This window comes from Panthera pardus, unplaced genomic scaffold (genome assembly GCF_024362965.1).
Source record: "Panthera pardus isolate Hobbes unplaced genomic scaffold, ASM2436296v1 HiC_scaffold_10, whole genome shotgun sequence".
NCBI lineage: Eukaryota > Metazoa > Chordata > Mammalia > Carnivora > Felidae > Panthera > Panthera pardus.
In genome coordinates, this window is record NW_026526655.1 from 108312093 (window position 1) to 108384181 (window position 72089).

Genomic DNA, 72089 nt, shown 5'->3' on the forward strand with positions numbered 1-72089 from the left:
AACAGCCAAAAAACAAATAATCCAGTGAAGAAATGGGCAAAATACATGAATAGACACTTCTCCAAAGAAGACATCCAGATGGCCAATCAACACATGAGAAAATGCTCAACATCACTCATCATCAGGGAAATACAAATCAAAACCACAATGAGATACCACCTTACCCCTGTCAGAATGGCTAACATTAACAACTCAGGCAACAACAGATGTTGGCAAGGATGTGGAGAAAGAGGATCTCCATTGCATTGTTGGTGGGAATACAAGCTGCTGCAGCCACTCTGGAAAACAGTATGGAGGTTCCTCAAAGAACTAAAAATAGAACTATCCTATGACCCAGAAATTGCACTAGTAGGTATTTATCCAAGGGATACAGGTGTGCTGTTTTGAAGGGACACATGCACCCCCATGTTTATAGCAGTACTATCAATAATAGCCAAAGTAAGGAAAGAGCCCAAATGTCCATCAATGGATGAATGGATTCAGAAGGTGTGGTATATATATATATATATATATATATATATATATATATATATATATCCATCAATGGATGAATGGATTCAGAAGGTGTTTTGAAGGGACACATGCACCCCCATGTTTATAGCAGTACTATCAATAATAACCAAAGTATGGAATGAGCCCAAATGTCCATCAATGGATGAATGGATTCAGAAGGTTTGGTATATATATATATATATCCATCAATGGATGAATGGATTCAGAAGGTGTTTTGAAGGGGCACATGCACCCCCATGTTTATAGCAGTATTATCAATAATAGCCAAAGTATGGAATGAGCACAAATGTCCATCGATGGATGAACGGATTCAGAAGGTGTGGTATGTATGTGTGTATATATATATATATATATATATATATATATAAAATGGAGTATTACTCAGAAATCAAAAAGAATGAAATCTTGCCATTTGTAATTACGTGGATGGAACTGGAGGGTATTACGCTAAGTGAAATTAGTCAGTCAGAGAAATACAAAAATCATATGACTTCACTCATATGAGGACTTTAAGAGACAAAACAGAAGAACATAAGGGAAGGGAAACAAAAATAATATAAAAACAGGGAGGGGACAAAACAGAAGAGACTCATAAATATGGAGAACAAACTGAGGGTTGCTGGAGGCTTTGTGGGAGGGGGGATGGGCTAAATGGGTAAGGGGCACTAAGGAATCTACTCCCGAAATCAGTGTTGCACTATATGCTAATTTGGATGTAAATTAAAAAAAAAATAAATAAATAAAACAGGTTAATAAAAAAAAAGATTATCTATTTGTTTTGAGGGAGACAAAGAGAGTAAGAGCAGAGGAAGGGAAGAGAGTGAGAAGGAAAGAATCTCAAGCAGGTTCTGCGCTGTCATCACAGAGCCCGATGCGAAGCTTGATCTCAAACTAAGATCATGACCTCAGCTGAAATCAAGAGTCAGACGCTTAACCGACTGAGCCACTCAGGTGCCCCAAGGGTATTTTCATCTCACAGTGATAAATCCTTAGGAGACCAGAGTTTCCAATACTAAAAGTTTCACAATGATTTGAAATGAAGAATGGGTAACAAGAGGCGGAGAGTAGAAATAAGAGAATGGAAGTAAATCTTCATTTTGGAATCTAAACAGGAATAAGTGGGCAGGATAACGAAATCAAAGTAGCTTTTGCCACATGCTTTTTAAGCAAAGGGAAGATATAAAGATATAATTTCCAAAGATCCAACCTCAGTAGTTGAGATGTGCCTTAATAGACTGCCCTAGTGGACAACCACCTGTGCTATGCATCATCACACTCCACTCACCCATACCTCATCTAACAGGATGACATTTAATATAAAAAAAGAGTGATGAAGGTTGCAAGAATTTGTGCAGTTTATTATTGGTGTCAAGCTGTATTAATTTAGCCTGTGCTTGACTAAATTTTGCTTAGCACAATTGTGTCTCTAAGAAAAGCATTTTTACTAGCAAGTATCTTTTCAAATACAGACTCTTACTGAAAGGACTAGAATGGCCATAGATCACCTTGACCTTTATTGGAGGAAATGTCTGTTCACGGAGCATGATCCTTTTTTCTTTCCTTAGAAAATCATGATTAATTTTCTTCTATTTCAAAGGGGCTTATTTTTTTCCTCACTTTTTAAGGGAAATTCAGTCTGATTTTTTTTTTTTTTACATTTTTTTTTTCTTTTTTAGATTTCAAAATCTGAAAGCAAACTCACCTATGTCATGGGGGGGTGGTGAATTCAGGAGATTTCACCCCCTCTAAACAGTAAAACCTTGGCTTGATAGCATAATTTGCTCTGGAAACATGCTTATAATTCAAGCCACTTGTATATCAAAGCAAATTCCCCATAAGAAATAATGGAAACTCAGATGATTCATTCAACAACCAAACAATATTCATATAAAAATGACTGAAACGCAGTAATATAATATAAAATAATAAAGTACAAAATATAAAGAAAAACAAACAAATTAACCTGCATTTACCTTTGAAATCCTTCATGGCTGGTGTGAGAGAGACAAGAGAGAGGAGGGTTATTTTGTAGGATGACTTTCACTGTCACTAACAGAATCACTGCTGTCTATTGGCTCAATGGAATCTATTTTTGTGTGTGTGTGTGTGTGCAACTTTAACAGGGAACCTGTCCAGTGACCCTGCTTTTGCCTCCTTTTGAGGATTATGTGGAAATGTGACATTGCATTGTCGTTAAACAGATTCACCACTCCCACTGCCACAGCCTTATTCGGGCGGTACTTTTCTACAAAATTCTGCTCTGTTTCCCACATTTTACACATCTCCCTAATCTCATTGGAAGTGAGGGATTCCATCGCCTTTTGCTCCTCCTCCTCTGCAGACAAGGTCTCCTCCATAATCTCTTGCTGTTGCTGCTTGAGATACAACAGTTGGTTGCAACATTTGGATGCCAGTTGTGGGCCCCTTCCAATGTTCTGAAAAATCGCTGATTTCTGCCAAACACCTCGGCCTGAGACTGAGCATCCAAAGATGGGAGACGATCACTCGTCCTTCAGTGTGTGAGAGAGAGAGAGAGAGAAGAACGATTGGCTCAGTTGTGATCATGTGACATTTGGCATCACGTACTACTCGTACTACAAGACATCGCTCATTTATCAGGTTAAAATTTACTAGAAATGTTTGCTTGTCTTGTGGAATGCTCGTAGAACAAGTTAATCATAATCCAAGGTTTACTCTATTTGTGTTTATTCGGTGAGTGAGGTTCAGGAATCTCCTGCGAAGTCAGCCAAAGATGTGTCATAGCGACAACCACTTGAACCCGGGTAAAATGAAGCAGAAGACAAGAATCCCCACTGACAACAGAGCACTTATAAAGAAGGTCTGATTTGTTTTTCAAAGAAGACTCCGTGTCCAGTGTGGAGCTCAACACGGGGTTTGAACTCACAGCCCTGAGCTAAAGACCTGAGCTGAGATCAAGAGTGGGAAGCTTAACTGACTGAGCCACTCTAGCGCTCCAAGGGGGTCTGTTTGAGGGAGAAATTATCCAAATAAAAGAGTTTAGAATAATCAGCTGAATTCAGAAACAGAACATATAATTTGAATGGCCATAGTGGTTCTGGAAGAGAATGGTGCAGTTTTGTTTATCCATCCCCATCAGAATGCCATCATCACCCCCAGCTTGTGTAAGTATGCTGGGGACAAAGGAGCCGTGTGTAAGTGGGATACCAAAGCAAAACAACTTTTTCCTTCACCTTCTAGAGCACTGGTTCCATTTTTTAAAGGTTTGTTTCTTGTTTTGTTTTGTTTTTTTTTTTTTTGGTAACTTTTTTTGAAAGCTTATTTATTTTGAGAGAGAGAGAGAGAGAGGCAGAGAAAGAGAATCCTAAGCGTGCTCCATACTGTCGGTGTGGGCCTGAAGCCTGACGATGCCAGGCTCGAACTCATAAACCATGATATCATGACCTAAGCCAAAGCTGGACGCTTAACGGACTAAGCCACCCAGGCACCCCTGTGGCGCATTGATTCTAAAGCCTCCTGTCAAGAAAACACTTGTAGCAGATAGGTAAGAATTTGCCTTTCCTTTGAGTAGTGAAGAGTCAGCTCCAGAGGGCCAAGACAGCACAAGGCTTTGGTCTGAGCGAGGGACAGACAGAGTGGGAAACCAGCAATGAAGAGTAGCACGTAGAACTGTGGCCTGGACGGAGCTTCACGTACAGGCAGAGTGGGGACCTGGAGGACAGAACCTCCCACCCCTGTCTGGACACAGCCACCCCGTGAGACTGCAGGACAGAATCAACCAGCTGCTGATTGCTCTCTGTTAGAAACGCATAAACATTCTCTACAAACGGCCTGATGGTAAGTGTTCAGGGCTTTGTGGCCATAGATCCTGTCATAATTACTAAACTCTGCTGTTTTAACGAAAAAGCAGCCATAGGTGTCACAGAAACAAATAAGGAGAGCTATGTTCCAATGAAACCTCACTGACACTGAAATTTGACTATCATATAATTGGTGTGTCATGAAAAATTATCCTTATTTGATATTTTTTCAACCATTTAAAATTGTAAAAAAAACATTCTCAGCTCAAGGGCCATCCCAAAACGGGGTGAACTGGATCTCATCCATCAGCTGTAGTTTGTCTGAAGTGTGCTTTATATCATTCACAACCTCATCTCATAAAAAATCATGATAATGAAATGCCCCCAAACCACCACACTGATGATAGAGGCCTATCAACTTGTGGCTCCTCCTTTATTTTATTTTTTTATTTTTGTAATGTTTATTTATTTTTGAAAGCGACAGAGAGAGAGAGCATGAGTTGAAACGGGGCAGAGAGATAGGGAGACATAGAATCTGAAGCAAGCAGGCTCTGAGCTGTCAGCTCAGAGCCCGATATGGGGCTCGAACCCACAAACCACATGACCTGAGCTGAAGTCGGATGCTTAACTGACTGAGCCACCCAAGCGCCCCTGTAGCTTCTCCTTCAAATTTTGTCTTTGTGGTTTATACTCACACCCGGTGGTCATGCCCCCTCAGTAAACTGTCACCTCCTGAAGAAAGCGGGGATGGCTGTCCTATTCACATTTGTATATTCTGTGTCTGGCACATTGCACACCCTTTAAATGTCTTTACAATAAATAATGTGGGAGCGAATTTATGTTTTCTCCCTTTTAGAGAGATTTTTCTCACCTCAATTTTCTTTTAAATTTTTTTTTTTTTTTTTTTTTTTTTTTTTTGGTAGGGGGTCATCTGGGTGGCTCAGTGGGTTAAGCATCTGACTTTGGCTCAGGTCATGATCTCACAGTTTGTGAGTTCAAGCCCCTCACTGGTGAGCTCAAGCGCCACTTCAGGCTCCTATGCTGACAGTGCAGAAACTGCATGGGATTCTCTCTCTCTCTCCCTTTTTCTCTGCCCCTCACTCACTCATGCTCCCTCTCAAAAAAATTAACTTAAAAAATATTTATTTATTTTTGAGAAAGAGAGAGAGCAGGAGAGGGGCAGAGAGAGAGGGAGACAGAGGATTCCAAGAAGGCTCCACACTGACACCACAGAGCCCAAGACGGGGCTCAAATCCATGGACCATGAGATCATGATCTGAGCCAAAGTCAGACACTTAACCGACTAAGCCACTCAGGTGTCCCTCGCCTTAATTTTTTTTTAAGTTATTTTGACAGAGAGAGCATGAGCAGGGAAAGGACAGAGACAGAGAGGGAGGCAGAGAATCCTAAGCAGGCTAAACACTGCTCAGCATGGAGTCCGATGTGGGCCTCAAACTTATTAACTGTGAGATCATGACCTGAGCTGAAATCAGGAGTCAGACTCTTAACCAACTGAGCTACCCAGGAGCCTCCCCACACCTTAATTTTTAAGAATGCCCTCCTGCCAAGTTAACACCCATCTGGAAACATTTCTTAGACCTGAATTCCTTCTGCAATCATCACTTCCACATCAAATGGAGGAACCCAGGGTGTGTGATGCCTACCTAGCTACTGTTCCCAATATTCTCTCCAGATTTAGCATGTACCTTTCAAATTCTCCCACTTATATTTGTCAGTACAGGACCTGTTTATGACCAATTCTTCAGCTTTGCTGATACAATTTCTCTTGCCTTTATAAAAATGCATCCTTGGGGCGCCTGGGTGGCTCTGTCGGTTAAGCGGCCGACTTCAGCTCAGGTCATGATCTCGCGGTCCGTGAGTTCAAGCCCCGCGTCGGGCTCTGTGCTGACAGCTCAGAGCCCGGAGCCTGTTTCAGATTCTGTGTCTTCCTCTCTCTGACCTTCCCCCGTTCATGCTCTGTCTATCCCTGTCTCAAAAATAAATAAACTTTAAAAAAAATTTTTTAAAAATGCATCCTTGTTTTTAAAAACATTCCCATCAAGTTATCAGCAATACACCGTTTTCTGCCAGCTTTAGGAAACGTCTGGCTTCTAATGCAACACTTCATCGAAGTATCTGGCACAGGCTTGTCATAAGAAGATGGTCAAGAAATATTCTTTGAATAAAACATGGAAGAAATTTTAAAAGGACTGCTGCTTGTATCCGTGGCATGTAACATAGCATCTTCGCCAAAATAAGCACTAAGAATTGTTAATATTTGATTTCAAAATGATTTTGTTAATAGTATATCATAAATTCCTTAAAGACAAAAAATGTGCCTCCTTTTTTTCTTCGGAATAATGATAGAGCTCCCATAAGCTTTGCTTAAACAAACAAAAGAGCAATTAATAAAGAAATGGATGAATAGCTAAAAGCCCATGGTCTATAAATTAAAAAAAAAAAAAAAAATTAGGAAATTATTCTTATTCTTCAAAAATGGCAAAATATTTCCAGTTTTTTCTTCCTTTCTTCTTCCACATTACTGACTCCCTTTTTTATGGCATTATCACTTATAGAAAGAGAAAAGGGAACTGGTTGCCAGTTACTTTCACTTATTTTTCATGATTCTTCCCCATTCTGCATAAAGGGATGCTCTAGGGGTCCTAGAGCAGTACTATGTCCAATCCATAATTCCTGAAAGACCCCGGAAATGGCACTTATGATGCACCATGCAAGAGGTCACATCCCATGAATGCCTCCTAGCCTTGGTGACATGGATGTCTGTCAGCAACACTACAATGTTTGGGCTCAGTAGGTGCAGTGTCCCATGCAGGTTCACGTCAAACCAAGGGGTGATACGGATTCTACTCCTAAAGTCATAAAACATATATATGCCGAGAGAGAAAAATGCCTTCAGAGAAACCAGAAGTACTCTTAAAATTTTAAATTTCATTATTGGAAGGTTCCTGAGGCCAGAGCCAGAGAAAAAGAAACTAAATTGAATATCAACAATGAAAATGCCATCAGTCAGCTTTCTTTATTATGTAATGACCTTATCTCCAGGATTCCTTTGCACAGGATTGTTCCCAAAACCAAAACCAAAACCAAACCAAATCAAAACAAACAAACAAACAAACAAACAAAAATCTTAAAAATCAGTGATGTGTGGGGCACCTGGGTGGCTCACTGGATTAAACATCCAACTCTTGACTTTGGGTCAGGTCATGATCTCATGGTTCCTGAGTTCGAGCCCCACAATGGGCTCTGCTGACAGTGAGTGCAGAGCCTGCCTGGGATTCTTTCTCTCCCTCTGTATGTGCCCCTCCCCTTCTCGCTTGTGATCTCTCTCTCTCAAAATAAATAAACTTAAAAAAAACTCAATGACATCTCTGGGGTGCCTGGGTGGCTCAGTTGGTTAAGATCTGACTCTTGGTTTCACCTGAGGTCATGATCTCACAGTTCCTGATATCAAGCCCTGCATCAGGCTCCGTGTGCTGACAGCACAGAGCCTGGTTGGGATTTTCTTTCTCCCTCTCTCCCCCTCCCCTATTCATGCTGCTCTTTCTCTCTCTCAAAATATATAAACTTAAAAAAAAAAAAATCAGTGACATTTCTCATTGCCATTATTATCTTCCATTAAAATCCTCAGGAAAGATGGACATCAAACCTGGTTAATGGGAAAGAAAGAGGAGCCAATTAAAACAGGCCTTAAGGCATAATAAGCTAATATTTTAAAATAACAATTTAGTGTACTAATAGCTTTCCCGAACCACTTCATCAACAGCATGCATGTTGTATCAAATGTCAGCTTTTAAGTTTGTTTGGAGGCTTAATGTCTGTTTAGCTCTGTAAACAGATTGTATGAAATTGCAAATCTGTGACTTATAGTTCTACCACAGTGAGTAATATGTTACCTAGTAGCTAGGCTCCAATAACTGATAAAAGCTCAATTGATAATTTAGAAATAAAGAAGGCAATTCTCACCAGACTTTCATGGGTAAGTTTCATGTATTCAACTGAGTATATAGAAACCATTAGCAAATGAAAATATGAATGCTTTGGGCACCTGGGTGGCTCAATCAGTTAGGCCTTCAATTTCGGCTCAGGTCATGATCTCACGGTCTGTGGGTTCGAGCCCCACATCAGGTTCTGTGCTGACATCTCAAACCCTAGGGCCTGCTTGGGATTCTGCATCTCCCTCTCTCTCTGCCCCTCCCCCACCAATGCTCTGTCTCTCTCTCTCAAAAATAAATAAAAACACTAATCTTTTTTATTTATTTATTTATTTATTTATTTATTTTTATTAAATTTTTTTTTAACATTTATTTATTTTTGAGACAGAGAGAGAGAGAGCATGAACAGGGAGGGTCAGAGAAAGAGGGAGACACAGAATCTGAAATAGGCTCCAGGCTCTGAGCTGTCAGCACAGAGCCCAACGCGGGGCTCGAACCCACGGACTGTGAGATCATGACCTGAGCTGAAGTCGGACGCTTAACCGACTGAGCCACCCAGGCACCCCACTAATCTTTTTTATTTAAAAATAAGAAAATGTTAATGCTTATAACTTCCTACTATATGAGTATGCCATAGAAGCCTTTTATTGGCGGTAAGAGACTGCTCTATTAACAGAATTTTAAATTGAATGGGTGATGGGTATTAATGAGGGCACTTGTGATGAACACTGGGTGTTATATGTAAGTGATGAATCATTAAATTCTACTCCTACAACCAATATTACACTCTATGTTAACTAACTAGAATTTAAATTAAATAAATAAATAAATCCTAAGCATATTTATTTTTTAAGTAATGAGGAGTTTAGAGGTGCCTGGGTGTCTCAGTTAAGCGTCTGACTCTTAATTTCAGCTCAGGTTATGATCTCATGGTTTTTGAGATGGAACCCCACATTGAGCTCTGTGCTGTCAGTGCAGAGCCTGCTTGGGATTCTCTCTCTCCCTCTCTCTCTCTGCCCCTACTCAGCATGTGCACGTGCTCTCTCACTCTCTCTCTCTCTCAAAATAAATAAATATTTTTAAAAATTAAAAAAAAAACAAAAACCAGAAACAAGGCGTTTAAAGCCTAATGGTTTCATGCCTGATTTAGTAGCTCACCAATGTCTCATTTAGAGTTGGTAGAATTAAGTCATTTCCTCATGGTCATAAATCATAAATAACGGTATCTTACATAGTGTAGAAGGGATAAGGCCAAAACTGTTCCTTGACCCAAACTTATGGTGTTTTAATCTAGGAAGAGAAGTAAATACTCAGTATACCTCTCGAGTCCCAATGGAAAGAGCGGGCCACATGCTCATGCATGGACCAATCACTAATAAGGGAGAATTAAATAGCTATTATTAACTTTAAGCAATCATACTCATCATTTAAAGGTGGAAGAGACAATTAGGATTATATTAACAGTGAAGAAGGTAGGAACCAGCTCTTCTTTATGCAATAAACGTGCCACAAATTGAGAACATAAGTGCGTATTAAAGGCATAGGATTAAATTAACTGAAGTATACACATAAAGTATTAGGAAATTGTTAAAAACATCTAAATGAAAACTTATTGCTCTGCAGGAATATTCATAAAATTGAGGAAGGCTGTTTGTAAAAAAGAAAGTAACACAACAACAGATATTGAAGATATGTGTAATCTTATGTATACGTGTTTGGAGAAAGTTAGAAAAGCATACACTGACTTGTTAACATGGGATACTTCATTAGTTGCTTCAGGGGAAGAAGGAATGAGGGTCTCTAATTAAGTTTGCTTCCATGCACTTTTGCATTATTTATCACCTACAAACAGCTTTATATTTGCTTTTCTGAATAAAACACAACTTTTTATTAATAAAGGAGCAAAAAATGGACTGATAATGGAACAAATAACATATTAAAAGTAACTAGAAAATGCTCACTGACATAAAGATTGATTGCCTAGCATGAATACAAGGGGAGAAATTGAAGGAAGAAATTGAAATTGAATGAGCGCCTATTCTATGTGGGAAATGACCCTGGCAAACATGTAAGAATAATCGCATTACTTCTATGATTATTCTAGAAGGCAAGTGCAATTATTATTTCATTTTGATAAAGAAAAAAAGTGTGCCTCAGAGGAATAATGAAACTTCCATGGTTCCAAAGTGGAAAGTTTGGAATTCAAATTCTGATTGACTTCACGTTTCTCAAACAGGCCATGATTTGACTTGGGGTTAAAAGTAAAAAGAGATTGGCACCTGGGTTTCTCAGACGGTTAAGTGTCTGACTTCTGCTCAGGTCATAATTTTACAGTTCATAGGTGTGAGCCCAGCATCGGGCATTCTGCTGTCAGTGCAGAGCTGGCTTCAGAGCCTCTGTGTCCTTCTCTCTGCCCCTTCCCCACTGTGTGTGTGCTCTCTCCCAAAAATAAATAAACATTAAAATAAGAAAGTAAATGAAGGGGACACCTGGGTGGCTCAGTCGGTTCAGCATCCGATGACGTTCGCTCAGGTTATGATCTCACTGTTCATGAATTCGAGACCCATGTCAGGCTCTGTGCTGATAGCTCAGAGCCTGGAGCTTGCTTCAGATACAGTGTCTCCCTCTCTCTCTGCCCCTTCCCCCTCATGTTCTGTCTCTTTCTGTGTCTCAAAAATAACTAAACTTTAAAAAAAAAAAGTAAAAGGAGTACATTTTTAGCCTGTCTAGTCAGAGAGGGTATCATGGAAAATTGGAAGGGTGTATGGTGGATCTTGATAGAAGCCAAGAAGGTAGAGATTGACAAGGTATTTGTATGGGAGATGAATTTGAAATCATCATGTCAGATGGTTTGAGGAAGGACTTGAGAGGAAAAATCATAAAAATTCATAAAATAGGGCAGAAATAAAACTTAAATGAAGCTATTAAAGAAATAATAGATCTTTCATGTATAGTTTACTTTAACAGTTTGGATTTGCTTTGTTTATTGAGAAACGTTTTAATTAGTGAATGCATTGAATATTAATACAAACTGCCTTTCACTTTTTAATATTTTCTAATTAAATACTATTTTCTTTGCATGTAGCTTAAAAAATATACTGAAGGCACTTGGATGGCTTCGTTGGTTAAGCATCTGACTCTTGATTTTGGCTCAAGTCATGAATTTATGGTCGTGAGATTGAGCCCTGCTTGGGATTCTCTCTCTCCCTCTCTCTCTGCCCACCACCTGCCCTGTGCTCCACTCATGCTCTCTCTCTCCCTCTCTCTCAAAATAAATAAATAAAAATTTTGAAAAAAAAGAAAATAGAAAATGGCAAAAAAAAAAAAAAAGAAAAAGAAAAGAAAATTCATCAGTGATTTCTACCTTATACAGGTTTCGGTGAACATCTTTTCAGGACTTTCTTCCCACCCAATATGCTTGGGATCATCCTGGATATACTGTGTCACAGGCCACATACTTCTTAATGCATTGTAACCATTTTTCTATGCCATTTAATCTTCTTATACAGCAGCATACTTTTAATCTATACTCTATTCTAGGAAACTGACACATCTTGATTTATTTAATATCTTTATTCTTTGATACTTGTACTTACCCTCTACATTTTCACTTTTTAAAAAATGAAACAACATTTGTAGTAAACTGAAAACAAATTAAGACAAAAAACTGGCAAAGAGTAGAATAAAATTTTAAAAATGTTTTAAGAGTGGCAAAATTTCCCCTTGATGCATTAAAATTAAAGATAAAACAGTAGTAAATGGCAATGATCAATGATTAGTTACTTCCCCTGTCAATCGTCAACTAATTTGTTTTTGACCAAAATTTCTTTCATCCAATGTATTAGATTCATAACGTGCTAATATACACTTATATATATAACTCTTCAGAATTAGTGTGTTAGGGAAAATTTGCTTAGCAGATCCTGTGCTGTTTTCAACATTTACTCTTAAATAGTGTTAGCACAGGTGAAATGACAAGAACTATAACAATGAAAAGCTAAAAATGTTTAGACTTATGCTAAATTCCTTCTTAACAGATCATTAAAAACAATGCAGCATTTTTATTTCCATTATACGGATGGAAAGATTAAGGCTCTTGAGGTCTCAGTAATTTATCCAAGGATGTAGAACATGTAAGTGATTCATGCAGAATTTCAATCAGAGACTTGTTAATGTCAAAGCTCTAGCGTTTTTTACTCACAATTACTCTACAAAATTAAAATGTTCAAAATTTTAAGATGAGGGGTGTGTGTGTGTGTGTGTGTGTGTGTCGGGGAAGCAGTGCACAGTTGGAAGAGAAGGGAAGCATCTGGAATGGATCTGGCTCCTCACTGGGGCAACAACACAGCAGCAGCTAATAGAGTTTGTTCTTGGGTAATAATACCCATGCATCTCCGTGAATGTGACTTCTTGTCCACTATTCACATGTGAGAGAAGAGCTTCACCAGTTGTCTCCCCCAGCCCCCAGCTGCCCTGACTATTGCCTGACAGCAATTGACATCTGTTCCTTTCTTACCACTCTGTGCCACCATGGGGTGAACCTCGGCCAATTGCTCAAAATTAGCCACCCTTTTTCCCAAGGTAGGACAATTTTAGTTCAGTTTATGATCTAGAGCTCCTGTCCCCAACTGTATCTGCTTAGCCAGCTCCCACACCTATAGTTGTGCGCAGTCAGCAATATGCGATAGTTCTATCTGGGTCAGGACCACGAGTATATGGAAATCAGAAAGTGTCATTATAGGCTCCTCTCTTCATTTTTGCATTTATTGATCTGTGCATTCACTCATTCACTTAATTATTAGCTTATTCAAAATATTACATGAGCATTGTTTTGTTTGCTTATTTGTTTTAAACTACAAATATTTAATGTGCTGAGTCCTGAGAGTACAAAAATGACTAATGCGGAGTCCGTCCATTTAAAGGACTCAAGGTCTAATGAAGGAAACAAATATATACATCAGTACCCTAATGTGTCTGGTGTTTAAATGAGAAACTATGAGTGACCAGACAGCAGTATGGTTGGGAGGGTCAAATGCCCTCAGAAAGGCTTTATCAAAGAGGGAATACTTGATCTATTGTGTGTTGGTAAGAGGATGGCATAAGTGGTTCTCTAAGAAGAGAAGAAAGTAAGGAACAGTTGTTCAAAACAGATTCCAGATGAGGCAAAGAGCAATGACACAGCTGAGTTAATCAAACTTACAAGAGCCAGTGCTCAGAACAGGGGTAGAAGGGTCAGGAATGAGGTGTCTGGAAGTAAGCCTCCCAGACAGACTGTGTCAGGGCTGGGAATTCATACCATGCCAACAGCTACCTTTTACCAGGGGGCTCGGCAGTCACCCCAGATGCCTCATATCTACCTCACTGTGGCGAGTGGGCTGGAGAGATGGGATTGTTGTGAGACAGAGAGAAGGGAATGACTTTCTGCTGGAACAGAGAACATTGGGAAAGCAGAATTGACCAGACATGGTCCTCATTTGGGAGCAGGGAAAGGAAACAAGGAGGAGGAATAATTGAGGAAAAAAAGAACTCAGGTTCTCCACAAGGGTGACTGCTGGAGGCTTAGTAAACTGGCATCATGTTCACATACTCTTTGAAACTTTCTCTCCAGAAAGATGGATACTGCTTAAATTCAATGAAACTTTTTTTTTAAATAATAAATGCTTGATAATCCATTAGGCAGAACAGTCTCTATCCTGAGAGGCACCATATATCTCCTACTTCAGCAGGTTTGCCATGAACTTGATCACAGAATACAAATACCTCCCTTTGTGTATCTTCTCATTTTTAACAGGTTGGCAGTTTTGAAGCAGATTTTTCTACTCACTCAGCCTTAATTAAATCTGCAAATACAAAAGCAAGGTATTTCTAAAGGTTGTATTATTCCATCTAAATACCATGGCTTAATGCTCCTTTTGGCTTATGGAATAATGAAAGGGTAGAGATAAAAGGGAAAAAAAAAGAATCTTTAATATATTTCAGGTATATCAACAAGGAAAATTGGAAATCTGAGAGTTGGTTCAACCCCAAATTCTATCTTTAATATCTTTTGAGGAAAATTTCTGTAGAGAGTTGGGGTGGGAAGGAGGGGTGACATAACTGTCCATCCATCATCTTGTGAAAATGTTAAAGATGTGTGCACCCAAAGCATTAACAGTTAATTTTAACAAGCAATTATTAAGCTTTTCTTAGTACCTAGTACTTATTCATATATTCAGCTTGCCTTTTATGGTAATAAAGGGAAGGGAATAAATATTTTTAAGTACCTACTAAATGTCAGATATAATCACAGCCCGCTTTGCACGAGACACTTCACCTAACCTGCACAACAGCTCGGTGTGCTTAGATGTTGCAAACGAGCAGGCAGAGGCTTAGAGAGGGAAAATGCCACACAGGGCAGCGCCAGGATTCCAGGGAATTCCAAAAGATTCCTCTCAAAGGCCAAAGCTCCTGTTCTTTGTTAATAGCCCTCGGCATGACATATTCTAATGTATCTTAAACCATTCTTTTAAAATTAGATGAAGCTCCCCTACTGCTAGTGAAACATACTTTTTACTTCAGGTCAGCTTGTTTAGAAGTGAATAAAAATAATAAACTAGAGGAGCTCCTGGGTGGCTCCATCAGTTAATCACCCAACTTGGGCTCAGGTCACTATCTCACAGTTCCTGAGTTTGAGCCCTGTGTGAGGCTCCAGGCTAACAGTGCAGAGCTTGCTCAGGATTCTCTCTCTCCCTTTTTCTCTGGCCCTCCCTGCTCTAAAAATTAATTAATTAATTCATTAATTAATTAAAAAATAATAATAAACATGGAACTTAGCTTTCACCGTTGTTTTGAAGAAGATAGCAAATAAAGACCGCCAATACCAAGTTCATTTTCACTTGGAGTGGGTAGGACCAAAACATTTTTTTTTTTCTGAAAACAAAATTAAGAATGTTTTCCCCTTAGTTTAATGTGGTTCTGTATCCTGTTGAAACTTCCTGCCCTGAAATGGCCATGCCTACCTCTGTGGCTGCCTAATTTGAGTTCTGGTGGCCATCATCGTCCTAAGAGATGTCCCTGTGATGAGTGCCTCTTGCTCACCTGCTTGAAGCCTAGGCCTTGTCTTCTGGACCAAGTGGACCAAAGATCCACCTGCCATCAAAGCATGAGAAACCTAATTTCATCTCAAGTGGTCACTCCGAGGGGTTCCTCTTAATGGCTGAAATGTGTGAGGACAGCTTGTTTGCTTGCTTTTTCTCTTTTTAATTAGGTTATTAAAGAGACAGAATCATATCAGCCATTCGTGTGCTCATTGTAATAAGGCTAGCAGCAATCAGATCAATTTTAAAATGGGCAATTAGGAAAACACAATTCCTAATTCATAAATTCAAGACCATTTCAATAGGGGCAGTGGGCTTGCATAATAAAGATAACCTAATTGTTACTTCATCTTCCCATCGTTGTGATTTAATAATACTAATAGATACTGTTGTAAGTGCTATGTGATTATTAACTCACTTATTGCTCTTAGTAGCCTCATTATTATAGCACTCCAAAATTGTCACCCATTTTACAGGTGAAGAAACTGAGTCACAGAGAGTGAAGTGACTTGCCTAGAGCCTCAGTTTGTAAGGAACAGAGCACCGATTTAAAACGAGCCAGTCAACGTTTCATCCCCGTTTGTTCTGCCCCATCTCCATCAGTAAAAAGGTGTTAGTTTTATCCCTTCCGACACCTTTCTCCCTGCCTCCTTCCCACAACAGTGCTAATGGAGATGAACCACATCAGCAAGAAAGAGAAAACAAAGGCTCACTGGCGACCTACATTGAAAAATGTGCAGTCCAGATGAATTTATACGCCAGGACATGATGATCTCAGACACATAGGGCGAAGGACCATAGGAGGATATTATGGGAGGAGGTGCCATTTTTAGAATCCATATTGGACAAATATGATGTTGATTGAAAGGCCGCTGAGTGTTAACAGTAAAAACTTTGGTCATATTGGCCTGGACCCCTCACCTGAAAAGGAATAAATGTGGATTCTTTCTACTGGAGAAATGAGCTAATACTCCTCTCTAGCCATTTCAGGACATATCAGCAGTGCCACACGGAGGACTTTGGTATTTATTCACCAAATGGCCTCATAAAATAGATTATTTTTCATGTCCATCTTCCAGATGGGTTCACTGAGCTTTACAGATCTGATGTTGCTTACAGGTACACAAGTTCTAGGATAACACTGAAATCCTAAATTAAATGTAGAACTCCTTCTTTTGGAGATAATCTCAATATATGCTGTCTTGAGAACAGTGAGCCAACCCTGAAAGCATAATCCTGCAAAGAAAGGATGGTTTTCCACCTAAAGTCCAGTGATTGGTTACCTTTGGTTATTTCTCATGGCTTTTTCTTTCATGTCTACAAAGACAAAAGTAAAGATATTATGTTTAAAGTTCAGCCATGGCCAATTATGACCATTCTGTGCCTATATCCGGTTCTGAAATACCCTAAAGGGAGAGTGAGTCGGAGGGATGACTTTTCCCAAAGTCTTGCAAATTAGTCAGTAGTGTAGTTTTCAGCAAACCTATTTCTGGTAGAATACTCCCCCCACCCCGATTCAGTTGTTTTTCCCTGTGACATTCCTCTGTGCCCTAAAGCTAGACTATAAACAGTGCACCTACTTTGTGACCTTGGTTCCTGATTATATCTGAGATACTAAAAGGGAAAAGAAAACTCATTATGAAGCTTCACTTATGATCCTGTCATTATTCGAAAATTACAGGGCTATTGCAAACAATTTCAGACAGGCATTTTCTTTTTATCATCTTGAATGTGTAATTAATTACGGCAGACCCGAGTTAACACAAAAATTCAGACTTTCATAGTTTTTATTTTAAGCAGAGATTACTCAGATTTGAATATGATAATAATGCCTACCTCTTAAAAGATCGGCATGTAATTTGGTCAAACCTTTTTGACTCTGAACAATAAGAGGTAAATAAATGGCAGATAAGATTGTCTATGGATTAGTCTTTTAGAGCTTATATTAATCTTTTCTGGGTGGATAAGTATTTAAAAATATTAGTCCAGATAAACATATTGCCAATCTTGCCTTTCATTTCAAATGAATCTCGTTTCTTTTGTTTGCATTTAAATCCACTTTCAGGAGCCACAAATAAAATATATTATATCATAAGAATCATAAAGTGCAGGTGTTGGGATGAAGGAACATGTTAGCACCTGCATTTTATGGGGACATAAAGGAGATATATAATACAGTTAAAAGAAAATTTGTTTTGTCTTTGTTTCCTCTGAGAAAGAATTTAAAAATATTTGATCCATCTAGAAAGAAACATGTTGGAGTAACAACGTGTTTAAAAATAAAAGGGGGGACAAAAGAAAGATACAGAAAGCCTTGATTTAGGGTAAAAACACCCACATACATATATCATAAGATGCTTTAATAAATGACATTACGAATATAAAACATGAAAATCATTAAGAATGTGCACGCGCTAACCGCCACTTATTACTTTCTAGTTTATTTGTGTTTCTAAGAAATCACAACGCGTGCATCTCTAAAAGCAGTCACCGCACCCAGAACTCGTGCTTGTCTGTGCACCTGAGCTGCAGGTGAACACGTACACTCTGCCAGGGAAAATGACAGATGGGTCCCGGTCAGCCTTGGCATCCTCCAGGACTCCAAACAAATGCAAATTTGTAGATCAAGGGCGGCCGTGATCAATCCACTGTCTGTTACTGGCACCAGGGCATTAAAGTAATGTTAAGAAAATGTCTCCGACAAAGCAAAATCAGACAGCTCCACCAGACACGAAGATCCATCTATTTTTAAAGGGGTTTAACACATAGAGTCAGGCTCCAGGACCAAGTAAACACCTGTGAGCTTTTAAGTGGATGCTTCCCTTCAGGTTTTCATTTATTTGTACCTTGATTTCAAAGGGTCCTGAGCCTGACTCTGCCTCTTCCCAAGACTAGACAAGTAGAAATGAGCCAACACTCTGAACTGCCTTTAGCTCCTGGAGGTGGCACCTTCACAAACGGCCTCTGACGTTTGCTGCTCAAAGTTTCCAATGTTTGATGCTAACAAGCTATTGGCAGAAATCATCTCTCACTCCATTCTTTAGCGTAATATTAACTTTAACATTTTAACATCTTTAACATTAACTCCAAATTTAATGTTTAAAAGTGTTCAACAAACAAGTTTCTCTGTTAAAAGATTTTCTTAAGTAAAACAGAATTCATTTATACAATACATTTAAGAACAAAATTGCAAAGCTACTGAATTTGGTCAGTAGAACATTTTCTCCAAAATGTCTTCATTGGGGTCCTCTGACGTACCACATACCATGGGCAAAAAAACGTCAATGATCAAAATACTCCACTAGGGGTGCTCCTGGGTGGCTCAGTCAGCTGAGCGCCCGACTTTGACTCAGGTCATGACCTCATGGTTCATGGGTTCGAGCCCCACATTGGACTCTGCTGTCAGCACCGAGTCTGCTTCGGATTCTCTGTCTCTTTCTCTCTCGGTCCCTCCCCCATTCGCTCCTGCTCTCTCTCTTCCTCAAAAATAAACATTTAAAAAATGCTATACTGGAGTTTTGGGGAACAGGATGCCAAGGGCTGGACCTGATAATTTTTTAGGTGTGACAAGAATCATGGAATAAAATTAGCATGTTTAACTTCCTTACTGGAGCCGAGGGCCATTAGAGAGGAAAGTTGCATTACAAGGTTGAATACTACTATCTCTAAAAAGTAACGGGAAGAAAATGGAGGGAGAAAAACCCGAAGGAATGATGAGTAACAGTGCCACCAGGATATGCCAAGTCACTCCCTGTGGTCTGCTTGCATTATGTTCCCCAATAGTCAGACCATCCTGCAGGGTCTGGCCAGCATTCCCTCTTACAAATGATCAACCTGAGGTTCCGTAATGTATATTTTAATTTCAGCTGAAATTAAGTTCTGCAAGAAGATTACCTATTCCTTCAGGTGCACACCTTTCCCACGCTGTGCTTTAGTTGTATTTACACATGCAAGGGTTTGCATTTTCCTAACCTCGAGGATGGTGCTCACTCTCTGTGTGCGGGGAAAGAAGGCTCATTGTCATGCAGCTTATCATTGTTGTATCACTTAAAGACACTCTCAAAATTCTAATTTTCAGCTTTCACTGGTATTCATATTTGGGTCACAACTGGCCTCATATCACGTGTAATGTGTATTCACTAAAGGAAAACAAAATAAAATCAATCACATGATAGTGACAGACAGAATATTTCTCATCCATCGAGTTATAGCAAAATGTTTAAAAATATAAAGATCTAAAAATCTGTTTTTGAAACAGTCACAGTTACATAACTCAGTCTTCAAAATGAATGAAAAATAAGTGTTTCCTGGAGCCTCCACAAATTTAATTTGCAGTTTAATATTTATAGTTTTGTCATACCATTCTAAATATTCCTCCAAATCTGGATAGAATCTATGAACCTATTCTCATTTCATGGGGTAACAAATAAATAGACATGAAAAGAGAAAAGAATTTTATTTCTATGCTTTGGCATCACAACCCTCAAGACAACAAGAGTTGACCAGATTATTTTGCTTGAAGCGGGATGAGACTTTACTTTGATTCTTAGGAAAAGGAGGGAAAAGAGATGAAAAGAAATTTAAAAGAGGAATAAAGCCAGAGGGAAAGTGAGGTGAAGAGAAGAGAGGCACCTGCACAATGAATTGCAAGGGGCTTTTCCCGCTGGGGGTGATCAAGTGACCCACTTCAAGTTGCTTGCCTTGCTTTCCAGGCATCCTGGCCATCTTGAATTGATGTTAATGAAGGAAATGGATTATATGTTTGGGTGGATGCAGGCTGTGATAGTGAAATAATACTAATACTAGAAAGTAGCTTGAAGCTGGGGTGAACAGTTAGCGAAGGATGCCTAGCGATGTGAGGGACACTGAAAGAGGGCTCTGAGATTCCTGAAGGAATGCTCCATCAATGGCCTTCCACACCTCTTTTAGCTCAAGGGCTAGAAGACCGCCATTGACATCTTGATTACATACATATTACATGCAAGTACATGTACACATGTACATCTACACATATGTATATGCATGCATTTAAGTGTCTGTTAAGAGCCCTGCTTTTACATACTTCATTTAACCCTTGTAATATTTTTGAAGTCAATTTTATTCATAGCCTCTTATTGCACATGAAAAAATAGGGCCCAGAAAGATTAGATACTATTTCCTAAATACATACAGTTAGAATATAATGGACTTAAATGCAGGTGTGTCTGATTCCAAAGCCCATGAGTCCAAAATTCTGTGAATTTACCACTAAAATTTCCCATTTTAAATAAATTAGGGATACCTGGGTGGCTCCGTAGGTTAAGCAGCCAACTTTGGCTCAGGTCATGATCTCAAGGTTCATGGGTTTGAGCCCCACATTGGGCTCTGTGCTGATAGCTCAGAGCCCGGAGCCTGCTTCAGATTCTATGTCTCCCTGTCTCTCTGCCCCTCCCCCACTTGTGCTCTATCTCTCAAAAATGAATTAACATTAAAAAAATCAAAATTAATTGATTAATAATCATCATCATAGCAAAAATATTTTTTGAAAGTGTTCTGTACACTGATCATGTGCTAGCACTACTTTAAGAGCATATGTGAACTCATTAAGTCTCAGTGATTGTGATATATTTCTAATACCCTCCTTTTACACAACGTGCAGAGTGAGATTCAGTAACTAGCTCAGTCACAATGCTGCCTATGTGAGAATTCAGGATGTCATACTGGCAGTATCTCAGAGTCTCTATCTTTATTCCTTTGCTTCACAGAATCTCTTCCATGTCACAGAAACCACTTGAACATTCCAAGTCCTATAAAAATGTCTGTTATTTAAATATTAAATGGCAGTCTCGGGTTTTCAGCCAGAGTCCACCACCAAAATCAGTGCTTCTTTTTTGTTTGTTTGCTTGTTTTAAATTAGAGCTTCTCAGATTTCAAGGGTTTCTAAAATAAGATTTAAAACATACCACCTAGTAATACTGTATTGCATATGTGCAAGTTCATAAGAGAGTGAGTCTTAAAAATTCCCATCACAAGAAAAAATATTTTGTAACTATGTGTGGTGATGGATGTTAACCAGACTTATTGTGGTGATCATTTTGCAATATATATGAATACTGAGTCATTACACTGTGAACATGAAACCAAGATTATATATGCCAATTACACCTTAGTCATTAAAAAAAAAAAAAGGGAACAGATTGGGTCTATAAGTAAATGTTAATTTCTGAGGTCACGTCCAACATCCTATCTGGTTAGCAAGAGAAAGATCAAACCTTAAAGTTTTTACATTCTGTTTAACCCATTCAATTCAAAGCTAATACATTAAATTCAGTAAGAGACACCTGACATAGTAGAGAATAAATTCTAATGATAATGGTATCAATGACAATTATTTAATGCCACTATTCTCTTCAAAAGGTAGTGAAAGAGTCAATAATTTTCAAATTAATGTTTTCTTTCCAGAGTACAGCCCCTGTAGCATTGCTGGCCATGAGACTAATACAAATTTAATGGAAGTCTAAAAAAAGATTCCTTGTCAATTTCCCCTGTCAAATTTAAATGGACAATTTAAACTCTACAAATGAATTTATAGGAAAAAAAGAAATAGCACTGAACATATAAATATGTCTCCCACCACCTAATTGGAATATTAACACTTGAATCAAGAGTCCATAAATAAACTACAGAACTATACAGGAAATGTAATAAACAGAAAAGGAAGTCTCTATTTCCTGCAGCCTTCTATCAGCACTAAAACAGGAACACTTCATCTTGGAAACAGAAAATCTTAAACACTTCACGGTTAACACAGAATTTTAATGGAGAGTTTAATGCGGCAGGAATTTTTCAGACCCTAAAACACAAACAAACACAACAAAAAACCACCGTCTCTCCTGATCGTTACATAAAAGAACACTTTAACACCAAAACACATGAAAAGGCATTCTAGTGTTTTTGGTTTGTTTGTTTGTTTGTTTGCTCTGTATTTTTCTCATTTTATTACACAATGATATTCTAGCTTTTTCTAGGGAGTAACTTAATTCTTGTCTGTTAATGGAAGTCTGGGTGACAGATGACCTGGGGGGAATATTAAGAAGCATATAGAGCAACACCTCTATATGCTTTGGCTCAGTCAGTTGAGCCTCCCACTCTTGGTTTCCACTCAGGTCATCATCTCAAAGTTCATGAGTTCGAGCCTCATGTCGAGCTTCGCACTGACAGTGTGGAGCCTGCTTGGGATTCTATCTCTCCCTCTCTCTCTTCCCCCCTCCTGCTCACTCTCTGTGTCTCTCTCAAAATAAATAAAGAAACTTAAAAAAAACTTAAAAGAAGAAACACATAGAAAACTGTGAAATCAGGAAGACAATAGAATCACATGGGAAGGGTTGGCCAGTGCACTGGCAGTGGGAAGGACCCAGGGAGAGTAGGGAGTTATCGGGGCCAGCGCTCTGCTGCTAACACAGTCCACGGCTGGTGAAGAGACCCCGAACCCACCAGCACATGCATTCTTATCGTCTCCAAATTTGCTCTTCTTTTTATGTGCTTTAGAGCAAAACATGGTTTAAAAACCCAATGGTAAACAAACATCATACTGCTACATCCCAGAACTTTTTTGAGAGAAAACAGTGGCATATTTACTCGTCTATCTCTGTATGTGTACAAACTGAGGTGTTTGAAGACAACATGAATATTGGTTCCTTGTCGGAGAAGATTTATTCACTACCCTTGGGTTTGATTATTAGATTGATATTGCAAACACTGACGTTTGTTAATTAATTTTTAAAAGGGTATTTCTGCTCAGCTGTAGAGCTGAGGAAATTCATTTCACTAAATGTCACATGAGAATGGGAAGAAAGAGACACAATTTTTAGACCTCAGTGCCATAATTAATTTTTTTCCAAATATAGATTTCTTAGCCAAAAAAAAAAATCATGTTCTTTATATGTTTCCTTTCAGAAAGACTGTCTAAAGAATTTAATGGAAACATGAATTTAAGCATTGTTCATTAAACTAAGGAATTTAATTTGTGATTTTATGAATAATAATATTGCTACATTCTTTAAGCTTTTTCTTATATAGAAATAAATAATTCACTTGGATGTTTTTAGCCATAGATTTCCATAAACACTATTTAATAAACATGTTCCCAGCACATCTGAGTTGCTCAGTTGGTTAAGTGTCTGACTTTGGCTCAGGTCATGATCTCGTGTTTCATGAGTTCAAGCCCCGTGTACGGCTGTGTGCTGACAGCTCAGAGCCTAGAGCCTGCTTTGGATTATTTCTCCCTCTATCTCTGCTCCTCTCCTGCTCACACTATGTCTCTCTCTCTCTCTCTCTTTCCTGCTGTCTGTCTCAAAAAAAAAAAAAAAAGAATAAATATTAAAAAACACATATTCCCAATAAACACATTTAATACTGACTACCTTCCTCTCAACAAAGGGACAGAATCCATTCTTTTTTTTCTATGTGACCCTTCCTATTCCCCCACAGATCAGCACTCTTGTAAACAGTGGTGATGAGATTATGCAGTTCACCACTTTTGAAAAGGAAAATCACTTTTTGCTCTGGGTAACAGCTGAAAGAATTTACCTTATTAAAGAGCCCCATGACAGCAGATCTTTAAGAATGCCTGTGCTTCTTGTCAAATATCTGAGTAAAATTTACATTTAGTTATAGAATCTTTTTAAAATCCTATGGCCCCCTCTGCCACCTTTCCCTCTAAAACAGAGTTAAGTGACAACTAAAGATCCCAATTCAATGCTGATTTTGTGGGAGAATTGTCCTTATAATAAACTGCATCTTTATTTCACTTAATTATTATCTGTTCTTCAAAATATCCATCCACCTATCCACCCATCCTTGCATACATCCAAGGATTCCCGGTAACATGACTGGTCAGATCTTCAAACACAGGAGAATTAGGATAAAGATGAAGAAAACCAACTTCATTTATTTTTTTAATTTTTTTTATCTTTATTTATTTTTGAGAAAGAGACAGAGTGTGAGCAGGGGAGGAGCAGAGAGAGAGGGAGACACAGAATCCGAAGCAGGCTCCAGGCCCTGAGCTGTCAGCACAGAGCCTGATGTGGGGCTTGAACTCATGAACCATGAGATCATGACCTGAGCTGGAGTTGGACACTCAACTGACTGAGCCACCCAGGCACCCCTCATTTATTTTTAAAAAGAAATTTTATTTTATAACCAGGACAGATTTTGCTCCATATAAAATGATATTTCAAGGAGACGTAATATCATATTCTTGAAATTTCAGATTCTGTAATTATTTGTACATTGTCTTAAATGTAATGAATTCTTTCAGTTATATCTTTATGCCACTTCCATGATCAAGAATCTCATCAGTGTTTTCCTCATTATCTACTATATTTCCTGCTATGGAGGCAGTTTTGTGTCTATCCATTTATTTGTTCATGTATTTGACATTAATGAATTAATGGAATCATTCATCATACATTGAACCTCTACCATGTGTCAAAATTATCCTGAATATTCGGAATAAAATGGTGACTGATATGCCATGTCTACCCTTGAGAAACTTTGGACTAGTGGAGACAGGCAAGTCAACCTATGATTAGATTTTTGTGGGTCTCCTGTTATCCTCTGTGCAGCCCAAGCTCTTTGTGAAGTACTTTTCCACTAGCAGAAACCATGGATGGCTTCCAAGGAGAAGTAAATTATGAATAAACACAATGACCTTGGACATTGGAGCCCCAAAGACCTGGATTTGAATCCTCGCTCATCATACATCTAGTCTTGGAGTTCTTTGGGCTTCCTCATCAGTAAGCAGTTGCTAATAATAACTGTTTTATAAAAATATTATGAACATGGCTGGGTGACTCAGTCAGTTAAGCATCTGACTTTGGCTCACGTCATGATTTCAAGGCTTGTGAGTTTAAGCCCTGTGTTGGCTCTGTGCTGACAGCTCAGAGCCTGGAGCCTGCTTTGGATTCTGTGTCTCCCTCTGTTTCCACCCCTCCCCTGCTTATGCTTTGTCTCTCTCTTCTACAAAAATATATAAACATTTAAAAAATTAAAGATATTGTGAAGAACAGATGAGACAATTATAACCAATTCATTCCTTCATCACGCCTTTATGGAACCCCTAAATATGCCAGGCACAGTAGTGAACAAGGCCCTTGCCCTCACTCTCTAATACGGAAGAAAGACAATAAACAAAGAAGCAAATATATAATGTAATGTTAGGCAACTAAAAGTGTTTGAAGAAAATGTTGATGGATTAGCAAAAAATTAGAGTACAGTTTTAGATGTGGTAGTCAATAACCTCAGTGACAACGTGACATATGAACAGTCATCAGTGACCTCTACATGTATAAGAGGTACTAGGATGAAGTAATTCTAAGCAAATTCAAAGGCCCTGAAGTGTTAGCCTGTTTGGTCTGTTAAAAACACAAGAGACTCCAGTGCAGCTGATTATAGTGAATGGAAGGAGAACAAAATTAGAGATATTAGCAAGGGTACATTATACATAGCCTTGCATAGCTGCTTTTGAGTTCTCTTCCAAGTGGGTTGGGAACTAGGGCCAAATGTGATCTGACTCACAGGTCTCTCTGGCTGTTGCAAGAAGGAAACCTGTAGATATGGGAAGCAAAGTGAAATGAGATTAGTTAAGAAGCTATTACCCTTAGGCTGGGTGAGAGATGACTGTTTCAAAAAAAATGCTAAGTGATAGAAAATGGACAGTTCAAAGTATGTTGGAATGTGGTCCTTACAACATATGCTGATGGTGCTGGTTGTGTTTTTTTTTAAATTCTTTTTAATGTTTCTATTAATTTTTTTAAGAGAGACACAGAGCATGAGCAGGGAAAAGACAGAGAGAGAGGGAGACCCAGAATGTGAGGCAGGCTTCAGGCTCTGAGCTGTCAGCACAGAGCCTGATACGGGGCTTGAACTCATGAACCATGAGATCATGATCTGAGCTGAAGTTGGACTCAGCCAACTGAGCCACCCAGGCACCCCTAGATTATTTTTTTTTTAATTTTTAAATTTTTTTCTTCTATTTTAAAATTTTATTTTTGAGACAGGGAGAGAGAGACAGAGAGAGTGTGGGAGAAGGGCACAGAGAGAGGGAAATACAGAATCTAAAGCAGGCCTCAGGCTCTGAGCTGTCAGCATGGAGCTCAAACTCACAGACCGTGAGATCATAACCTGAGCCAAAGTCGGACGCTCAACTGACTGAGTCACCCAGGTGCCCCTGGATGTGGTTTTTAATTAGGGATGTGGTGGTGTTTAACAACCAACTCTCTGAAAATGAAAGTCATTTGCATTTCACTGACGTACATACTCCCAACACGCTTGGGAGCAAGCTACAAATGTGTCTCCTCTGAATAGAGCTAGAGAGTGATGTACACAGTCCATTGTCTTGAGTCCATGCTGAACAGCTCAGCATACCACTTGTGGAAGGCAGCCACCTTCTGATATTCATGTGGTGATGTAACAATCCCCTCCACTTGAAGATGAACAAAACGCGGCGAAAGGGATTGAATTTCACTCCATAGCCAAAAGACTATGACTTTCACGTTGGGCGTATACTCTTTTTTTCTCACTGACTCTCTTGACATACTTGCTCTCCCCTCTATCTCTTGGTTCACTCATATTGAGGACAGCAAGCAGCCACGTTGTAATGAGTCCTATGGAGAAGCTCACATGACAAAGAAAGGATCTGAGGCCCTCAGTCTAACAACCTGTAAGAAACGGAAGTCTGAAAAAACATACTACACAAGTGAGTCTGGAAGCAAACCCTTCAGACCCAGTAGAGTCTGGAGCTGACTGCGGCCTTCAACAACAGCTTTCCTGTAATGTCGGGAGACACTTGGAGCCAGAGATCCACAACTGAGTCATGCCCTGACTCCTGACTCACAGAAACGGTACGATAATATGACATTGAATTTAAGTCACTATATTTGGGGCAATTGTTTGCAGCAATATGTGAGTAATATACCCTGTTTGTAAAAGAAAGAGAGGGGTTAGGATAACTACGTTTTGATGTGTGAGCATCTAGGTGAATATTGCTGCCATTTAGTGAGTGAGGGAACACTAAGGGAAAAATCATGTTTGGGGATAAAAATTAAAAATTTGGTAAGGCCAGGATAATTGAAAGAGCATTTAAACATTCTAGTGGAAATGTCTGGTAGATATTTATATGAATCTGAGTTCAGGGAAGGCATTATGGACAAAGATACAAATTTGGGGGCCATCAACTTGCCTTTCATTCCATGGAGTCATTTGTATCATCTAGAAAGTTAAAGCAGGTTGCAGGTGGAGAGGAGAGATCATCAGAATATAAAGCAGAGAGGAGAGAGGAAGTGAAGGGAGTCTAGAACATGTGAGTCTGAGTGAAAGAATTGTTTAAAGAAAGTGTTATCAACTGGGTCAAATATTGGCGCCAAGGTGAGTGGGATGAATACTGAGAATTTACCATTAGATCTGTCATTGTTGAGTCCATTGGTGAATCAGACCATCTATGCTCATGTAGTAGTGGTAGAAATAAAGTTTCATGAGAGAATGGGAGGTAAGCAAATGGAGGTGATATAGATTGATTATTGTTTTAGATAATGTTTCCTTAATGATGTGTTCAGAGAAAGGAGCAGTGGTCATGGGGACAGTATATCCCTTTAAATGGGAAGAAAGAAAAAGCATGTAGGTATGAGTCAAGATAAAGATTTGCCTGTGAGGGGACCAAGAAGGTACTTCCTGAATGACTTGATTTCCTTAGTGAACACGAAACGAGATCAGGAACTGGAAACTAGAAAGGGTGATGGGTGGTGGAAGTCTAAAGAGCTAGTGATAGGGAAATGAGCCTTTTCAGAAACTGGGACAGTGATTTGAGGAGAGCTACATACTGGACTTGTTGGACAATGCTGAGATGCCACTTGAAATTTCCCCATTAAATAGTTCAGTGAGAGCAGTCAGCATTTTTTTTTTTTTTTTTGGCTCTTTTTCCCAAGTATGATCAACTGTCCTCATGAAGGCACATGATGCTTTTCTAGGAGAATACAAGAATCAGAAATGGTATGAAGATGTGGAAGTAGTGGGTTGTACAGAAGGGCTGGCAGGGAGTACCCTACTTCCAGGGCCAGCAGAACATGAGATGTTCCAGAGGATGCGGAGAGCCTCCTCTTTATTTTTATTTATTTATTTTTTAACGTTTATTTATTTTTGAGACAGAGGGAGACAGAGCATGAATGGGGGAGGGTCAGAGAGAGAGAGGGAGACACAGAATCCGAAACAGGTCAGCACAGAGCCCGCCACGGAGCTCGAACTCATGGACCGCGAGATCATGACCTGAGCTGAAGTTAGACGCTTAACCGACTGAGCCACCCAGGCGCCCTGAGAGCCTCCTCTTTAAATGGAAGTAATATCCTTAGACTCCATTAGACTTCTGTTAGAGCAAGATGGTGAAGGGGGTACTCAGGAAAGAGGCTGAAGGAATGAGGGGTATTACTGATAGACCTAGCAGCAGAGATGAAGAATTTAGGGAAACCGGGAGAGAGGCAGACTGACCCCAATTAGGAGGTGCACATCCCCATGCACATGATGGACACATGTGGGTTTGTTGTGTTGCCTGGTGTGATGGCGATGGTGACAGGAGAGGATCAGTCTTGAAAGGGTGTGTGTGTAGTTGGGGGGGTGCCTGTTGTGTGTGGAAGATCAGTTCTAAGTTTACCTCCTGCCAGGGAATGTTTCTAGAGCCAGGAGGTGGGAGATGGGGTCCCACCAGAGGAACATAGGGTTCTGTGGTACAGGGTGGCATCAAGGGCACTGTCTTTCAGCTCAACTATCCCAGCAAAACACATTTCCCAGAAAGAAAAGCAGCATTAAACATTTTTTTAAATATATGAAATTTATTGTCAAATTGGTTTCCATACAACACCCAGTGCTCATCCCAAAAGATGCCCTCTTCAATACCCATCACCCACCCTGCCCTCCCTCCCACCCCCCATCAGCATGAAACATTTGTACAGGAGCATGCATTAATCTTTGAAAGAATCCTGCTTAATCCCTAACGTGGATGGAGGTTTTGAAAGGACTCAGCCTGTCTTTTATTTTAGCTGAGATGACAAAGGTCTCAGGCAGTGCCCTTCAGGGAAGTGTGTCTGTAAGACATTAAGAAGGCAGGAAACACTCTCCAAATGTCTTTTCCCCACATTTGGTTCTCACTGAAGTAAAAACAGCAACAAGGCCAAAATTGTGGAAGTCTTATCAAGTTTCTATCAGCTCATTAATATTCTTTTAATCTTCCATTTTCGGCAGTTTAATTTAGTTGATGTTTCTCATTTACATAGAGACAACATTCTTAATTGATTTAATCCCGGCTTCTGTCTTTCTAGCAAGCCTATTGTTATTTATTGATTTTAATTAATATATACAGACCTCAGATTTCAGCTTTGAAATCCAAAAGTTCTCCTTTTGAGTGGTCTTTCTTTTGAGCCAGATTATAACAGTTTTCTCTCGGCCACTGCCTGAATTCATTACCATTTTCATTCATTTGTTCAACACGTTGACTGAGTATTTATGTCCTAGGCAATGTACCAGGTTTTTTTATCTAGAGAAAAATGATAATAAACAAGTGGTATGAAATGATGAGGGAGCGTGTCTCTGATGAAATGACATTTGGGCCGAGACCTTAAAGTGAGAACAATCCTTTATAGGAAGAATAGGGCGCAGGGATTTGCCAGAGCAAGGAACCACACATGTAGAATGGCTGTGCATGTATGGAGGCTGGCAGATCACAGGGAGAATGGAATAGAGCACATGGGGAGGTTGACAGGGTCCTGTGTATGTGCAACTTCGGAGGCTAGGATGCGGAGTGTGGATATTATTCAATAGGAAGAGGAAGTCAATAGAAAAGTTTTAGACAGGAAAATAACACAATTCTACTTACATGTAAAAAAGAGTGCTCAGAATGACAGCTTTCCTGTCCGTCGTAGCCTCATGTGTTAGCACACGGACTTTAGAGCCAGAAGGATCTAGTTAGAAACCCCACTCCCAGTGCTTACCTGTTACAATGCATTTAGGTTATTTGATCTTTAGATATGTTATTTGTAGAAGGGAAATGATGATAATTTGTGGTGTTGCTTAAGTGATTGAAAGGGTCGTAAAGAACACAGAGTAATGCTGGCACAAAGTAGACACTCAAAATGTAAATTTTCTAGAAATTTCATAATTTATATTAGCTAATTCTAGCTTTGTAAGGATGTAACATAAATAATGAATGTATAGGGCTTTTTATTTCATTTAAGGAGGAGAGCAAAACAAATGTATACAATCATTTGACCACTGCCTCAATCAAAATATAGAACAACGCATCTCGCTAAGGAAATTGTCTCATGTCCCTTTTGAATTATTCCCTTTTTTTTCCACCAGAAGAGAATTTCCTGGCAATTTCATCTTTGTCTCTATTGTTCTGCCTTTCTAAAATGTCATATAAATGAATGCAGGTCATAGGCTCTAAGTCTAATTTTTTTCACTTAATATTGTGTATTTGAACTTTACCCGTATTGGTGAGCATATCAAGTTCACTCATTTTTTTGCTGACAATATTAGTTGTATGGATATATCATAATTCCGTCCATCAGTTGGTGAGCATGTGGGTTGTTTCCATTTTGGAGCTTCTTTGAATTAAGTTTCTAGAAACTTCTGCATATAGGTCTTTGTAGAGACATATGTTTTCATTTCCATGGGGTAAATTCCTAGAAGTGGAATTGCTGAGTTTCATACTAATGTTTAACTTTGTAAGAAACTGTTGAAGAGCTTTTCAAAGCTGTCTGTACGTACCATTTGGTGTTCACACCAGCAGTGTCTGAGAATTCTAGTTCCTCTGCATACTCACCAGCACTTGGCTTTTTATTTTTTCTAGTTGATTTGTAATGGTATATCATTGATCCTTTTAAGATGTAAGTCAGTTCAGTGTGTGACCCTACCAAATCTAATTGTTACTTATGTCAAACCACCTAATGTATTCCTCTTTCCATTCACTTTGACTTTCATTCATTCTGTAGACATATACTCAACACCTGCTAACAGTTTCTAAGAACTCTATGTTCTAATGATAATAAAATGTGACAAATGCTAGAAGGAACCAAAGGCTTGATGAGGATACAGTAGTTGCACAAAAGAGATTTGCTTAATTCAGATTAAACTAAATTTTAAAATGTGAGGGAATGTTTGCCTGGGATGTAGGAAAATGAAGACAATCCAGAAAGATGATAGGATAGAAATGTCGAAGGCATTAGCTTTTTTAAAACTACATATAATTAATTTCAAAATTGAGTAGTACAGATATTGCTAACTAATAACTTAGTCTTCTTTTATCTAAAATGTGTGAGTCTGGAGTGGCTGAACATCTCCTAAAAATGGGAACTGTCTTTGTAGAATATCTTTCTGACATATATGCTCTTTTTCATATTACAAAAGACTTTCCCCATTACAAAGTAGCTATATATTTTTCTCAGTGGCAGTTGAAAGAAACTGGCATTATTCAACCTCACCTTTCTTTCCAAAATTTGATATCTGATGTATGTTATCTATAGTAAGAATGGAGTCCCAGATCATCAAAGACAGACTAATACATTTTTTTGCCCTCAAATTACTGGTTTCCTAATCATGCCCTCTCAGATTTATTAAATTCATTCCAGGTTGGCTTGACACTTTGACCCAATGCCAATCATTTCTCTGCTTGATGATATACAAACCTTGTGGCTGTGATCTATTTTAGATATGCAATTTATTATAAAGGTTAAATAATTTGTACATAGTTTTTTAATTATGCCCATAAGCCTTATCTCTGAAACACTAATATAGAAGAAAATCATCACTGCGGCGGGGGGAAAAAATTTAAAGTTAGAAGAAGAATGAGTTAGAACAGTAGCCATAAATGTGATAGACAAAACATCAAATGAAATTAGATATAAACAGAAATCAAAATTAGTTCAATCCATTTATCTTATGGCATTTTGCATATATACATTCACCAGATATGCTAAATTTAGTAATATATTTCAGTTCAATTTAATTCAATAACTCAATTTAATGAAATTAAAAACACATTAATGGGGGGAAAATGGTAGCATAGAAAATCTCCCTAATCTCCTCCCTAAAACAACTGTGTAACCAAAATAAAACAAATGTAGAGGAAAAAGCGCATCAACACACATATTTTATCAGTCAGATTAGGCTTCAGTAATAAGCAACTCCCAAATCAGTGGCTTACCACAACAAATATTTAAGTTCTCATTCGCATTAAATATTGACAGCAATTTTGTGTAGCTCTGCTCCACATCAGTTCTACTCTGCAATCCAGACCCATACCTGGAGACAACAGAGGAAAAAAATCTAGGGAAAAAAAACTGGCATTTATAGAAAATGATAAAAAAAAAACCTTGCGTGGCTCTTAAAACATCTGATCAAAAATGGTGTTGAGACAGCTTCTAGGCTAATATTCTTTTTATTTTCACTTCATTGACTAAATCAAATAATAAACTCATTCGGAAAAAAAGAAGAGACCAAATAAGCTACTGGGTCTACATCAAAATAAAATGCTTCTGCATAGTGAAGAAAATAATCAACAAAACTAAAGGCAACCTACAGAATGGGAGAAGATATTTGTAAATAACATATCTGATAAGGGGTTAGTATATAAAATATGTAAATAATTGATACAACTCAACACCCAGAAAGCAAATAATCCAATTAAAAATGGGCAGAAGACATGAAAAGACATTTCTCTAAAGAAGACATATACGACCAACAGACACACAGTAAGATGCTCATAATCACTTATCAACAGAAAAATGAAAATCAAAACTACAGTGATATACCACCTCACACCTGTCAGAATGGCTAAAATCAAAAACATAAGAAACAACAAGTGTTGGTGAGTGTGTGGAGAAAAAGGAACCCTGTTGCACTCTTGGTGGGAATGCAAACTGGTGCAACTACTCTTAAAAACAGTATGGAGGTTCCACAAAAAGTTAAAAGTAGAACTATCCTTCAATCCAGTAATCACACTACTGGGTATTTACCCCCAAATATGAAAACAATAATTCAAAGGGATACATGAACCCCAAAGTTTATAGCAGCATTATTTACAATAGCCAGATTATGGAGGCAGCCCAAGTGTCCATGGATAGGTGAATGGATAAAGAAGGTACAGCATAGCACATATATATATATATACACACATAGCATATATATATATGCTAGCGTATATACATAGCATATATATATATATATATATATATATATATATATATATATATATGCTATGCCGTACCTTCTTTATCCATATATCCGTATATAGATATATCCATATATCCATATATATCTATATCTATATATAGATATATATGATGGAATTTTATTCAGCCATAAAAAAGAAAGAAATCTTGCCACTTGCAAAAACATGGATGGAACTAAAGTGTATAATGTTAAGCAAAATTAAGTCAGAGAAAGACAAATACCATATGATTTCACGCATACATGGCATTTAAGAAACAAAACTAAGGAGCAAAGGAAAAAAAAGAGAGAAACAAATGAAGAAACAGACTCTTAGGTATAGAAAATAAACTGAAGGTTAACAGAGAGGAGATAGGTGGGGGGTGGATAAAGAGATGATGGAGATAAGTGCACTAGTGATGAGCACCGGGTATTGTATGGAAGTGTTGAATCACTGTATCGCACACCTGAAACTAATATAACACTGTGTGCTAACTACACCAGAATTAAAATAAAAACTTAATTTAAAAAGTTTTTAAAAAAAGAAAAAATATTCCAACAGCCATGGGCATGGAGATCATGGACGTGTTTGAAAAAACAATGAATATATTGCATGAAAGCTTATACACATACACACACATTTTCAAAAGACAACAAATTTTTTTTCTCTAAATGTGGTAGAAATGTATCCAAATTGAAAGAGTTTAAGATTCTTTTGACTGGGTAATTTCAATTGAAAAAAAAAAAAATCCTGAGATCCTAAGACACATCTAATATCAATGAAAGGTCACTAAGTATTGTAAAAAATCAAATGCAGAAAATTAAAAATGCCACTTATTGCCTCTAGTTTGGAGGGGCAAGTAAAGAAGAAAAATGGGTTTTAAGAAATATTTAAATCATTTCTCTTGAAACACAACTAGATGTTTGGCCAAGTGGCATTATGTTTTCTGACTAGGATTATTAACATGGGGATGAAATATACTGACCCTAAAGAGAAACATTTTCTAATCTTTGGTGGACCAAAATCAGGAAGTGAGGGAAGAACATTAGAGACACCAAAATTCCTCTTTGCTTAGTCATTTTCCCCTCTGCCAACTGATGATAGTACAAGGTAATTATTCCATCTTTGCCCAACAGAAAACTGGTTGACCTGCAGGCTTCCCAGTAAACAAAAGAAAACCACAGGAAAGGTTCCCTTGTGGAATAGCGCACAAGCCCATGTCATTCTCATTCTTCTAAAATAATTAATTTGATAATATAAACCCAAACCATTCAGGATGTCACATTATATTCAAGATGGAGAAGTCTAACAGTGACCAGGAGAAAAGAAAGAGGGATCCAAAAGGAAACCAAACAATATTTTGAGACAAATGGTAGGTGTTGTTAGGTTTGGGCAAAACAAAACAAAACAAAAAATCGAATAAGCAAAACTAAACTATGGATCTCGGCGCTCCTGGGTGGCTCAGTCGGTTAAGCGTCTGACTTCGGCTCAGGTCATGATCTCACAGTTCGTGAGTTTGAACCCCGCATCAGGCTCTGTGCTGACAGCTCAGAGCCTGGAGCCTGCTTCACATTCTGTGTCTCCCTCTCTCTCTGCCCCTTCCCTGTTCATGCTTGTCTCTCTCTGTCTCAAAAATAAATAAACATTAAAAAAAATTTAAAAAAAAGTAAAGTATGGATCTCATGAAGAAGTTGTACAGTGCAAAAGCAGAAAAATAAACTTAGCATGCAAGAGACAGATGGAAAAGACCCTTGTAGACTAACTCCATAAATCAGAGCAAAATTTTACACAGCAACTGCTTTACATGGACATCAAAGACATGTGGCCTTGAGGATTAATGAGACAGGACAGCAAATTGAGATGAATTTGAAGTCAACTGACTCTTAAAACAGGAAAATAGTTCCCATGAAAAATTTACAACTACCTGAAAAATAGTAAGAGGTGGAACCTGCATGGCAGAAAATTGAGTTAGAGATGTGGAGAAGGATGTACAGATGTGGAAACCCAATGGATGGAGAAGATTATGGTGATGAGGACATTGCTAGAGCATGTGCAAATCTAGCCACACACCTAAATAAGGCATGAGCGCAGACTCTTTGAATTGAAGAATGATATACTTAAAAGAACCTATAGGGTGCCTGGGTGGCTCAGTCAGTTAAGCGTCTGACTCTCGATTTCAGCTCAGTTCATGATCTCATGGTTCCTTGAGTTCAAGTCCCTCATTGGGCTCTGTGCTGACAGCTTGGAGCCTGGAGCCTGCTTTGGATTCTGGGTCTCCCTCTCTCTCTCTACCCCTCCCCTGCTCATGCTCTCTCTCTCTCTCTTTCTCTCAAAAATAAACATTAAAAAAAAAAAAAAAGAACCTATAGCCCAGGACCAGATATATACCTGGAAAAAGGTTTTCAGGTAACTTTCAAGGGAAGTTACTATCTAGTAATATGCAATTCTATTAAGAAGAAACACCCATGAATTTAATCAAATATTTAAGAAATATACAGTCAAAATTCTGCAATATGCCTCTAATGTAAGCTGGTCCTTTCTAAGATTTTAAAAAAGATCAAGATCCTTTTTTTTATATTTAAAAATGCCATGTGCTACCTTTGCCCTGTGAATAACTGTCCACAGCTGATTGTGACTCAGAAGACATTGTGGCTCAACCTCAGGGAGATTTGGAAACCTGCACTGATGTAACGTAATTTAAGAAAGTGATATGCCAGAGCAAGGTTTTTTTCTTAAGAGGATATATAATGGTAAGATAAATGCCTGTTATTAGAGCTCATTTAGTAGCTCTCTTTTTCTCATGTGCACTGAATACAGTAGCATGGCTTACTTTTATTTTTTTTATCAATCCATTATACAATTCATGAGATATTAATTGCAACACTATTAGTGAGAAGACCATTTATGGATTCCTGGGGGAAAAAATCACAAGCCATGAATCCTGGGTCCAGCCAATCTAAATTTTACCCCGAGTTCCAGGCTTATACATCTAATTGTGTGTTTGACATTTTCCTACTTGAATGTCCAGTAGGCCCTGCAAACAAAATGTGTCAGTGCTGAACAAATAATCTTTCCTCCTACACCTCCTATACCCACAGTATTATTAACACTCAGAGTTAATAACAACCCAATTTCTGTTTCTTATGCCCAATCCTTGGGGTTATTTCTGATTTTTTCTCTTTCTCTCACACTTTATAGCTAACGAACCAGAATTCTATCCTCTCTATCTTCAAATAGATTCAGTGTTCTACTTTTTTTTTTTATTCTCTTAGTTCTCTTGATAATTATGTTAAACTTGTTCTTTCTGTTCTTTATTTGGTAGTAAAAGAGATCCCATAAAATATGATAGATCATGTTATTCTTGTACTTAAAGCCACCCAGTCACTTTTCCTTCAAAATAAAAGCCAAGGAGCTTATTTGGCCTGTATTATTTCACATAATGTGGCCTTGGTTCTTACTGCCTGTCCACCAACATTGCCTGTTAGCCTCCCCCACACTTCTATGCTCCAGCCCACTAGCCTCCTTGGTATCACTAGGCATGCCTGGCACTCTTCATACGGACCTTCAAGTACCCTTCTCCTCTGGGACACTCCACTCACCAATGGCCAGTGACTGTCTCCTTCATCTACTTGCTCAAAGGTCATTTTCTCCGCAGCAATGTCTCCAGCCACCATATCGAAGATGACTGCACTCCAAACTTCCCTGAATTCCCTTGCTGCCTTATGTTTCTACATTGTTCTTGTAGGTTCCTGCTCTACTTAAATCTTAAATTATTTATTTACTTTCTATCATAGACCATTAATGTATGAATACTAGGAGAACAGAGAATTTCACCCATTTTGCGTTCTGCTCTTCTGTCAAATCCTAAAGCAGTGCCTTGCACAGCGGGGCACTCAAAAAAGTTGCATTGATTGAATAGATGAACCCTTCAGGGCAAACACAGCCAAGTTTTAGATCTGTAGGACTTCAAGAATAAAACAAACAAACCACTCAATTTACACTTGTCTTTCTCTTCCAGTTTACTCCACACAGACCAAAGAGGTCAAGATAAAGGAAGACGAATACAGAAGAAAGAATAGTAGAAAATTAATTATGCTAAGACTAAAGAGATGATAAAATGTATTTAGAAATGCGTACTATAAATGCCAAGTATGAGTTAATAACATAGAGACATATTGGAAGAAGGACTAATGAAAGGTGAATATAATATTTTACAAATTTATAAATATTTGTATTATATAAAATATAATATTTTAAAATACTCAAATGAAATACATAAAGTTAAAAGGTGGCAAAGTTAGTGAGGAAGTATATGTTTCACAAATATTTCATCTCAGACAAAAGTAGAAAGTGAGTAGATAAAATATAAACATAGTATATAAATGAAGTATACACATAGACATGCAATTATATTATATTATCATGATTATTTGACCCAAAAAGTTAACCACAACTCAGTTTTGCAAGCATTGTAGGATTTCAAATCAGGAAGCAGGAGTGATGTGTACATGTGGTTGTGGGAGCGTTAGGGAGATGGTTGATATGTGAAAAGGAGGGATTGAAGAAAGAGAAGAAATTGACCACAAAAAGCAAAGTAGGAAAATAAAAAAAAGGAAGATACTATTTCAAAAGCATAATAAATATCTACTATAAAATAAGAGAGGGGACAAAATAAAATATTTCAATTTCATTGAATATGAAAGGACTGAATCTCTCCATTAAAGATATTCATACTGGCTTAAAAATGATTTAAGTATATAAAATTATTAAAAATGATAAATGAAGGATAAAAGTAAAGGATAAACAAAACCAGTGTAAACTCAGTATTAATATTAAAAATATACCTTAAAATATTCCACTCAGAAAAATAATAAAATACAAAGGTAGAAAATGAAATTAATAAAAAAGTTATAACAATCTGAAATCTTAATACATCAAATAACAGGAGTCCCTCTGGATCAACAAAGGAAACTTTGAGGGGCTCCTGGATGGCTCAGTTGGTTGATCATCCAACTTTGGCTCAGGTCATGATCTCATGGTTCATGAGTTCAAGCCCCACACTGGGCTCTGTGCTGACAGTGCAGAGCCTGCCTGGGATTCTCTCTCTTCCTCTCTCTCTGCCCTTCCCCTGTTTGCTCTTTCTCTCTCAAAATAAATGAATAAACTTAAAGGAAAGAGACTTTGATTTAAAAAATAAAAATGACATTAATAAATTTTTAAATAAATCCTCAAGAATTCAATAGGTCAAAGATCCCCACAACAAACATTCAAAGGATATAGCCTTGATAATAACAAAACAAAACCAGATATGAACACACAAAAACCTGGCAAACCAAAACTGAGAAACAAAAAGTGGCCATTTGGAAATTAAGAAATATCTTCCTTAAAAACAATTCAAGGGAGAAGCTACTTGAAAAGTAACAAAATTAGAACATTTTACAAAAAAAAAAAAAAATCTTTAGGATGAATCCTGAATATTTTTAGAGTAAAATTCCTCATCATAGATGTTTTTTATTGGTAACATAAAAACCTAATAACAAGCTTACATAAAACCAGAAATAATTCAAAATAAATTATAAGGAGACTTTAAGAAATATAAGAAGTTAAGTTAGTAAAATTGGAAAAAAATATTTCAAAGGTTAAATAAACGGTTCTTCACTGCTTCTTTGAAATGACCCATCAAGAGACAAACTCCTAGTATGACTATTTAAACCATGGGAAGACTAAAAAAAGAGAATCAACCATCTATTTAGGAGAGATTATAGGAGACTTAAAAGTCCTGGCAAAATGGGGAAGAGACTCCAGCTGTGAGTGCTGCCCCTGCCCACCTGACCCCAGCTGAGTACAGGGGAGGGAAGCATAAAGATCTGGAGTAGCTTATGTATTGTGAGAAACCAGAGGTCTGAAGAGACAGCGCAGTCTGGGATGAGGGAGATGCTTTGGAAGAAGCCTTCATTTTGGCAACTTCCCTTTGCTCATTGAACCAGGAGGAATGTCACCAGCCCAGGTACTGCTAACAGGTAGAGAGACCACAGGACCTGCTCAGCCTGACAAAGGAAGCTTCCCCACTGCAATGAGGAGCCCTGAATATGTCCTCCTTTCTTCCCTGGCTATAAACCCAGGACTAGGGGACTGGCCCTTCCACAAAGGCTACTCTTAGTGAAGCAGTAAAGAGGAAGCTGTGTTCTGTTGCACGAAGAGCAAATTCCGTGTTCCCAGTCTGTCTTAATGGGAGGCTCTCGGAAGTTGGATATGCCCATCCCTTATGCTGCTTAGTGCATATTGCCAGGAAACATAGCTGATAGTCTGAGTGACTGAATTTATGTGGAAAGACATCTATCCATTTATAAATGAAGGTAAAAAACCAAACAACTGTTGTAAAACCCAACAGAATTCATGCCATGGATATATAATTTAATTAAACATAATCCATGTACTAACATAGATATGTAAGAATATTGGCAATATGAAGCAGGAACACGCAGATATATGGAGGAACCAGCAGAAAAATTGAGGCAATTAAAGTAAAGCTTTGGTTTGTGAGCATAATTCGTTCTGGAAACATGCTTGTAATCCAAAGCACTTGTATATCAAAGTGATTTTCAAGAACCATTGAGTCAGTTGTGATCATGTAATGTTCGGCATCAAGTACTACTCGTCTATGAGGACATTGTTCATTTATCAAGTTAAAATTTATTAGAAATGTTTGCTCATCTTGCAGAACACTCACAGAACAGGTTACTAGCAAGCCAAGGTTTTGCTGTATAAATATAATATATATAGTATATATAAATTTGCTGTATATATATAATATATATAGTATATATAAAAATTATATATACAGTATATATACTTATAATTATGTATATACAGTGTAATAAAAATTATAATGTAATATATAAAATATATATTATATATAGTTATAAAAAACAGAGGCCACTACATTGAATTAAATAGTAAAATAGGTAGAGCCAGAGAATAAACAAATGAACATGAGCCCAGATCAGATAATTCAAGAAAACATCAGGAGAGAATGTACAGAAATTCTTTTTCAAGCTAAGAAATAAAAGAGATACAAGAAGAAATGGAAACATTTGGAAAATAAATGGAAAATAAATGGATATATGTAGATGTAAATAAAAGAGAACAATTATTTGAAGTAATAATAACTTTTTTTTTAATTATAAAAGTTGAAATACCTCAGTTTGAAAGAAATCATGGAATGACAAATACAATTATAGGAAAAGAGATCCATCCAGTAACATTTAAGAAGGTTAAACACAAAAGGACAATTCTAAAACCCTTCAGGGAGAAAGAACAGATCTCCTTGAAGGTTCAATATCCAGATGTTACCAGACATCTCATCAACAACTTCGGATGTCAGGGGAAAGCTGGTAATACTGTCTTCAAACTTCAAATAACTTTGAGCATGGAATTGCACATTCAGTTACAATATATTTTAAGTAAGGGAAAGTGATAAAGACATTTTCAGAAATTCAGCAACTTAGATTGTTTATAATATAAAATCTTACTTTGAAAATGCTTTGGGGAAGATTTTCTAGCAAAATGAAAACAAAACCAAAAGAATTCTGTGAAAAAGTAAGAAAGAATAAATAATTGGGAAGATGTGTAAAGGAGCAAGAATTTGTATCATGTAGTATATAGCATTACAAGTTCAGAGGTAAGGGCAGCACAAGTGGGGGACAGAGAGTGTGGAAGGAAAAGTCACTGCAGATTGACAACTTTCTGAAGTGCTTGGCATGTTTAGGGGAGAAACAAACTTTATTAAAGATAGCAAAACCAGCAGGGAAAAGAAATACAGCAGCCACTGAAGAAAAAAATACGTATAGATAGCTTTCAAATTATCAGAGTAAAATGTTTCTGGGCAATGAAACTCAAGAAAGGAAAGAGAAAAACATTGCAATTCAAAAATATGTGAAACCAAATGACAGAAACGACTTCTGGTAGTAAGAGAAATTATAGCAACTACAGGTGGATTTGACTTACTACTCAAAAAAAAATGTTCTATTTAATTTTTTTAACATTTATTTATTTTGGAGAGAGAGTGTGAACGGGGCGGTGGGGGGGGTTGTGGAGAGACAGGGAGACACAGAATTTGAAGCAGGCTCCAGGGTCTGAGCTGTCAGCATAGATCCCGATATGGGGCTCGAACTCAAAGACCAAGAGATCATGACCTGAGCTGAAGTTGGATGCTTAACCCACTGAGCCCTGCAGGCACCCCCCTGTTCTATTGTTTAAAGAAACAAGATCCAATATGTTGCCTGCAAGAAGATTTAAAGGAAAAAAAAATATGGAGAATTTGAATAGAAAAGATAAAGCAACTCAGCAAATATGAAGCAATTTTATATCTTATGAAATAGAATATGAGTAAACATTATAAAATACTGATAAATATGTACTATTAAAATAGCACATATGTATCTAATAATATAACCTTCATAAAATAATCATTTTCAGAATATATAGGTAAATTAACCATTTAAATGTGGTGCCAGGGATTCCTGGGTGGCTCAGACAGTTCAGCATCCGACTTCAGCTCAGGTCATGATCTTGGAGTTGACGAGTTTGAGTCCCGCGTCGGGGACTCTGCACTGATAGCTAGGAGCCCAGAGCTTACTTCAGATTCTGTCTCCTTCTTTCTCTGCCCCTCTCCACTCATGCTCTGTCTCTCTCTGTCTCAAAAATAAGTCAACATTAAAAAAAAATTTTAATGTAGCACCAATATTGTAAAATAATCTCAGAAAGGGAGAGACTGAACAAAAAATAAGCAATTATATAGAAAATTATAATAGCAAGTTTGATAAGATTTAAAATAAAACCATGAAAATTAATATACTATTAATAGAGAATAGAGGTCCTTTCTGAGCACATGAACATACATAAAAGTAGACTATATTCTAAGACAGGAAAAAAAAGTCTCAATAAATGTCATAAACTCACCACCACAGAGAATATATTTGCTGACCACAATGTAAAAGAATAGTATAAACTAGAAACAAAAGGAGAGATAAATAATCCACATATCTGAGAAGTAAAATGCATACTAAAAAGTAACCCTCATTTTCACAAGGAAAATTATAGTAAAACCTCTTCTTGTACAAGTACTGACCCACATAAAGTAGTCTTGGAAAAAATACATGGTTTTAAATATTAAATTCATTTATCAGAAAACAAGAAAGTCTAAAAATAAATGAGCTGATTTGGGGGAGACTGCTAATTTTCTAACAAAATTTGTTCTTACCCTTGTCCATAGCAACAGAGAAGTAATTTGAACCTTAGTCCCCATGGGAACATTAATTCCTGATTCTTCTGGCAGAATATGAGTGAGAATGAGGTGGGCATTCTTTTGAACCCAAAGTTCTACCAACATGAGTTTTGCTTTGGTCACCAAAGTCTTCCAGATTGGTAAACCAATGGTTACATTTGATTCCTCATTTTACTTAGTGCATCAGTAGAACTTGTCACTTAATCACTTCCTCTTCTTGGAAGCAGTATTTATTTGCATACCATGTTCTGCTCCTACCTCACTGGTTAGCTCTGGGAGCTTGAGGCTGTCAAATTTGGGGACCTTAGGAAGAACTTGTGAAGTGCATCTAAGTACTGTTCATCTGGGAGATGTTGCCCACGGTGGTCTCTTTGGGGTTCAGCATGTGTGAATACAGCAGTGGTCCCCTGAAACATTCAAGCTACGAAGATAGAGAAGTCTCTGCAGTGTGAATTGTGAAGTTCATGGGATGAACTTTAGGCAAAATATTGCCAGGCTGCCTGCACACAAAGATGGCATAAATATGCATAGACTCGACACTGCAGAAGTGGTTGGAGTAATAAGTGGCTAAAGCAGACTGAAAAGGCAGACAAAATCTGCAATAGAGCTTCCAAAAAACAAGACCAAAATTCACTTTGTTTTTCTGCAAATCTAATTCACCACAGCCATCCCTATCTCAGTAATGGCGACTCATTCCTTCCAGCTGATTAGGCAAGTATTGTAGCCAACATCCTTGGAACATTCTAAAACCATATATCCATCAGGAAATCCTGTTGGCTTTTTCTTCCCAAGTGTACCCAGAGCCTTGCCACTTTTTACTGCCTTCTGCAGCCTGACCCACTCTCATATGCTGCTAGAGAACTCCATTGCCTCGTCAATGATTTCTCTGTCCTCACTCCCTTCTCAGCTCAATTCCCAATGAAGCCTCAAGAGTGATCCTTTTAAAACATAAGACAGAGAAGGTCACTCTTGACATAAAACTCTCCAGTGAGTTCCCATCTCAGTAAAAACCAGCATCTTTGCAGCACCATAAATAATGCACATGTTCTACCTGGCCCTGTCCTCCAACACGTCATCTGCCAGTCCTCTTCTCATTCCTTCCTCCATACATGACACATTGCTCTCTTATTTTTCCTTAAAAATACCAAGCAGTTGTGGGATTCCTGGGTGACTCAGTCAGTTAAGTGTCCAACTCTTGATCTCAACTCAGGTCATGATCTCACAGTTGGTGAGAATAGAGCCCACATGGGGCTCTGCACTGACAGCACCAAACTTGCTTGGGATTCTCTCTCCATCTCTCCCAGCCCCTCTGAGGCTCTCTCTCTCTCTCTCTCTCTCAAAATAAATAAATAAACTTAAAAAAATACCAAGCACTTGGGAATTTTAGGACTTTTTAAGTGTATGTTCTATCTATAATGTTCTCTGCCTAGATGTCTACATGCTTCAGAATTTTCCCCAAATTTTGTTTTAATGAAGGCTCTATCTGAATTGTAACCTATATTTTCTCATCCAGTTTAACTTGTTCTTATTTGGCACCGCACTTACCCCTTCTCCCTTGCTCTGTATGGTAACAGTTTACTATGTTTTTGTTTACTGTCTGCCTTTAAGAGAGCATAAGCTCCACTGGGATTAGGAGTCTATCTATTTTGTTCACTGATATATTCTAAGTGCCTTAATATTTTCATATAAATGTAATACCTGAAGCAGTAGCTGGCACATAATATGTGCTCAGTAAATATCAATTGAATAAATAAATGGTAAAATGTGCAACATTCAAAAAATTAATGTTGAGACAGCTAGTTAATGATGTGGAAAAAAAAACTACCAAGAAACACTATTCTGACTTCATACCATTCCAAATGCTAACTGCCATTGTGTTAATGTTTTAAATATAATGAACAAAGCTTTAAGATTTTTAAAAAAGAAATAGGGAATTAGCTTTATTATCCTAAATTGATGGGATTTCCTAAATAAGACAAAATGACATTTACATAGTAATGAACTACACAAAAAATAGGCTCTATTAAAATTTTAAAAAGAATAGACAGAACAAAATTAAACTCTAAACTATAAGTAGGAAAAAATATTTGCCATAAATACATCCTGAAGCAGGATTAGGATTCAGAATATGAAAGGAATTTTTATAAATCTACAAGAAAGAGAAAAAAAAACAAAAACAGCCCAATATAAAAGGCAGAAGACCATGAATAAGTGAGTCACAGGAAATGAAACATAAAGGCCCTAAAATGCATAGAAAGGTGCTCAACCTCACTCATAATTTTAGAAGGCCAAATTAAATAAAATTGACATCAGTTTAGATACTAGTCTGACCAATAAATGAAAAATTATGTAAAATTGGATGTCAATCCACGACCAGTGCTGGCAAGGATGCAGAGAGGTACTCTCATACAATGTTAGTGGCGATATCTGTAGTTACATGATACTCTTAAAAATACCCATAGTACTACATTACATGAAAATGAAAACTTAAGAGTGATGTGTATTGTGTAATCCATTTTTATTCTTGAAAATATCAAGAGAGGTGCCTGGGTGACTCCGTTGGTTACATGTCTGACTCTTGGTTTTGGATCAGGTCATGATCTCATTGTTCATTAGTTTGAGCAAAACGTTGGACTCTATGCTGACAGTTCAGAGCCTGGAGCTCGCTTCAGATTCTGTGTCTCCCTCTCTCTCTTCCCCCCTCCAGCTTGCACTCTATCTCTGTCTCAAAAAATAAACAAACAAAAAGAATTAAAAACAGTAGCAAGAAAAGGAAACCAATAATGGTGACAAAAATCTCATAAACTCAAAATACAAGAAATTTTAATCTTACGGACACATTTTGAGCAGTTAACATTGATATGATGCCTGTTGTAGACAGAGTTTAAACTGGAGTATAGAAGAGTTAATATTTTCTTATAGTGTATTTTTGTTTCACTTGTTATGTGCATTAATTGATTTGTAAGAAAAATTAAGAATATAAAATATTTATAAAATAAAAATTTTCAGAACATTTTATTTTGCTTTTGGAAATAAAACAATGCCTTAATAAATGAAGTAAATTTATTTTTAAGGAAAAATGCCTTGAAAATCGATGCAATAGCTAAACAAAATCAGCAATTACACAAATATAGAGTTTGTTTTTATAACGAATAAATATGTGTTTTTATAATGAAAGTATAAATAAAAGAGCCAAACAATTTGGAAATTGAGAATTTTTTAAAAATAATACTTGCATTATGTAAGATGTCAAACTTGCAATTATAGAATCTGTAGATTCTAAATTAAAATTGAAACAGCACACACAACACCTCTGTTATGTGCCCCAAACTCTACTTTGATGAAATCCATATACAAACCTCTTTTAATATTAAAGTAGATGTAATGTGAAGTAAAAGTGAACCAGCTTTTGCATGTTTAACATAGCAAAAGAATAACAATAAGTGAAAGTTATTGCATAGGAGAAAGCAGGACTTACTTTATTATAAAGCAAATTAACTTTAAAATTGATAAATATAGGGGCACCTGGGTGGCTCAGTCATTTGAGCCTCCAACTCTTTTTTTTTTTTTAATGTTTTTTTTTTAACATTTATTTATTTTTGAGACAGAAAGAGACAGAGCATGAACGGGGGAGGGTCAGAGAGAGAGGGAGACACAGAATCTGAAACAGGCTCCAGGCTGTGAGCAGTCAGCACAGAGCCTGACGTGGGGCTCGAACTCACATACCGCGAGATCGTGACCTGAGCCGAAGTCGGACGCTTAACCGACTGAGCCACCCAGGCGCCCCTGAGCCTCCAACTCTTGATTTCAGCTGAGGTCATGATGGCATGGTCATGGGGTCGAGCCCCTTGTCAGGCTTTGCACTGAATATGGAGCCTACTTAAGATTCTCTCTTTCTCCCCTTTTGCTCATCTCCCCCACTAGTGCTCTCTCTGTCCCTCTCTAAAAATTAAAAAAAAAAAAAAGATAAATCTAAGTTGTTAACTTTGAAAATTTTCAAGAAATTAGACAAGCAAAAACTAGTATAAATAAGTAAAAGAAAAGCTAGAAATAAAAATACACAAAACAACAATCAAAGTAGAAAGAATAGACAAACAAACCAATGGCACAGAATAGGAAGCACAGAAAATAGTCAATTGATCTCTTACAAAGACGGAAACACAATACAATAGAGCAAAGACAGTCTCTTCAACACATGATGCTGGTACAATTGGACATCTACATGCAAAAATATATAAATAAATCTAGACACAAAACTGGTACTCTTCACAAAAATTAACTCAAAATGGATGATACACCTCAATGTAAAATACAAAACTGTAAAATTCCTAAAAGATAACAGCAGAGAAAAACTGGATGACCTTAAAAGAAACCATTGTTAAGCTGGACTTCATACAAATTTAAAACTTCTGCTTTGTGAGAGATAATATTAAGGCAATTAAAAGACCACAGAACGGGAGAACATAGTTTTAAAAGTACACTTTTGATAAAGGGCTATTATCCAAAATGCATTAAGAATACTTAAAGTGTGACAATAAAAAAACCAAACAACTGTATTAAAAGCGTGCCAAAGACCTGAACGAGACATTGCACCAAAGAAGATAAACAGAGGGAAACTAAGCATATAAAAAGATGTTCCACATCGTATGTCATCAGAGAAATGCAAGTTAAAAGAATCATGAGATACCAGAACACAGCCATGAAAATCTGGAACACTGACAACAGCAAACACTGATCAGGATGTGGAGCTACAGGAACTCTCATACATTGCTGGTGGCAATGCCAAATGTTATAGCCAGTTTGAGAGACAGTCGTCAATTCCTTACAAAACGAAATCTATTCTTATCCCTTGATTCAACAATTGCAGTCCTTGATATTTACCCAAAAAGAGTTGAAAAATGCCTGTCCACACAAAAACCTGCAGATGGATATTTATAGGACCTTCACTCATAATGATCAACAGTTTGATGAACCAATATGCCCTCAATAGGTGAATTGACAAGTAAACTGTGGTGCATCAGACAATGGAATATTGTTCAGTGTTATAAAGAAATGACGGGGGCGCCGGGGTGGCTCAGTTGGTTAAGCATCCGACTTTGGTTCAGGTCATGATCACACGGTTTGTGAGTTCGAGCTCCGCATCAGGCTCTATGCTGACAGCTTGGAGTCTGCTTTGGATTCTGTGTATGTGTGTCTCTCTCTCTGCCCCTCCCCAGTTCATGCTGTCCTCTCTCTATCAAAAAAATTAACATTAAAAAGAAAATTAAAAAAAAGAAATAAATAAAAAGAAATGAGCTACCAAGACATAAAAAGACATGGAGGAAACTTAAATACATATTGCTAACTGAAAGAAGTCAATTTGGAAAAGCTATATATGGTATGATTCCAATTATATGATATTCTGGAAAAAGCAAAACTGGAGACAATAAAAAGATCAGTAGTTACCAGGGTTGGGGTAGGAGGGAGAGATGAATAAACAGAAGATAGAGGATTTTTAGGATGGTGAAAATAATCTGTATGATACCATAGTGATGGATAAACACGTCTATAGTTGCCCAAATACATAGAGTGTACAACACCAACAGTGAACCTGAAAATAAACTATGGTCTCTGAATGATTATGATGTGTAAATGTAGGTAAAGACAATGTTGCTATAAAAAATAAAGACTTCTAAAAAATAGCTAAACTAGAAGTTTATATTCAATTAAATAACAACAGGTACAATCAAATAAAATATTTAAATTAAATTATTATACTCATTAATATTAATGCATTTTAGGATATATATGTGAAGATTACTTTATGAAAAATTTAAACTGTGTTAAAAAAGGTAGAAATTTTGAAAGATATAGAACTATAAATAAATTGGGAAAAAATTAATTCCCTTGCCAAAACCTTTGGCAAATGAGTTTTTTTTTAAGCTTTTAGTAAAAAAAAATCATTTAGTCAATAACTGCCAAGAATAGAAATTAGTTTCACACTATGTTTTTGAAACTTGCAAAACTTTTCAGCACAAACCTACAAAGATGCGGAAAAAAGAAAAAAAAAAACTATTTCATTTGTTAATAGAAATTCAAAAATTCCAAATAAACCATGGAAAATAAAATGCATTAATGTATTAAAGTAATACTCTATGACCAAGTAATATTCATTTCGAACAAACAAATGATTCATTATCATGACATCTATTAATACCATTCATGCTTTCTTTAGGCAAAATAGAGCAGGAGTATTATTGTAAAAGATATTGGAAAAGTGTAATGACATTCAATATCTAATCCTATTTTTTTAATGTTTATTTTTTAGAGATAGCACTCACGTGTATGTGCATGAGTAGGGGAAGAGCAGAGAGAAAGGGAGACAGAGATTCTGAAGCCGACTCTGGGCTATCAGCACGAAGGCCCCAAGTGAGGCTTGAACCCAGGAACCATGAGATCATGACCTGGGCCAAAGTCAGAGGCTCAACCAGTTGAGCTACCCAGGTGCTCCCCTATCTAATCTGTTTTTAAATTGACTCTTAGCAAATTAATATAATTTCGTACAGTGCGATTTTTTAAATAATTAAGATAATAATAATAATTAATAATAATAACTCTAAAAGGGTGAATGATAATCCAAAATGCCACCCAACTGAGTTATACAAGTGAGATAAACTAAGAAAAATAATACAAAGAAAATGAAGGAACTATTATTTGAAAGTAATATAATTCACCATTGAAATACATAGAAAACCAAATTGATAACATGCATAATTATGGCATCAGCACGAAGGTCAATGTCAAAGCAAGAATACTCAAATCATTCAATTTCTGACATATGCTCAATAACTAAGTAGACAAAAAATGATAAAAATAGACTATTTTTAATAGCAACTAAATTACATAGTTTTAATCTTTAAAAATATGCAAGACTTAAATTTATGTTCATATGGCTTTTTTTTCTGAGAACATCCTCTAAAACATGCAGCATAAAGCCCTTTTCTGGAGCTGCCAGAAAGCTCTAAATGAAGGTATAAAATTCCGTCAGAGTAGGAAGCCCCAAAAAGAATACCTGAAATCTGTATGTGAACCTATCTCATTCCTATATCTGATCCATGAACTATGCATACATGGGGAAGACATCAGAGTCTGATGCAAAATAATAGCTGAAAACCTTAAAAATATGCAGAGACTTCAACTATCATCCACCAAAGAGCATATACTATTCTTAGCTTTAATCCCATCAAGTTAAAGGAACAATTCACCAAACTTCCTATTGATTCCCAAGAAAGGCTCTATTTACAGACTAAAGAATATTCTATGCCTAACGATTTTCCCTAAGACAAAGGGCCAACATGAACATAGCCTCACTAACAACACATGACAAGAAGTCCAAGGTTGTCAAAGAGTAATTTATATTCCTATTTAAACAAAAAGCAATATTATTCAGAGAACAAAAACAAGAAACATAAACTCGCTCTCTATGTATATATAATGTTCATCATGCAATTAAAACAATATACATGAAAAGAAACATGAAAATACAAACCATAATTAAGAGAAAAACGTCAGCCAATAGGAACAGATCTATAATTCACACAGATGTTCGAATTATCAGACAAGCACTTTGAAGAACCTATTACAAATATGCTGAGTAACATAAAAAAGGTGGCATAATGAAGAAACAGATGGTAAATAGCAGCATAGAAATGCAAATGATAAAAAAGACCAATTTTGTATTCTAAAATTAAAAAGTAAAATATCTGAAATAAAAGTTCAATATATTGGCGTAATAACGGATAGATGGCAGAAAAAATAATCAAGGAACCAAAAGGTGGAACAATAGACATTATGTAATCTGGATCACAGAAAGAAGATGGAAAAATAAGTTGATGGAACCACAGTTCTCTGTAGAACAATATAGAGTTATTTAACATCTATCTAAACACAGTTCCAAAAGGAGAGGAGACAGGTAGAGGAGAGAGCAGAAAACATACTTGGGAATAAAAGCCAAAAATTTGTCCTATTTCATGAGACGAACAATTAATACATCCAAAAACCTGAACAAGATAAATCCAAAAGAAGACCACTCTGAGACACATCACAGTCAAGCAGAGATCAAAAATCACAAATTGAAAGGCACATTATATGCATGAGGACAATTATAGGAAAGATAGTCAATTTCTTGCCTGAAGCAATGGAGGCCGAAGATAATGGAAGGACATTTTAAAAGTTCTGGAGGATAAAAAAAAAAAAAAAATCTCTAGGTAGTTAAAATATTCTTCAAAAATGAAGTTAAATAATTTTCACATAAAAGAAATGCAAAAGAATACCTTCAGGTGTAGTAGTGACACTAAACCGAGACTTTTATCAACCAGAACAAAAAACAGACATCTTTGGTTATGACTAACCAAAGAAAACTAAAGGGCTGAGGGTTTCACCAGTGAATTATATCAAATATTTAAGGAAAATCCTAAACTTATATAAATGCTTTCAGAGAATAGAAGCAAAGAGAACACTCCCAACTCACTTTATGAAAGCAGCATAATTTGATACAAAATCTAATCAAGATATTATAAGAAAAAATTAGACATCAATATTTGCCACGAATATAGACACAAATATCTTTAACAAAATATTAGCAAATTGAGTGGCACCTTGGTGGCTCAGTCCGTTAAGCATCTGATTTCCACCCAGGTCATGATCTCTTGGTACCTGAGTTCCAGCCCCACATCAGCTGACCCCTCCAAGCTGACAGCTCGGAGCCTGGAGCCTGCTTCAGATTCTATGTCTCCCGCTCTTTCCCTCACTCATGCTCTTTCTCTCTCTCTTAAAAATAATAAATATTAAAAAAATATATTAGGAAATTGAATCTAGAAATATATATATAAATAAAGACTACTATGTTATGGCCCAGTGAAATTTATACAAGGAATACAAGCTTCGTGTAATGTTTGAAAATCAATTGCATTATCCCGTGTAATAACAAAATAATTTTCAAAAGAAAATAATATTTTAAATATAAAGTCAAAATACAAATAATAATTGTAATGCTTATAGTAGCAGCGATGTATTAGAATATAAAATATCAGAAATATATTATTTGGACAACACCAATTAGCATAGAAAGCTTTAAATAAACAACTTGCCACATCTGTGCTCTGAAAAATACAAACTATTACTCAGAAAAATTGAACAATACAATGTTGATTAGAATGTCAATTGGAATAAAAGATTCGATATTTTCAAGATGTCAAATTTTCACAAATTTATCTGTAGATTAAACACAATTTGAAAAATTATATTGTAAATTTTTAAAAATATAAGTTGTCAGCAACATTCTAAAAACTGAGTGGAAATGGAAAGACCTTCTAGAGCCAAATTAATCAAAAAAAGGGAATTACCCAATATTAAAATAATTAAGACAGTGTTATACTGGTATCAGGTTATATGAATAAATGGATGAGATAATATAGGGAAATAAAAAAACAGATATACACATTTATGATATCAATTAATTTTTACCAAAGTAGACAAAATAATTCAATACACAAAGGCAAGTATTTCAGTAAACTGTACTCTAATACCTATATAAAAGTACAGAGAAAAATGAATCTCAATGTTCTTTTATTAAACATACATGATTATTAGCTTATAATAGAATATAGACCTAGACATAAAAGGTAAAAGTATAAAGTTTCTAGAAGTAAACATAAGAAACTATTTGGGGAAATATCTCTCAAAAATGTTTTCCTAGACAAAACACAAAAAGCACTAAATATTAAAAAAAACAAAAACTGAAAAACTGATATCTACAGAACAAACACTTCTACGCATCAATATTCACCAATTTGAAAATACTAACACAAACCACAAAATGGGAAAAATACTTGTGATACATGTACCTAAAAAAATACATGTATCTAAGGTATAAAAAGAACACACTGAGAGATCAATAACAAATAGCAAAACATATGTAATTTAAATACAATTTTTAAATAAGAAAACACTTGGCAAAAGGACTTCATGAAAGATATAGAAATGATGAATAAGCAAATGAAAAGATATTCAAAATCATTAGTCATCAGAAAAGTTCTAAATAAAACCATAATGGTGAAGCATTTCATACCTATGACAGATTTTACTGAAGAGGTAGAGAGCCCAAATTCTCATACATTGCTGGTGTTATTGTAAAATGATACCACCTCTCTGTAAAAGCTGTGGCAGTTTATAACAAAGTTTGACATAAGATTTCCTTACAACCGGAAATAAAAAACTATGCAGTTTTTTTTTCTGAGAGAAATAAAAACATACGTACATGAAAAGACTTGTCCAAGAATATTCATAGAAGTTTTATTAATAATAGCCAAGAACTGGAAATATCCAAATGTCATTAACAGAAGAATGGATAAACAAATTGTGACGATTAGTACAATGGACCTCTAGTACAATACAATTAATGGAATATTGACACATGCAACAACATATGTGAAGCTGAAAAAGATTAAATTGTGTTAAGATAATCTATGGTGATTAGGGGCACCTGGGTGGCTCAGTTGGTTGGGCGTCCGACTTCGGCTTAGGTCATGATCTCCGGGTTTGTGAGTTCCAGCCCTGCATTGGGCTCTGTGCTGACAGCTGAGAGCCTGGAGCCTGCTTCGGATTCTGTGTCTCTCTCTCTCTCTCTGCCCCTCCACCACTTGTGCTCTGTCTCTCTCTGTCTCTCAAAAATGAGTTAAGTGTAAAAAAAAAAAAAAGTAATGAAAAAAAAAAGATAATCTATAGTGATGAATCAGAAGTTGCCTGTGGAGGGTTGAGACTAACCAGAAGGGAGTGTGATGGGGATTTTCTACACTTGACATTTTATATAAATGGAATCATATAATATGTAACCTTTTGTAATTGGCTTAGCATGTTTTCCAGATTTATCCATGGAGTATCTATGCACAATTTATTGCTTTTAATTGCCAAATAATATTCTGTGATGTGCATATTTCACTTAATTTATCCCATTAGTTGATGAAAATGTGAACAGTTCTCAACTTTTTGGATATCATAAATAATGCTACTGTGAAAACTTGTTTAAAAGATTTTGTATGGATATAATTTTCATTTTTTGGCAACATATGTAAGAGTGAAATTACTAGGTCATGTGATAAGTCTATGTTTAAACATTTGACAAACTGCCAGAACGTTTTCCAGAATGACTGCAAGAGCTCCAATGTTTCCACATCTTTGTCAACAGTTACTATTATACATTTTTTTTTTGTTTTTTGTTTTTTGTTTTTTTAATTTGTTAAAGTTTATTCATTTTTGAGAGACAGAGAGAGACAGAGAGCAAGCTGGGGTGGGGCAGAGAGAGAGGGAGACAGAATTCGAAGCAGGCTCCAGGCTCTGAGCTGTCGGCACAGAGCCACATGCTGGGCTCAAACTCACAGACCCCGAGATCATGACCTGAGTCAAAGTCAGATACTTAACCAACTGAACCACCCAGCACCCCTTATCCATCTGTTTAATCAGAGTCAACACTTACTATTTTGTATCCTTTTTATTATAAGTAGCCTACTGAGTGTAAAGTAGTATCTCCTTTTGGGTTTTGATTTGTATTTCCAAGATGACTTTTCTATATGTTGTATGGAGAAGATACATTCAGATCATTTACTAATTTTTCAATTGATCTACTTATCTTTTTATTATTGAGTTATGGTAGTTATCCCTATATTATGTATGAGATACAAGTCTAATATGAGATAATATGGTTTTCCAATATTGTCTCCAGTTCAGAAGATTGGTCTTCTCAACTTTCCTGATGGTATCCTTTAAAGCACAAAGACTTACTTTTATTTTTTTTTTAATTTTTTTTTCAACGTTTAATTATTTTTGAGACAGAGAGAGACAGAGCATGAAGAGGGGAGGGGCAGAGAGAGAGGGAGACACAGAATCCGAAACAGGCTGCAGGCTCTGAGCAGTCAGCACAGAGCCCGACGCGGGGCTCGAACTCACGGGCGGTGAGATCATGACCTGAGCCAAAGTCAGACGCTTAACCGACCAAGCCACCCAGGCACCCCCAAAGACTTACTTTTAAAGAACAAAAGCTTTTCATTTTAAGTCCAATTTATCTATTTATGTTTTGACTGCCATAAACTTCTGGCGTCATATTTAAGAACCATTACAAAATCAAAGGTATTGAAAATGTATCTCCATATTTCTTCTAAGAATTTGATAATTTGCATCTTTCACCCTTGGATGTCCAATTCTGAGTTAATGTTTGTGGAGGCCCAACCCAATTCTTTCACATGAAGATATTCAGTTGTGACCTACCATTTGTTGAAAAGCCTATTCTTTCCCTGTTTAACTGTTTTGGCACCTTGTAAAAATCAATTTGTCATGAATGTGAGGAATTATTTTTGTATTTCCAATTCTATTCTATTCATCTGTCTATGCTCTTCAGTAATACACTGTCTTGATCACAGGAGATTTGTAGTACATTTTGAAAATGGGATGTATACATTCACAGAATTATTCTTTTTTCCCCCAAGTGTAGTTTGGTCATTCTGCCATCCTTGGGATTTCCAAACTTTTACGATCAGCTTGTCAATGACTGCGAAGCCAGCTGGGATTTTGATAGTTATTGTGGGGAATCTCTTGATCAGTTTGGGGAATATTGCCATATCAATATATTACATGTTTCAATCCATGAACAATAGATAGCTTTCTATTTATTTACATTCCTTTCAATTTCTTTCAACAATGTTTTGTAGTTTTCAGAGTGTAAGTTTTGTATATTTTATTAAATTTATTCTGAAGTATTTTGTTTAATTTCCATTATAAAATGATGTGTTTTCTTAATTTCATTTTTCAAATTGCTTTTGTAGGGAAAAAAAACTTAGATGTAGATCTTGTATTTTTTAAAAATGTTTATTGGGGCACCTGGGTGGCTCAGTTAGTTAAGGGTCTGACTCTTGATTTTGGCTCAGTTCTTGATCTCATGGGTTCAACCTCCACATCAGGCTTTGCTCTGACATCATAGAGCCTACTTGGGATTCTCCCTCTCCCTCTCTCTCTCTGCCACTCCCGTGCTCACACATGTGCTCTCTGTCTCTCAGAAATAAATAAATTTAAAATAAATGTTTATTTATGGGGGAGAGAGAGAGAGCAAGGGAGGGACAGAGAGAGGGAGAGGGAGATTTCTAAGTAGGCTCTGCACTGAGTGAGGAGACCAAAGCTGTGTTCGATTTTACAACAGCGAGATCACAATCTGAGTGGATATGAAAAGTCAGACGCTTCACCCACTGAGATTCCAGGTGCCCCAGGATCTTGTATTTTCATCTCCCTTCATCTTAAAGCATTTTTAAATTTTTCTGTCATCTCTTTTACACATTGCTTACATAGAAGTGCACTAGTTTCTGCATATTTATTAATTTCCCTAAAATCTTTCTGATACTGATTTCTAATTTCATTCCATTGTTAGAAGCTTACTTTACATTATTTCAGTCTTTTTAAATGTAGTGAAGTTCACTTTATGGTTTATCATATGGTCTATCCTTGAGAATAATTCATATTCACTTTAAAGGAATTATATTCTGCTATTAAATGGGGTGTCCTAGAGATGTCTCAGGTCTACTGGGTTTTAATGTCTTTATGTCTTTTACTTCCTTGTTTATCTTCTAACTAGTTGGATTATTGATTATTGAAAAGTGGGGTATCTAAGCCTCCAACTGTTGTTGAATTATCTGTTTCTTCTTACAATCTGTCATAGGTACATTGATAATTTTTCTTGAATGATTGGCTTTTATCACTTAAAATGTCCCCCTTCCTGTCTAGTAACAATTTTGTTTTAAAATTTATTATTTTGATGAGTGTAGTTACTCTACCTTTCTTATGAGTGCTTTTTGTGATATCTCTTTTTCCATCCTTTTACTTTCAACCTATTTTTTATATTTTAGTGTAAAATGCCTCCTTTAGACAATGTATACTTGGGCTGAGGTTTGTTTAACCCAAACTGACAACCTCTACCTTTTAATTGGATTATTTTATCCAATCATAATTTGATGTGATTATTGATATCCCTAGATTTATGTCTGAGATTTTACTTTTATTTTTTAATTTTTTTAGCGTTTTTTTATCATTGAGAGACAGAGAGAGACAGAGCACGAGCAGGGGAGCAACAAAGAGAGAGGAAGACACAGAATCTGAAGCAGGCTCCACTCTTTGAGCTGTCAGCCTCTGAGCTGAGCCCACATGGGGCTCGAACCACGAACTGTGAGATCATGACCTGAGCCGGAGTTGGACACTCAACCAAATGAGCCACCCAGGCACGCCCAACATTTTACTTTTTTTTTTGTTTTGTTTATCAATGTCTTTTGATTAATCTATTTTTCCTTTACTCCTTTCTTTTAAGTCAAGTGCATATTTTTATATTAATATTCTTTTAATCTTTTTTCTCTTTTGTGAATTATTTCTTAGTAATTAATCTAGGACTTTCAAAATGCATTTTATAACAACCTACTTCACCTCTATATTATTTTTTATTTTAGCTCCAAGCATTTTATTTTTCTAAACTTTTTTTCTTTTTTTTCTTCCAAGTTTTTATTTAAATTCAAGTTAGTTAACATATAGTGTAGCATTGGCTTCAGGTGAAGTAAATAAGCATTACTTCTGTAGAAATCTATTTTCTGCCCCCTTTCTGTGCTATAATTGATATGCATGTTGATATCTATATATGTTATAAGCCCCCAAATACATTATTTTAATCATTACTTTATATAATTTTACATATTTTAAAGGAGTGGAGAGAAGAAAGGAGAGCAAATAGAGATGCAGAATATTTCTTACATTTATTTTATTATTCATCACTTCTATTTCCTTCTGTTTTTGCTATAAATTTGAGTTACCATCTAGTGTCACTTCCTTAATCTATTACAACTTTCCTCCAACTCATCTTCTTTGTGATGTTATTCATAAATACAATCTATTGCTATATCTTACAGGTTCAAAAATACCTAGATAGATAGACAAATCATAGATAGATAGATAGATAGATAGATAGATAGATTTTATGCAATTGCTTTTTGAATTAATTAAAAGAACACAGAAGACATATAGATTTATATTGTTTTTTTATAATTATATAATTCTCCTTACTGCTGCCCTTTTTATTAATGTGAATGTATTTGGATTATTGTTTGGGATTATTTGCCTTCATTTGAGGAACTCCCTTACTTCCTTTAGTATTTCTTAGAAAGCGGATCTGCAACCTATGAATTCCCTTGTTTCTTGTTATGCTTGAACATGTTTATTTCACCTTCATTTTTGAAAAACAGTTTTGTGAGATATAGGAATCTGGGTTGATAGATGTCTTTTAGATATTAGTTATTATCATTGTTTTCTATTTCAGCACTTTAAATATCATCCCACTAATTGAGGGCCTCAGTCGTTTCTGATGAGAAATCTGCTGTTAATATTTTGATTTCTCTTATATGTGACAAGTTCATTTCTCTTGCCAGTCTAAGTATTTTTTTTTCTCTTTTTCTTTCAACATTTTCACTCCAATGTGTCTGTGTTTTAATCTCTTCAGTTCTATCTGGAGTCTGTTGAGCTATTTGAAATATATTAATTAATGTTTTTCTTCCCGTTTGGGACAATATTAACCATTATTTCTTTGACTATATATATTTTCTTTTCTTTTTTTTCCCTCCCCTCACCTCTGGTACTCCCATTATGCACATGTTGATGTACTTAATGGTATCCCACATTTCTGAGTCTTGCATTTTTCTACTTTCCTTTTTCTCATTGTTCTTTGAATTGCATAATCTCTATTCAAATATCTTCAAGTCTGCAAATTCCTTCTCCTGCCAGCTCCCATGTCTTCTGGAACCCGTATAGTATTTTTTTTTTAATTTTATTTGTTGTGCTATTCAAAAACATAATTTCATTTTTTAATGTTTATTTAATATGAGAGAGAAAGAAGGAGAGCGTGAGTGGGACGGGGCAAAGAGAGAGGGAGAGAATCCCAAGCAGGCTCTGCACTGTCTGCACAGAATCAGATGCAAGACTAGATCCCATGAACCATGAGATTATGACCTGAGCTGAAATCAAAACTGGGATGCTTAACTGACTGAGCCATCTAGGTGCCCTGAGAATTTCATTTTTTAAATAAATCTTATCTCTATTGATACTTTCTCTTTATGAGTCAGTATAAATTACTTTTTACTTTTAAGCATGATTTCCATTAGTTATTGAATATATTTATAATGTCTTCTACAAAGTCTTTGCTTCTTCTGTATCTGGACCCTCTCACAGACAGTTTGTGCTGCTTCTTCTTTTTTCTGTATATGGGTCAGACTTTCCTATTTCTTTGCATAACTCATAATTATTTGTTGAAACCTGAACATTATAGATAATATATTGTATCGATTCTAATTTCTTGTCTGCCTCTTTCTGCCTTCTTATTTTTGTTTACTTTTTTATTTGTTTAGCGATTGGCCAAACTATTTTCATGATGTCTATTTCTCCTGCAGGTGGATGCTCTAATATTGCTTACATAAAAGTATAAGTATATAGACCGGAATATTTGCAAATTCACCGTGGGATGACAATGGTTTTAATAGGGTTCTTCTCTCCTTTTTCTGGCCACATCCAGCTATTAAATTCCACTGATTGCCAGCTGATTGCTCTATTGTTTTCAACAATACTCTGGGGTATAACTTGTTCCTTAGGCTGTCTGGTATCCCTTGCAGCGCTAGTTTCTGGGATCAATCTTTGTGCTTTGTTCATACCCCTGGAGGACTCTTCTCAGCTCTTTCCCTTGTTCTTTCTGGTAAACTAGCTAGCTACCTTATCATTTAGCTTGCTTACTATCAAAGTCTCCATTGTTTTTTTTACAAATCCCATAGGCCTGAATTTCCCCTTATACTGTTTTAAGTAAGTTCAGCTTTTTAAGTGAGTACTTCAAAGCTCTGTTTTATCGGCTGCCTCTACTCTTGATCAAAATATCTGAGCCACAGCTCTGGAGCTTATGTCAGAGACAATGGATCACTTCCTTCTGATTGACACCCTTGCTTTAGGGGCAGGTTAGGCAGAGGCAGTAGCCTTTGTTCTTTTTGATGTTTCTCTCCCTGCATAGGAAAGTGTACTACAAATGTACTAAGTGCCCCGTGAATACACTAGTGTGAGGATGATTAGGGTTCCAGTGTTCTTACCCTACCACATCTTGGGTGGAACCACCACCTGTCAGTGGAAGATGAATGGAAGGAGGCATTCCCCAACATCTCAGCCATACTAATCTCAAAGTTGTAAGAAAGAAGAACTCAGGGAGGTGCCCCTCTGGGAAGGATCCCATAGCTTTTGACTAGGAGCTGGGGTAGAAGGAGTGCTGTGTTCTTGGCTGCACCCACCTGATTTGGAGTTTCTATAATTTTGATCTGGGAGGAGGAAAATGAGGGAATGGATCGCGGTCTGAATGTAACAGACTCTTGGTATTTCATTGAGCTTTAGCAGATTTTCTTAATAAAGGTTTCTTCACTTTCTGTATGCTATTAGGACAATTTCCATTTTCTGTATGCTGTTAGGACAATTTCCAGAGACTCAAAGTGGCTGTTTTTTTAAATACTTTTCACCAGTTATGCTCATTTCACTGGAGTGTGTATCTGTAGAGCTTTGGAACTCTGGAAATTTCTGAAGTGAAGATAATATTCTATCTTAATTGGGTTGTAATCATAAAGTTGCATGCTTTTTATCAAATGAATAAATTGTAAATAAGATTTCTGCATTTCTGTACATGTAAATTATACCTCAATTAAAAAAATATCCAGGGTCAAGGACACATCAGTCAGTTAAGCATCTGACTATGGCTCAGGTCATGATCTCATGGCTCATTAGTTCAAGCCCCGCATTGGGCTATGTGCTGACAGCTCAGAGCCTGGAAGCTGTTTCAGATTCTATCTCCCTCCCTCTCTGCCCTTCCCCCACTCTCACTCTGTCTCTCTCTCTCCCTCTCAAAAATAAATAAACATTACAAAAATTAAAAATGTATGCAGGTTCTATATGAAGATTACCAAAATTCCAACATAAAATATATTTTTAAAAATCATGTATGTACAAATAAACAATATGATCTTGGTGGGCTTACCAGGCTCAGGCTCCAAAGAAGAAAAAGGTGCACACATAATCATAAAAAACAAAGGGATTAATATAAGGCGTTTTGTTGTAGTTGTTGTTTTGCTGGAGTGTCATAAATGCTGAGAAACTAAACAGGAAACAAGACAAATATAATAAAAATCCCTTCAATCTCTAGATTGGGGAGAGATGATCCCTAAATGGAAGCTGGGAATACAGTGGGCTTTTGACGCTGGAGTTGAAGCGAAAGAGGAGATATAATCTTTACCAGACACAGAATCTAAAGCAGAAAAAAGTAAAAGAAATACCCTGACTCCTCTCTTGCTCTCACTGCCAGTCTTACACAGGTGGATCCCAGAGAGAGGTCAATTGAATGGAAACTTGGGACACAGCCTGTGGGGATTGGTTCTACAGAAAACCACAAACACATTGATTAATATCCAAAATATATAAAGATATATAAAGTTCCACAACTTAACAACAAAAAAAGGAAAAAAGCCCTATTAACAAAATGGGCAGAAGTCTTGAATAGGCATTTCTTCAAGGTGATATGAATAATATACATATGAAAAGACCCTTGCATCACTAACTATCAGAAAAATGTAAATCAAAACTACAATGAGATATCACCTCACAACCATTAGGATGATTACTCTAAAGAAAGAAAGAAAGAAAGAAAGAAAGAAAGAAAGAAAGAAAGAAAGAAGAAAGAAAGAAAGAAAGAAAGAAAGAAAGAAAGAAAGAGAAACAGAAAATAACAAGCGTTAGTGGGAATGTGGAGAAATCATAGCTCAGTGCACTGTTTTAGAATTGTAAAATGGTATAACTGTTATAGAAAACAGAGGTTGCTCAAAAAAAATTAAAAAGAAAATTACCATATGATTCAATTTCTTAAATCCACTCCAGAGCTCTCCTGGAACTGTTTTTCTTCACGGATGGATAACTATCTACTGTTAATCTTTGCAAGGGGATCGAGGCTGGGGCGTCCCATCCTACCATCTTGGTGCTGTCATCCCTGCTTGGCAGATTAAATGAGATAGTGTTAATCAATATTTAACAATGTCTGGCAAATGGAAAGTTCTCAGAATGGTTAGCTGCTATTAGCATTCCAATTCCTAGTGCTTTATCTCTTGATTCAGCAAATATCTATGAATTATCTTAAGGAATGTTCTCCCCAGTTCCCATCAGAGCCTAAGCTATTTCCTCCCTCTGTGTTGTCTGTACAGGTGAACTACCTTCCCTCCATCAAACCTGGATAGTCTGACCATGATTGTTTGATTCTGTATATAAGTTCTAGAAAGGCAAGATAAAATATGCTGATATTTTGACATAAGAAAATACCAAAGTGTTCTTCTGTATGTATGAATTCCAAAAACTACAAACTGTGTTGCAAACATGGGATAATAAAAGTGGCATTTACTTTTCTAGAGTGAGAATCATGGTGATGGCTAAATTAACCTATAGTGTGTGTAATATAATGCTGTTTACAGGAACAATATCACATTTGTTCTCTGTATAATAGTGAAGGTAAATTGTGGTACAACTTATTAATTAAAGAAAAAAATTGATAATATTTCCCCAAAGTGGAGAAGCATGGGGTATGTATAAATTTTTGTAATCAAAATTTGTGATTTTTTAAAGTGGAATGGAAAACATTGGGTTTTTTTGGGGTGGGGTTAATTTTCTTTTAAGTTTATTTATTTTGAGAGAGAAAGATAGTGTGAGCAGGGGAGGGGCAGAGAGAGAGGGAAAAAGAGAATCCCAAGTGGGCTCCACACTGTCAGCACAGAGTCAAGTGCATACAGGGCTCCATTCATCTCATGAACCATGAGGTCATGACCAGAGCCAAAATCAAGAGTCAGACACTTAACCAACTGAGCCACCCAGGCACCCTGGAAAACGTTGTTTTGAATGGAAAACATTGCCATAATCTGGAAAATTTATTTATGAGAAGGTTTATCTCTCCATAAATAAATAAGTGCAAAATAAAGAAATGTTAGTATATCAAGCATTTTTCTTCAAAAAGTGAATAACAAAAGCTTTCTTTGAAAAGCATCTTTCTTACTTGAACAACAAATATCTCTGCTTTGCATGCTCTGAACAAGAATATTTGGCTCTTTTCAACATATCTTTTGCTCCTTTTGAATTCACAAATTGCTGAAGCAACCTAAATTCCCCAGCAGCAAGCTCTTGGCCAGCTTCCCTCCTCCTGCACATTTGTCCCCTGTTCAAGTTAAGTGCATTGCTTTCCTTTCATCATGATGTACATGGTTTTCATTTGCAATGACTGCTCACTTAACTTTGTATCCCCTGACCTTCTTCTTTTATTTTCTCCTTTCTTTTCACTACCATCTATGCATTTGCTTGGAAGTGTCATGCTCACTTTGCATACTCCTCAGTTGGCAGTTTCCCTTAGATATATACAATTAAAATCAGCTCGGCAGACCTCCCATTTGGGGAGATTCTCCCTATATCACTTAAATCAGCTTCCCTTGGTTGGCCTTGTCTCTCACTCGCCTGTCCTTTGGACCTATTCCATCTGGAATCCATCAGTTACCCAGACTCTGCATATTTTAATAGTGTTCAATGAATCTCTCGTCTATTATTCATGAGCTTTCTTTTCATCCGCATTTGTTTATCATGTTTATGGTGCCCTAACACTGCTTTGTAGAATTCATGTTTGATCTCGTCCCTCAGTACTTGTCGATCAAATGTGCTGTCTGTCGCTGCCCATTTAGGCCATTGTGTTTATGCTAAATAACTTTCATTTAGAACATAAAAGTGAGCAGGACGCCTGTTCAGGACAAGTTTATTTTAAGTAACCCGAGGTCACTTTTAATAGTTAAAAGAAGGTGGATGATCCAGCAGACGTTTTGTCACTAACAACAAGAAGCTCTGCAATTGACAAGTTTTATTTTATCCTCTTTGGAGAAAGGGCATGATATATGTGTGAAGTCTTCCAGTTCTGAAGAGAGTTCTTCCTCAATCCAAACTAGAACATATATTATATTCAGTCTGTTCTTGCTGTTCTACAAAGTCCTATGCATTTCTCCAGTGCATGAGAATTTAATATTATTGAAATCAAATAGAAGTACCCTTCTCAAAACTTTCCATAATAGTAACTATGCGGCATATGAATACAAGAAATCCAAGACTTCTGGATGCAGAGGGAACAGAAAGCACTCTTGCTCTCCACTTTCACCTTTATTTTGTACTACTTGAGTCAGTCAAAGAGAAAAGGACATAGCAAATCTTGAAAGAATTGTCCGAGTGGGATCCTGCGATATCAACACGTTTTAAGAGGTCTTCCTGGAGAAATGGAATTAAAAAAAAAATCAAACAAATAAAGACCACATTGATTTGTTTACTGCCCAACAAGCATCCACTTCCTTGAGGGAGTATTTTACATTTTGCAATGTGACTTGGACCAGGGCTCTGACTACGGAATAGAGAATAGCAGAGCTTATGGGCAGCATTTTGTGTGACAGCAGTGTGTGCTTAGCATTTTACATAGATTGGCACCTCAGTAATTTATTTCAAAAATGTATTTTTGTGTTTAAAGTGACCCTGAGTGGCCTGAAATTTTCACTTAGAATTTTGGACTTTTCTGACGCATTATTTCAACCATCTAACACCTAGCCCCACAGCACAGTTCCATTTTCCATCAGTTATTACTTATTACTATAATTTGCAAAGCCTACACACAGACCAATTATCTGATCCTCATAATAATCCTGGGAGTTAAGCAAGTCTACATTTAACGACAAAATAACCTGAGGCACATGGCATGGCCAAATAACATGGCCAAATAACATGGCGTGGCCAAGAGGACACGGTAAGTGCAAAGCTGTGGCAAGAGCCTGAGACTGACACTTTGCAGCCTAGGTCGCCCACTTTTCCCTCTGGCACTTTTTTCATATCACCCACTGTAGCATCCAGGCCCCTTCCTCCATGAAAGCTGCCACATTTCCTCTGCTGTTCTATTTATTCTGTGCATACAAATCATATCAGCTCATCTAGACGCTAAGCTGATATTTCTTTCCTTTATGCCTGGCACAGAACAGAACAAAGTGGACAGATTTATAAGTAGAATCGCTCAACCCTCTGAGCGAAATTAGATCTAACACCAAGTAGGTCTTCTGGTAGGTGGCTTCATTTGCCCATCTCTACTGCCTACATTTGCTGCATTTCCCCCTTTTTCTGTTTGCTGAGTTAGAAGAGTGAAGTTCCAAAGCAGAAATGGAAAATTCTATCAAAATATAAGAGACTATTTTCAGTGAAATCCCCCAAATCAAGTATAACTTTAGACCTAAAGGTCTACCTTGGGTCCACAGGGATTTCCTAATATCATGGCTCATTGAACCAGGTCAGATGAAATCATTCTTGTGTAAATAGTGAAACTTGCCAATATTTCCATCATGAGTTTTGATATAAGGTATGCTATCATCAACCCGATGGTGGGCAGGTTCTGTACTTGGCCTTATCACCACATTCCAGATCTCCTCCTCAGGGCTGATGCACCCATCCCTTGGTGGCTGGAGTATCCCACTGCTGACAGCTTACAGATGCACAATGCTGGGTGGCAAAGTCCCGCCTTGCCTGAGGGTCAGCCCACAGCAGCTGACTGGCTGGTGCAGGAATGCACAGTTCCTGGCCTATGTTCCAGTTGGGAATACTTCTGTAAGACTGTCCAAAGCTTCCTGTAGAATGATGAGGCCCCATCACAATTCACCTTCTCCCTGCCTTCCCCCTTTCCTGGCAGGTGTATCTCCCAAGAGTTTCCCCTGATAAACTCTGTGCAGTCAGTGTCTGGTTTCAGAGTTTGTTTCCAAGGAAACCGATCTAAGACACCATATAAAATAGTGTCGAAGTAATAAAGCAGTATGGCTAAGATGAATTGAACAATAATCAAAACTTTTTAAAAACTTCATTAAAGCCGTTATTTTATTCCTCAATGCCAATTTCTTATGAACATTGCGTGTCTGTGGACACTCATACCCACAATCACTTTCTGGTCTAATTTAGTAAAGACGAACTTGGTTCCCAAGAGTTCATCTTATTATTTTCATTTCTTTCTGCTTACAATGTTAGTAGAACTCAAGTATATGTAACAATTTACGCGAGCTATTAGCACTGGTAACACCTGAGATTTGTAGTTTTCCCGGAGGAGGCTGCCTGTTTGATCATCTTGAGGGGTTCACTTGGGATGATCAACCATGAGTCACTCAGGCACCTGTCACTGCTTTCTGTAACTCTTCAGGTGGGTTTCAGAGTGCAAAAACATGAATGCTTCTGATTTATATAAGGATGGATGGATTAGACTTAACTCTTAGCTTTTCTCTACTTTCTCCATCACAGGAGATTTTATTTTTCTGAGAGAACATGAGTATTTTTCCTTTGAGTTTTACTATTCTGAGAGACCACATTGTTTTGAGAGGACAAACAGAAGAAAAGTCTGAAAAAAAGAGCCAGTATTTATTAAGAATGCACTCTCCATGTAGAAGAAGGAAGCAGAAAAATTAAACAACTAAACAATCATCCCCAGAATATAGGGTGGGGAAAAGCAGCCCCCGGAGTGAAAGTTGTGCTCATTTCCTGACATGAGAGGCCTCCCAGATTAGTCACTGCCTGCAACCTCCCTCTCTGGGCACTGTGTCTACCGTACATCTGACCCCTGTTCTGATAATGCCTGATATACTCCACGCTGCTTTCTGATCTTGGCCACTGTCCAATGTCTTCTGGATGCCTAGAAAGCCCTTCCACACATTGCTTTGTGGGATAACCTCCTACTCCATTAAGATGTGAAATAGGAGTTAAAATTACACATATCATTGACTTTTCATGCAATAAATGTAGTGACTATTACAAAGAAACACAGTGTGCTCCCCTCTGTATGACAATATAACTTTTTATTGAAAAAAGTAAAATTTGAAAAGAAACACTGAGGTGTTTACATAAATAGAAAAGAGAAAGACCCCTCATTACCCTTCTAATCCCACCTATCATAACTAGCCATTACTATAGTTAGGTATCAATCCACTTTCCTGACCACCTTCAAACCAGACTGACTGGTATCACCTTCACCAGGAAGCCTTTCCCCCACCTAAATTTCATGTTCCTCTGGGTTCCCATTTTTAGCCATGCATACTTCTGTCTTATCCTATACCATACTACATTGAGAGCATTGATTTCCAGAACATCAACAGTAAAAAATCAAAGCTGAGACCATGCATTATTCATTTTCTGTCTCATGAATCCAGCAAAGCTCTAGGCTTATAGTAGATGCTTAATAAATGTCATTTGAACTGAACTGAGTTGATGTGGAAAGTTTTATTCCATTTATACTTTGCAATTTAAGTTGAGGGGATTTGGGTTGAAATCTCCTGGAAAATATTACCAAAGTCCTTTTGAACTCCCTTCCCCATAAGCCATGTCAGAGTCCTGCCCAGCCCTCTTGCTCGCTATCATCATCAAAGGAAAGGTGCAAGAGGAAGAGACATGAGAAAGCAGGGCAATACTTCAGACCGGTCAGATGATTAAATTAAAAAAATAAAAGTTAGAGAGGAAATGCAGGACATTGGATCCCTGGGGAACAATTATATTTTCTGACATCTTGCTTTCATTAATAACAGCCAAGGTCAAACAGTCTCTAAAGGTCCTCTTTATCTCCATGATGATGTCTTTAAACTTGTCTGTCTGATCCATCCTTTTGCCTGTTTTTCCAACCTATTGACCCCTCCTTTACAGCCCCAGAGCTTCCATGGCCTTGCATACCTGCTTCTTCATTGTTTCTCCTTCTTCCCACTGTTTGCAAGGCCCAATCCTTTGAAGGGTCAAACTCCTTTCAAGATGCATATCAAATTCTACTTCATTTGGGAGAGTGGATATTCTGACATTCTGTAAACATATTACACATTCCGCTAACATTCATTTTGACTTTTGGCATGATTAATAATGTTTACTGTATGTGTACTTACCTATCTCTCTTTACATATGTCTGCTTTATTTTCCAATTTGATTGTAAATCTCCTAAGGACAAGAGCAGCTCTAGTTACCATGCATCCCTGAAATCTCTCAGTACAGTGCCAAGTACTAGTGTGTATTCATCACACACTCCTTGCTTGGTTGACTGACTTCCCTGGAGAGTTCACTGCAAATTAGTTAATTTTTAAATCTGGCTCATTTTGCTGGTCCTTCCTTTCTCTCTCAACCTTGATGTTCAAGTTCCCCCGGGACCATTCCTTGGTTCTTTTCCTTTCTCCATTTATAGAAGCCCTTTTTGTGTTCTCATCGAATCTCATGGTTGAAATGCCATGAAAGCGCCAATTTCTCTCTAACGTATATTTCTGTCTCATCCTTCTCCCCTGGCACTCCGACTCACATTGCCTACTATATTATTGACACTCCACATGGACACCTGATAGACATTTCAAAGTTAGTTCTTGCACAATTGAATTCTTGATCCTCTCCCTTCATGGGTGGATATGGGCTTCCCATCCCAGTAAATGGTAAATTCATTCTTCCAATTCCTCAGGACAAACTCCTGACAGTCATTCTTGGCTCCTTTGTAGGTTTCATTCACATTAATGTAACCTGTTGATTTTTGTCTTCTGACATCCAAACTATGAATCCTTCATGCCATCTCTATTGCTGCCTTTGAATCTGACCCTTTCGAATCTCTCACTTAGATTCACCTACAGTCTCTAATTAACCCTTCTGTCCTCGCTTACTTACGGTCTATCCTCAACAGAGCATTCTTTAAAAGCACAAGAGAAATCATGATGGTTTCCTTTTTGAAATTCTGCAATGGATCTCCATTCTCTTAATGATTGAAGCTAAAACTTTTACAATGGCTTGCAAGACTTTACCCAACTTATCCCCCTTGATCCTTTACCCAACTTACACACACACACGCGCATACACACACACACACACACACACAGACACACACATCTATTGCCTCTCCAATATCAATTTTCTCTCACTTTTAGTCTCCTCCTGCCATACTGCTCTCTTGCTATTCCCCAGAATGTCTGTTATACCTTGCTTTGGCTGCTGCCTCTACATGGAAAGATCATCTCCCAAGTATCTTTACCCTTAACTTTGTGTCTCTAAAGTGTTGGCTCTAGTGTCACAAGCTCAGTGAGGCAAGTCTTGACCAATTTATTCATAATTACAATCAATCCTCTAGAATTCTCAAACAGCTTTATGTTGCTTTATTTTTTCTTTATAGCATGCATCACCCTCTAACATACTAACCATTTCCCAACGTACTTGTTCCGTTCTTTATTGATCTCTTCTATCGCTGGGCTGAAAGCTTTACAAAGACAGAGAGCACTGATACTTTCTTCACTGATATATTCCAAGAACTTGGAACCATAGCTGGCGCAGAGTACATCCTTAGAAAATATTTTTGAATGAATGGAGTTTTCAAATAAATTGCAGGAACTTTCTCTCCCTTACCATTTCTGGTTAGTATTTCCGGCTACTACTGAAATAAATGTCTTTGAAGACTTATTATGTGTAGAAACATTTGGTCTCATTTTCAAGGAGTTTTGCTAGAACTGTCATAGTGACAAGAGAGGCAAGCAAATAGGGAACATATAGCAGAAGGAAGTGTGTTAAAAATCGACGTGAGCAAAGGCATAGAGAAAATAATGGTTAATCTAACTGATGACAACTGACTGGAAAGCATGTCAAAGTCAAGACAGCATATAAAAGCAGTCCAACTTTAACAGTGGAGAACAGAGAGAGGGGATTCCCTGGGGAGGGCATGGCATGATTACAGACCCCATGTGGAAAGCACCTAGTGTATGATTAGCCCAGTGATTATTTGGAGGTTATGGAGATGAAACAAAATGGGGCTGATATCCTGTAGGCAGTCAAGGAAAACTGGATGTTTTCAAAATTAGGGTGAAAACAGAAGTCTTCTGTTCAAGGAATTGTGGGATTTGAACTCACTAACCTAACCCAGGAGTACATTCCTCTCATGGCAGTCTCACTGCACTTGAGAGTTTGCCCTGTTAAATTGGGTTTATGTCCCTTGACTTTATTTCCTTCATTTGGATCTGCGAATAGGCCATGTTTGTGTGATCTTAATATAAACTGCAGTCTTAAGTTTGTTAATTAAAGAAATGAATTTGTTATGAGAAGCCACGAAGCCATTATCACATATAAACACTGTATCAAATGAGTCAGAGGTATTTTAGATTTTTTCCCACCTTACAGTTACCCACTAATTACTTTTTATCCTGATTAGAAACAACTATCCCTCAGGCTTCTAGAAATAATTCCAACTAAGCATCACATAATACCAATTTAAAAATGCGGAAACCGGTCTAGATACCCTTTGACTCATGCTGGCTTTCCCTCACTGCCTCAGGTTTATGCAGAGTTTGAGAGGAGCCATTGTGCCTTGACTGTCTGTCCCTTAGTTTCAAGGTCCTTGAAAGGATGACAGTTTGCAGAAGGCATTAGATAGGGCCAGCTGCCAGGCACCTGTGAAAATAAGCAGTACAAGAGTTGTGGGCTGTAGAAATTTAAAGAGACTGGGTCAGTTTGAGCTTGCATACGTTTATGCCCATCAAAAAACTGGTGCACTTTTCAGTCTGTAGTGTGGAATGCTGAGGAATATGTACGTCGTAAATACACCAGGAGTACATCATCAAAAAGAAAAGAGGTAAAAAATGGTGTGGATGTGAAGAAAAGGAAACTTCTGTGCATTGTTGGTGGCAAGTACAGCCACCATGGAAAACAGTATGGGTCTTAAAAAAATAAATATAGAACTGCCTATTAACTAGCAATTCTGCTTCTGGTAATACACCCAGAAGAAATGAAAATACTAATTCAAAAAGATACATACTCCCCATGTTCATTGCAGCATTATTTATAATAACCAAGCCAAGGAAACAACTTAAGCACCCATGGATGGACAATGGGTAAAGAAGTTGTGGTAAATACAATGGAACATTAATTAGCTGTAAAAGTGAGGAAGTCCTATCATTTGCAACAAAATGGATTATGCTAAGTGAAATAAGTCAGACCAAAGACAGATACTGCGGGATCTTACTTACATATGAAAACTAAATTAAAAAACAAACAAGCAAACAAACAAAACAAACACCCCCTGAGATCAGACTATGGATACCAGAGGCAGAGGGTGGGGGGGAAGGGGCTAATGGAAGAAGGTGGTCAAAAAGTACAACCATCCAGTTGCAAGATAAATAAGTACTAGGGGAAGAATGCACAACTGGATGGTTACAGCTAACCCTACTGGACGATATGTAGAGAAGTTGGGAATAAATCCTAGGAGTTCTCACAAGTTTTTTTTTTCTTTTTATTGAATCTATTTGAGAAGATGGATGTTAGTTGAACCAATTGTGGTAGTTATTGGTGTGGGAAATAAAGGCAGAAGGAAATGGCAGATAAAATTAAATTTCCTTATAACCTGTGACCCATTGGCAAATACTTGGGTAAACAGTTTCTCCAGGAACTCCCACTGTCTTCATGCTAATGCTTTGCTAGAGGGAAAAACAACCTTAGCTTGACAATAGCTGGACCTCTAAGATCCTGTGAGTTTTCTTTAGCATAGGAAAATCTCACTGGAAACTTCCTCTTGACTTTAGCTCCCCAACTCCCAAGTATGTAACCAGTGTCTCTTCATCCCGACTCTTTCTGCTCATGGGTCCTGTCCCTGTGCTTGAATAAAATCACCTTTTTGCACCAAAGACTGCTTCAAGAATTCTTTCTTGGCTGTCGGCTCTGGACCCCATGAACCCCACTATCACCCGAAAAGCTCATCATTTATTTCACATTATGTGTAAATCAAACCCATCATGCTATAGGCCTCAAACTTATACAGTGAAATATGTCAATTATTTTTCAATAAAACTGTTAAAAAGAAGAAGAAAAACTATATGTCATTCCCTCTTTTGGAGGCTGAGCTTGTGGTGTGGCAAGCAGTACGGTGATGTTCATAAAAACAGTTTAGTGTATAATATATTCAGGCTGATTTTGTAGGTTTTGGCAGCATGCTTTACTCTGGTATCTTCACAACTGCCTTTGAAATTATCCTAAAGCAAGTCATTCCCTGTAAAATCAGTTTTCTCCCCTTAGGACAGATCTAAATTTTCAACTCTCACAGAGGGGTGAAAA